Here is a 72,089-nt window from a genome sequence, read left to right on the forward strand (position 1 = left end):
TATTGCAGAGAGGTCTCTGAAGTGGTTTTGGTACAATAATATTGTTGACAGAATCTCCTCTGACATCAATCTTGTGGCTTAAAATCCTTTTTAAAAACATTTCCCTTCTGGAATTAATATCAGAATATTCACACCCACTTTACCAAAATTTTCAATATTTTTGTGAACAATGTTTATTATACAACACTTATGTCAAATTATATATCTGTATACAATATTCTCATATATACCCCATCAATTGCTCAGCAAATTTTGAGGGTGTCTATGATGAGCCTCTGTGTGGTTCATAGGTGATGCTACTAATCTTGAATCAAATAGCGGTGAATACTGTAAAAAGTAAGAGACACTTCATGTCTACACCTTGGGTTGCTGGATAGCAATTCCAGTTGCCTAGGGCTCTAATCATTTGCGTAGTCCTATGTAAGCAGCAACGGATGGCCAAGTAATGGACCCTACAGGCGAGAATCCTAATGTGTTTCTAATTATATCCCTACACCTGAAAAGAAGAGGAAAATATATGGTGGAGTCAGAAAACCACCTGGAAGCTGAAATGTATGTGCCTGACATAGGCACTTATGTTAGCATTGAAGAATTGTTTATAAATTTGAATAGATATTTAACATCTGTCCACGGAGTGAGGGCCTACCAGTGGACAACTCAGTCAGCTGCTGATGCAACCATTGGCTTCACAACAAACTGTATTAAAACATTGATAGCACGGAAAGAGTCCAAAATTACTCTTCAGTACAAGTTCAGCCTTTTTATTTACAAGAATGAACTCCAACTCCACGCTATGACTTCTTCTCGAAGCAAAGGATCTTTGCCACTGTGTTTTGAATAGAACCAGTTCAAATCAAACAATACATTGACATAATAACTCCTTTGAGATCAGTTAATGATGAGAAGTTTAGGTACGTTTTTAAATCTTTATTTCTCATTAAAAGATTAGTAAACTATTTTCATTCCTCTTTTATTCAATTAGTAAATCAATCTTCTAGTTACAGAAATGATCAAGAAAAAATATGGTTAGAGTCATATAGAAAAACAGCGTGTTCCATAAAGGGATGGACTCCTTACTTGTCTAAAAGGAACCTAATCTATCAGAACTCACAAAGAGTTCTTTGGAAAAGAGTAAGATCAATAGAGCATCAAAAATTGAAATCTAAAATAAAGAGTAGTTCTTGAAACTCAGCCGAGTCTCATCTCTCCAAAAAGCATTAGTATCCAGTCCCAGTAGCAAATAAATAATAAGTCTAAATCTAGCAAAAGAAAGGGGAAACAGATACAACAGTGGCTATATCTTTGAGGGCAACGCAAATAAATTGTCAGCTACAAAGTGAAAGGCAACAGCAATCACTGTCAGCAGTAGCTTATAGCAAGAAGAAAATGGGCGCTAGCTAGCTAGAAACATGCACTATTATAAAAGACATGAAAACACGTTATTACATTGTTTCGTTCCCCAGCTTGTCTTGCCTAATGAAAAGGCTAGGCCTGGGCTAAAATTCCGTTCCGCTCGCGGAAATTGCGTTAATTTGAAATTTTCGCGTTCCGCGGAGAGCGCGAAAATGTCAAAATTTCCACAAATTTTTTGCTTGCTCACGCTGTAAAATAATACATTCTCGCGTGCGCGCGATCGCCTTACCTGAATCCCCGCGTTCGCCGACAAGTTTTCCCGATCCGGTCGCGTTCTCCACGAGATGTTGGATTGTTGGTAGCCATTTGCGCTGTCTCGTGACAGTTTGCGCCCGCAGTAACATCATTTGTCGCGCGATCACGTCTTTCTTCTCGCGATCATGCACTGCGAGACAAGTGAAAACAAGATGGCCGCGCCCACGAGCAACCGCATGGGTAAGTTGGCGAGCCGCGACCACGCAGAAAATACCGCGAACGGGCGGGAAAAAAACTTCTGCATCTTCGCGATATTTCCGCGTGTTTGCGGCGATTTTTTAACATTTTCATGATAATTTGCGAAAGTGAATTTCGCAAATTCCGCCCACCCCTAGAAAAGGCATTCTTCATCTGTCAGCGTCCTTGATCCTTCTTTCCCACAACAAACATGTGTAGCTCACGGTCCATCGTCAGTAAAGTATCATATCAGACTAGCATTTGTACAACTGGGGCAAGCTAGCCTTGGTTCCTAGGGAAGAAACTTGCAGTGTTCAGCCTATTGTACTTACTATGTTTTACTGAGAAACAATAAACTACGCTAAGACAGAAACATTTACGTTGCAGATCTCCTATTAGGTAATGGTAGTCAATCGCTTATATGCATACATCTATTGGTTAAACACAATTCTCTATTCATATTAAGGAAACACATAATGAAGAAGGAAGTTCAGTTCTAATTTATCAAGAATATTCTGCTGAAGAATATAATACATTTTATGAACATGGCACATTCTGCAGTTATGACAGTATCATTAAGTCAGCTATTGAATGTGTTTGTGCAGTTTTCAGCATTTTCCTAAAGAATCTTAATTATAGAACTAAGAGGCCTAGCTAGAAACGTGTCACTAGGAATGGCAGCTTTGTGCGTTCTGCACCATTTTCTGCTGTCACTTTTTTAAAATGCATTTAGTTTTAGAATCGGAGGTTAATTAACCTTATGAGTGATCAGTTTTAATAGTAAATCTTTTGCTTCATCAACATAATTCCCTTATCAATAAAGGCTGTATTGTGAAAAGATGTGGTGCAACGCCTATGCGTTAGGGTAATGGAATGCAATACATTATTCATTCGAATGTTTGTATTAACAATTGTCCTACAACAAACACACAAGGCAGATGTCAAATTTTTACAGATTGAGGTCACATCGTTTCACATTAACCGTCATTGAAGCACTTTCGTATATTTATTTGGAAACAGCCATGCCTGCAGCGGCACAAAGGACCTCGCATTCTGTGATTTTTATCTAATTGGTGCACAGATCGTACCAAGGACCGACCAATTGCCAATGCTACCGCTGGCAGCTCAAAACCCTTCAGTCATATAGTGATGTGCCCCGCCATCAGGGCCAGACTGGCCGTAGTGGGCACCGGGCATTTCCCCAGTGGGCCGCCAGGGTGGGGGCTGGTTTTGGGACCCTGGGGGGCTGTTTTTGTTACCGGGGGCGGCAATATCGGCCCCCTGTTACAAAATCGTCACTAACTATTAGCTTGGCCTCACCTCCCTCTCCCCCCTCCTGGGGGCCGGCCGAGCAGTTTGCCAGGGCCGGTTTCACTTCTCAGTCCAGCCCTACCCGCCATGCACACATACCACAGAGCATGGCCACACAGAGGTGGCGGTCATTGGTCACCACCCGTGCATCAGAAGGTTTATTAAAGGCCTCCAACGAAAACAGACCAGATGTGCCCAAGTGCATATCGAGGTTACAATTGCACTTTCATAAAATATAGATGGTGTTTTCTAATTTACACTGACGTCATAGGATAAGAAATGAGATAGAGGCAACTGGGTGGCAGCAGCAGCCACCTACGGGACTGGAAGCCCTGCTTATTCAAGTGTTATTTACATGTCCTGAAAGAGGGCTTCGTGTGCATCATTCATTTTTACTGCTAAACAACAACTGAAGTTATTTGAAAAACCGAAATAACTGATGCAACAAATAACGCAGTTCAGAAGCATTCTGCAGCGTTTAATATTATAAAATCTCAGTTAAGTAAACATGTGGAGCTTCCAACCTTGAAGCTTCCTCAGGATACGCTGTGCATAGTTTATGAGACACCAGATCTCGTGGGTTATCTCGTGTCTCATATATTATGCAAGAGAAGCACATTAGCTGAAGGCAATGCGATGCAGCCCTCTGCACTGAGTACTGCGGTACTCTAAAAGTGAATGCGTTCCGGAAAGTGCGTCAACGGGGTCTACTACAGCTTAAAATATTTAAACTGGAGGTACCTACCACAGCAAGAGTGGTTAAGGCACACAGGGGCATATTCACAACAGAATGGTGGAGCATGGTGCTACGTCACAATTGGTACCGTCACGCTCCGACATTCAGGGATACACCGTATTTACAATAATACAGTGCACCCCTGTGTTCCCCTAGCGCTGGTGCTAAATGTAACTGCCTAGCATCAACGCAGGCACCCTTGCGCCACAATGCAAGGGTGCCTGCGTTGCAGGGAATGATCGTGAGGGTGCAGGAAGGTGTCCCTTCCTGCACATAAACAATCACTAATGGCGATTTGTAAATTCTTTGTGACCTGCAGAATGCAGCACACATAGAAACAGCAGAAACGAGGAGAAATTAATAATTTCTCCTAGATGAGCAAGTTTAAGACCAGGTTTTCCCTGGTCTTATTTTGGCGCTGCCCCATATTTACGTCAGCTTTGTAAACATTGGGCAGCGTCAAAAAGCAATGGGTGTTGTGGTGAATGACCACTGCAACACCCATTGCCCGCCCCTTTCATGTTAAGTGCTGTGCGAATAGGAGCATTGTTTACAAGGTGGAGTTAAGCCGCGTTATGTGGCTTGACGCCGCCTTGTAAATAAGGCAAAGGGGTTATCGCCACCAATGCATCAAAATAAGTGATGTTCTGGTGGCGATAACCCCTTGTAAATATGACCCACAGATTTCTACTTCTAGAGGGAGGTGATAGTATGGAGAAGAAAAGAGCAGGGTATATAGGTCAGGACAAGTCTCTGGAAATGTATCAAGTTTCTTTTCTCTCATTAGCTGTGTGAAAGGGTTTTCAACAGAAGCATGGCTCCCATCACTTCTCCCCCTTTAACTTGAGTGACTAGATTACATCACCTCTCTCCCGTTAAATCGAGTGACTGGCTCACATCACCTCTGTCCTTCTAGGCCATTAACTCAGGTGATCGGCTCACTTCACCTCTGTCCTTCCCTCTCATTAACTCAAGTGACTGGCTTCTTAAATAGTTAGATCATTCGTGGAAATGCCATTAGACAATGCATGCCCAAGCAACACCCGACATTTTAGCATACTGGTTAGCTTAAGCACTAAACCCAGAAAGTTAACATCAAACATGAACAACATTTAATCAGAAATCTCAAGGCGATCCACGGCAGGTTTGAGTGGTTCCTACAGTACTGTTTTTTTCTGTAGATTCTAATGCTTGTGCTTTAATTTTCGCTTCACGACTGGTGGACTGGACAGCAAGAGTAAGCTTACAAAAAGAACAGAACTGGCGAGCTACATCCAGGTGGCACAGGGCAACTTGGTGTCTCGTTCTGCTCTGTCATCCCGCTGGTAGGCATTCTATTCCCTGCTTCCACTAGTGACCAGACGCTTCATGTGATTCGGGGCAACTCATGTTCTTCCTGGGCCTTGCCCCCCGTAATTGCAAACATCGCTTAGAAATAATTAGATCTCATGCCGTGCAATAAACCAGTACATAGCTTACCCATAAGTTCACAACCACACTCAACATTGCACATACATTTAGGGGTTTCTCATGGTCTCACACCTCTTAACTTATTATTAATCCCATAGGCAAAACCGAATGCTTTTACCAATACTTGCTTTTCTTCTGCTGCTAGTTTGTGCTCTGTATAGGCCATGCAGTGATTAATTTGAGCTTATCGTTTCTGGAAGGTGATTTGTCATCTAGCTACTATACTTTCACTCCTACCCTAATTTATTATCAAGTTGCCTATACTATTATTATTGGGAGCAGGGCATAATTTTGTCTCATTGAAATGGCATTTATTTATTTTTAAAAACCTCTTTAGTTATTTATTTATAAAGTTTTATATAGCGTGAGCGTGGCCCACAAGGTTATCAGAGCACTTTACAGTACAAGAACAAAATTGGTTGAGGTAGTATGCATACATTCAAAAGTGTCAATTCGTACAAAAGGAATAGAAGATATACGATTAACAAACATAGAGGACCATGATACTGTAGGACGTAAAACAATTTATAGTTAAAGAACATTAGATGAGTGTGCTAGCAAACATACATATTATAACTATGATCGGATCCCAGTGGATAAGAAGTGTATAGATAAACCCAAGAGAGACCAACCACTAGCTAAGCTTTACACTACATACAGCAATTGAACAGTAAGGGTAGTGATATTTGTCATACACAATAAGGACTCAATCATTCCACTTGAGGTAGGCAATAGTATTCCAATCATAAAGATGACTCAGTGACATCATAGAAATCAGACTTATGGTATGTATTTGTTCATTAGTAGTGTTTTCACTTCTTTTTTTAAGGCAGTACGGGAAGTGATTCCACGAACTGCTGGAGGTAGGGAGTTCCAAATCCTTGGTGCAATCCCTGAAAAAGCTCTACAGCCGGTTCGCTTCTTATGGAAGGATTGAGGTTTCAGAAGGAGGGTGCTTGCACTTCCAAGTCGTCTGCAGCCTCCAGACCTTTCCAACTTTAAAGCCAGATAACTAGGAGTATTGTTGTGAATTGCTTTGTGTGTCATGCAGGCCACTTTAAGGTGTATTCTTGCCTCTTCAATTCAAGGCTTTCAAGGTTGGAGAGATGTGACATTTTCTCTTGGTTCCAGATACCAGTCTAGCCGCAGAATTCAATGCTGCTCTTAGCAGAGCCAGCTTGTATTTAGGAAGACCACAGAGGGTGGTGCTCCCGTAGTCTTAACTGGGTAACACAAGGGCTTGTACTGCCATTTTTAGATCAGCCTGAGGGAGGAAGGGTTTGCATTTCCTCAATATACTCCGCTTGTAATTAGCTCCCTTGGAGGCATTAGATATGTGCGACTGCATATTCAGATGTTTGTCTAAGGTGATTCCTAGTGATTTTGCGGAGTCAATGATGAGGGGGATGCAAAGGAGGTTAGGTGTTTTAACCTGAAGTCTAGCTTTGGTGTGTGGCTCGGTGGCGAGAGGAGGATGAATTCTGTTTTTTTTGGTATTCAGCATGAGGTGGTTGTTAGTGAGCCAGCTTTGCGTGTTCAGTACAATAGAGTTGAGGGCAATGAAATCTTCTGGAGCGGATTTTCAGATACAGTTAGGTGTCATCAGCATATAAATGATACAGGATGTTCGCAGATCTCAATGCGTTCGCCAAAGGCTCCATTAGGAGGTTGAAAAGAATGGGTGATAGGGCATATCCCTGAGGAACACCAAGGGTGACCAAAGAGAATTGCGAGAGGGAGTTCCTCATCTTGAATCTTTGAGTTCTGTTATTCAAGGAGAACCATTGCAGCACTGTGCTCGAGAGGCCCATCCTTCGTTCCAGTAGGGACAGAAGTTTGTCATGTTTGACCGTATCGAAGGCAGAGGACAAATCAAGAAGAATCAGTAGGCATGATTCATTGCAGTCAAGTATTTTGAAGATGTCATCCATAATAGGGGTGAGTGCAGATTCTGTGCTGTGCCCTTGGCAGAAGCCCGACTGGTGAATATCTAAGAGGTTAGTGTGTTCAATGTGATTGCATAACTGGATTTGAACACATTTCTCCAATAGTTTTGCCAAAGTAGGCATGTTGGTTTTGGGCCAGTAGTTGTTTAGATCAGATGGAGTGGCGTCAGCTTTCTTAAGTATAGGTGTGACCTGTCCTATTTTAGTTAGCATTATTATTTATTGAGTTAGCATTTTTTACCTGAAGACCAAGCAATATTGTTGTTTTCGTAAATCTGTACCTCTGAGAATCAGCGGTCCTCTCCCTTTGTGCCAACCGTACATCTCTATTGGATTTATTTTTTAAGTTTATAGATAGAGTTTATTTATTAGAGAAATAACAATAAGCATACGGTTATAGTAAGGTATTGTACAGTGCAGTAAACATAAATAGAATATAAAAGGAATACAACTGAGTACAGAAGGTTATAGATGGGAGGGAGGAGAAAGGAAAGGAGCATATGATTGTATCATAGTAAACAACTATATAAAAATTAAATACAGCGTAATACAAATAAAATGTAAGTACATCGTAATAAGAACAATAATATAAATATGCTACAGAAGATATTATCAATAATCAAATCAATGAAGCTTGGGAACCTCTTCAGTCTGTGGGTTATATGATTTGACAAAAGAGTTTAGAAAAATCATCACCAGTGACCAAAGAATGTCTCTTTTGATGGCAAGAGAGAGGAGTAACATACTCTTTCAATTCTGTAATTATAATAGATACCATCCCACCAGGATAGGAATAAAATGTTGGAGGAGGTCCTCCAAAATTTGGTTATTTGCTGGAAGGCCACTGCTAGTACTAGATCAAGGATGTCAAACTTTACTGTGTAACAGGACCAATCAGAAGGACTGCCTAGAAATATATTTTTTAAATTAAAAGTTACTTGAGAATGAATTATAAAATGTATCTGCTTCCAAACCTGCAACCAAAATTGATAAGTAGAGGGACATTCAAACTAAATATTTTTAGATCAGAAAATGTGACATTACATGAACAACAAGAGGTAGGAATAGTACGGTTTATTTTAAGTTGAGTATGGGGGTAAGCAGAAGTCCATTGTAGAAAAAAATAGCGTTCGAGTTGCATTAGCTGCCCTAGAGGACCTTTGTATTTTAAGCCAAATAGTGTTCCATAAAGTTATTGAGAAATTTGTATGCAAGTCTTGTTCCCATTGTAATTCTACACTAGATTTATCTTGGTTAAGAGTGGGAGTGGTGATGGTATGATTAGGACAGGATGTGGAAGGATGAAATTACAACATTGTTGATACATGAGGAATAAGTATTTGTTGTGTAAATGGGTTGAAATTGGTGGTAGGAGGTGAAGATTGTAGAGATCAATGAACTATATTTAGCATAGGAGGAAGAGAAACTTAATTGATCTTGAGCGAAGGAAAGGCCGGTATCGTCATCAATAAATTGGTGTACCCATAACAAACCTTTGTTGTGCATGGATTTCAAAAAAATAGTCCTATTGATCTGGATATAGTTTGATAAACCACATTGAGGATTGAAGAAACTGATCGCTATCAGTGAGATAGGAGAGAAATATAGGACACTGAAATTTACAAGCATACTTTAGGATTGGAAGTGACATAGATAAAGGTTTCCGAGTAAAAGATAAGAATTCTTGAAAAGAGAAAGGAAGGCTTCAAAGTCCACCCACAAGGGAGTACAGCCAAACTCCTTGTCGGAAAAGGAAGCTAATTTCATTAAAAACCGCAGTGATATGAACAAAAATCAGGAAAAGTTCTCCTCCCAGTAGTTTAGATCGTTTGAGTTTTTGAAGAGACATGCTGGGGTTTTTATTTCACAAGAATGCTGAAATGATGGAATCGATTTTTTTTTTTAAATAAAAAGAGGGACTGTTAATGGGAGTAGTAGAAAGATAAAATAGCACCACAGGAAATATCATCCTAAGTGTATCTAGTCTCCCCGGCCAGGTTAAAAATATTGAATTCCATCCCCAGCTCCAAAGTCGGCAGCTCTAGCCGTAAGGCTACATCCTCTCCTCTTAAGGGAAGTTATTGTTGTAAGAACCTTCTTCATATTGAGAGATCTTTTTTTAATGGAATCAGTAAACCAAAGACAAAGGTATTTTAATTTATCTAGAGTCCAGTGAAAATTAGCGGATATAAATTCTGACTGAAAACATCATTCATAAGGGGGAGAATTTCATATTTATCAGCATATATTTTATACCCTGACAGAGGGGTAAAATGAGAACCATCAAGAAGAAGAGCTGGTAAAGATGTGTGTGGTTGAGTCAAGAGACTACCATCTGCATATATTGTTGCAGGGATTCGGCTTGGAAACAGAACTATGCCTGGGATCACGGGACGTCAGCATGTAGGGACATGGTCGCTATACCACATCAGTACCTATGGGCCCAAATCCAGACTAACTCAGAGCTTTACCTTCCTTCCTTCCTAACCTTTTAGAGGGACAGAAAAATGAACACTCCAGAACACAAAACACTCTGACATCTCTCAGGAGTCATGGTAACAAGTCATCTCCTTTCCATCTCTCACTCACACGTGTCCACAGCAAAAGGAAAAAGACACAAAGAAAGCTTACAATATTTATTGAAACTAGAGTGCTCCATCATAAAGAAAAACTTTGCTGCCATTAGTAGGCATATGCAAGACAATGTGATTAGCACAATTAATAAACTGTACACAATAAACAGCCTGGTCATGGCGGAATAACTTATCAGCCTAACCCTACTATTACTAGGATAGCACAGTCTTATACAAAAGATCTCTGGATTAGTGCTGGGCCCCTAACCGGACAGTCATCATCAGTTGGTCTGCATTTCAGGCGCGCAGCTCTTGTCTCAGGATCTTTTCTCCACAAGCCTCACTTGGTCTGCATTTCAGGCACGCAGCTCTTTTGTCTCAGGATCTTGTCTCCACACGCCTCACTCTTCTCTGTTTTTAGAATTGCAAGTCCTATTTGAAAAATAGCAGCTGGATCTCTCTACTATGTCTAGGTGTTAAGTGTCCGACCACAGAGAAAAACAGGGCACAATGTTGGCCTTGCATGAAAAGTGCAGATTGAATTCCAGCAGAAAAGGCAACTAAAAAATGTGCAGCTTATCTAAAAAAATAACTGGCGCAAAAACAGGCGTGTTGCTCCATTTGTGTGCAAAGCAAAAGTGGCCTAAAACAGATGTAGTTAGGCTAACATATTACAAATTACAGCAGGCCCTCTAGGGGGGACTCACGACAATATAAAGAATTTTAGCTATTTATCACCTTAGCGGAATCCGTATATGTTTGGATTCTGGCGAATTTTGGATAAAAAAAAAAAATAGGATCCAAAGCTAGAACAAACAAAGGTGAAAGAGGGCAACCCTGTCTAATTGCATGATGCAATGAAAACAAGGTTGATATTAAGCCATTACCAAAAAAATAAGCTTTTGGGGAAGAATATAAAAGCACAAGGATAGAACACAGCTGAACCTAATCACCCCAGAAACAGCTAGGAAGATCAATCTGTTGACACTGCATCAGCCAACTTTCTCTCCAGTACAGGGCAGGCCTGGCCTCACAACAGTGTGGTCGCCACAATCCCTGGACGCTGTAGCAGCATTTGTGGTGATTTAATTGGTGCCAGATGGTGTCCCTTTTTGGTACATGAGTGGATGACATCTTAGCTGCTAGGAAACCTTATTTTAGTTCACTTTGTGGTGTAATGGCTAGGCAACTCACCTGCTCTATCTATCCCTTTCATTGAGAATAATGTAGAGATGTGCAAATGATGGCAAGACCGTCCCAGTTCCCACTCCCAAATGCTTGCGTGAGCAGGTAGTCAAAGTCTTAGTGTAGTGGCCACTTGCATGTTCAAGCGCAGCATAGTGGGTAGGCACGAGTTTAATTCTTTACATAATTGGGCAGAATGTAGAGTCTTGGTTGGTGATTGGGGCGGAAGGGAAGGTCTTGATATTGCCTAATTGAAGGAGTGCCAGCCCAGATCCAAACTTACAGAAACCATATCAACTCGGGTTTTGCGTTAAAATGAGGAAACAGTCACGGGCAGACATAACGGTACATTTTGAAGTAGTCTTGGCCATATTTTAGTTCTCTAATTCAGTAACCTGGGTACTCTTATCTGTTTCACAAATTAGAATCAATTCATAAGTTAACTACAAATTTGGGCTGATACTCAACCTGACCTAGTTTTACTTCATATGCAACTTTGAAAGTAGGTTTTATATTATTAAAATACTGTTCCTTCAATAATAGTGGAACCTTGTCAAAGGGACTATGAAACTCTTAAGTTGTGAGGCTGAGGAAAAGATGTAACAACATTTTGCTATTGATCACTAACTAAAGTTTATATTAAAACGGGCAGCATAACAGATCAGGCTAATTCAGATTTAGAGCATCCATTTATCAACAAATTGTTGGATAACAGTCCTAAGCTCCTCAGCTGTTTAACCCCTTCAGCGCGGCGCGGATTTCCGCGCCACGCTGAAGGTTCTGAGCGCAGGCGGGGCCATGACGGAACAGTTCCGTCATAAGCACAGCCCAACCGACGTGTATGACGGAACCGTTCGTCATGCGCGTCGAATGGGTTAACATTTCCTGACTTTTCACTGGCCCACGAACACGTCCTTCCTCTTGAACCATATTGCACTTATTCCTGTTTGGTGGCTACCTTGTTTTTAGAAGGGACTTTTATTAAATGTAATTTTATGGTATTGATTGTGATGGAGTAGCTCAGGGAAAAATGTTTTAATATCCTATACAGATTGTAAGGATCTAATTTATCAAACAATAATCTACTATTTATTCAGGAGCATGCACCTGCTGCAATCAAAGGGATGGTGTTGCAGACTGCCTACCAAGACAGTCCCAGTCCTCTACAATGGCTCCTGGTACAAGCCATCACCGTCTATTCTTCCCGCTACTGGGTGGGATACTGACCAACCGATAAGCCCAACAGATAAATACTGAATTTATAGGAGGTTCAATGTCAGGGAAAAAGTAGGAAACACTTAGAATGTGGAGAGGAAGGCTAAAGCACTTTACTTCTATCCAGTGCTTGTAACTGGCAGGCAGGGGTTAGTTTCAGTTACTCACCAGTTGGTGGGAGACATCAAATCAAATCCTGTATTTAGGGGACTGGCAAACACGCATATGCCTTGGTCTCCTATAACTAACCCGTGTACATAAAAAGATAATTGAACAAGACCACCAAGTTTTGATTAAGTGCCTTTCAATCTCCACTTTTCTCACTGGCTTCAAGTAGTAGACTATTTACCAGGCCTGGACGTAGTTCTGCTACGTCGAGTTCCACAAAGGGATTTAAAAATAAAAAATCCACGCAGGTTCACAAGTGGCAGTGTGCTTGACTTCCTGCTGCTCAGGTAGAAATGCTACCTGAGACAGCTCACGCACTTACCATTCGCGAGCAGGGAAAAAAACTCTGCTGAACTCCGTGATGTGCAGAAAACTCCGAGCTGAGCAGAGTTCAACACCCAGGCATATTTACGCATCCAGTCATTAGTAGCCAGATCTGGTTCAAGAAAAACACAAGCTAGGGTAAAATGTCAATGTACTTGACTCCCCAATGCATGCTCTCCCTACTTGTTTGAGAACACGCTGAACAGACAACTTCAAATCCCTAGAGCACTGGTTGGTCAGCAATTGCATTAATCTTTTGTACAGTCACCTTCACCCCAAACACAAAGGTTTCAATCAGGGAGAAGAGCACACAGCATTGACCACATCCACCAGTTACCTCATCCCTCTCAGTCAGCTGATGCACTTCATCACACACATTGTTTATCCACAGCAGGGATAACCTCTTTCAGATGCATTGCTCCAAACTAGCCTGCCAGTAGCTCTAGAGATGCGTGGCAAATTAAACTAGTCTTTCTTCCTCCTGTGCATACATCAATGCACCGGGCACCCTGGCCAAGCTGCTGGTATCTCACATCTGAAGCAATTCTAAAGAGGACTCTCCCATTTCAGGGATTCAGCCACCAGTGGACATCACCAGTTTGGAGTCAAATTAACTAACTTGTGTGACAAGGTTTTTAATCTTAAAATGCTGAAGAGCTTGAAATGCAAAGTGATCAGAAGATACTTTGGAGTAGGCCAACAGACCCACAGCCTTGCCATGTCAAAAGGGGAAAACCATGCAGGCCTACTCCAACTTTAACTTCTTCTTGATCACCAGTACTCTGGAATCAGCAGGGGTGGGGTTATGGACACCACATCTTGTCAATAACAGACACTCCACATTACTTGGGAACAGTGCCCATTCTCACCCCTTTGATGAAAAATGATATCTGATGCTGAAGCAAAGCATACAATATTCCATGGATATGAAAATCACATCTCCCGTATAACTCATTCACATTCCCTGCACGGTCAGTACCACTACTGGTTTGAGGAGTTTGTGATGCCCCATGGCACAGACAAAGGTCCTCATGGAAGCGTAATGAACTAAAGAATGTTCTTGCCAAGCAAACGGGAAACATCTTCTGTCAGTTCCAAAATAAGAAAACAAGAAATCATCTTTCCAGTCCCTCGTTAAAGACTAGTTCGGAAAGACACTCAACAGTTTCTCTTTTGGAACCTCCCCCAGTTTTAATCCATCTTGAAATACCAAGACATTGATATCATACAAAATTATCATGAGCCTGATGCATTTGTCCTTTTGGACCAAAAACAAATTACAGAGGAATTCTAACGACACCGCAGACGACTCCAACAATGATCCCCACTTTGAACCGTTCGTGTAGAAAAGTGTGTCTTGTAGCTCTTTCCTTCAAACAGGACAATCTCCTTCGACACAAGAACTTGCTCTTCACTGGAAGAAAATAGGAGTTTCAGTTCAACTTGTAAATACCAAACCAGAAACCCTGTTCCTTTGCTGAAGTGTTATAGCTGAAGCCGGAATCGTTGTCAAGAACGCACAAGCCAACTGTTGTTTCCTCAAATTAGTTTGAGAGGGGAATTCTCAGCAGTGTAACTCGAACTGTACTGTCCAGTAGGAATCCCCCGTTGAAATTCACTATCAGTCGGCAATACCCGACAGCACCTTGGAGCCGAAACAGGAGAACCGTACTCACTTCGGTTCAATTCTCCTTTGCAATTTCTGCCATATCAAGGATGTGTCAAAAGGTTACATGTCCAAGAACTTGTTCTTCCTAAATCTTCAGGACCTATAGCTCCTCCTCATGAGATAGTTTGTGAACGTCCAACGGCATACTGTCATTGTGATGTCCATTTCTAGACTTAAAACAAAACTGCTTTCAAGAGTGTCTAAAGTACACTACAATTAGTTGTTTTTGAAACTTTGTATTTAAATGATTGTTGACATGTCTGTGCTGTACTCCAAACACATTACTCCAGTAACCATTAAGATGATATGGGGGTGTATTCACCACGTGCAATTCATAATACTACAAAATGCTATTCACAAACCTACCGGCAGAGACCTCAACCTCCACTATCGTTTCTGTGCAGCTGTCTCTGCATATGTAGGTATACATTTCAGCAGTAACCATGGGAGGAAAAAGTAGGAGTAGATGGAAAATTGGGAATACTAATTAATTGAGATGTTTAGGGAAATTTAAGGAGAGGTTTATGGAGGGACAGGAGAATGTAAAGTAACTATTTATATAGCACTTACTACCCTTGACGCAGTGTTAGTATTGTGAAATGTGAGTGGTGGACATTGGAGTCTGTTAGTTGAATTGAAAAGGATAAGGGAGGGGAATAGAGAAGAGGAAGATTCCAGAAAAGGTTTATGGGGAGATTATAGTCGTGAGGTTTGGGATGAGTAGGAGAGATGGAGGGAAGAATCTCTAGAAATGGATTAGGCAGATCATAGTTGTAAATTAGGTTTTGGTATTAGTTAAAGGAGGTACAGCTGAGGGAAGAATTTAGAAAGGTTGCTTGGGAGATCAAAGTATTTAAATGAGGTTGGGAGTGATCCAAGGAGGGAAGAGTCTAGAAAGGATTATTTTTGAAGATCACAGTAGTAGAATGAGGTTTGGGGTGAGTCAGAATGGAGGTAGTGATATATTGAAAGAGATATAGGCTGAAATATAGCGTAGTGCATTACATTAATGGCATGAACAATGCCACAATGGGAGTAAGAACGCCCCACAAAATATTCAGACTTGTACTTCCGCATTAGAGAACACTTTACACAAATAGTCAGTTACAAAATAAAAAGAGGCTTGGAGTTAGAGTTTCAACATAAGCTTTTTTTCTCATCCGTGTGCCACCTCTACAAGTGGCAGCATGAGAGCCTGTATTATTTTTTGTGGTTTTTTTTTTTATTTTTAACAGTGAGCATCTCTGAAACTCCCTTAAAGATAAGTGATACAACAGCTCTCGTGCGGTTGCAGTCCAAGTTTCAGGAAACAGTCTCTCCCATGCAACAACAGAAGAGTATGAAGCAAGAGACGAGAAGTTGGTTTTGCGCAGCACTTAAACAGTTAACAAATAGTCTTGTGTGCTCTTTCCTGGTAGTCCCATTAGATGTGCACTGCCACAATGTAAGCATGAGATAACAATTTTAATGTTTTTCGGTCTGCAATTTGAAGGAAGAGTTTCCAGTTAAGTAGCTTGAAAATAGAATAATACTCCCTTTGCCTGATATTTTAATGTGGGTGTCAAGATTACGTTTTGACAATTAGCTTGAAACTGTATCTTCAGAATATATTGGCACATTTTTTAGTGCAAAAACAAAATATACTGTTGTGTTACCTACTCACATACAGCAGGTATGCGCGGATGTTATATATTTGCTAGTAATTGGTTGCACATCATACACATGCAAGTTTATTAAATGCAGACCTGCCCAACAAGCAGCATTGGTAAATGCATTAGGCTTCGCCGGGATGCAAGAGTTTTCCAAATGCCATTACAACAAATGGCTTCACAATGGAATCTCTACACAATAAAAGGAACTACAACGAAATAAGGTTATTATACCCTTTTGAACGGTCAAGGTGGCGGTTCTCCATCGTCTTGGAACAGTTAATTTTTTTGGATCTTCATTTTCTCATCTGGGTATATAGATCTTACCTAGCACACTTGTAGTTAACAGGTTTATCTCCCATCTTGCACAGGTTTATTTTCTTCGATACAACATCCATCTTACATACCATGTTCCCCAGCCCACCTTCACGGAGTAGGAAGTCAGTGTAATTCCTGTCCCAGAGTCTGAAGTTCTTTTCCCAAAGTCCCCGTTCAAAGATAGCCACAAATACTATGTGCCTGGCTTCCTGGATTAGATGGATGTAAACATACAAAGGACAGGCAGACATAGGTTTGCACCCATCCTAGGGTAAGAGTGGAGGTAGGCAGATAGATCTACTGACTGATTCAAGGGGTTGGTGCGATGACTGTGGCAAGCGTGAGATAGTTCTGTTCAATACGAGAGGAAAGCTCATGTGTCTGCACGGAGCAAGGAATAAGTCAGCTGTTGCAAGTATGTAGAACGCTTCTTGCACCATTCTTCCTATGAGCAAGTCTACGCCTGGCCCAAGAGATGGTGCATACGCCGATTTCTTCCATAGTGGACAGCAAGGACAAGCAGACCTTGCTGATCCATGTCACCAAGGAATACTTTTACCTGCAACCCACCTTGCTCAGTTTTCCTTACAGACACAAGGGTGACTGCAGAGACCTAGACCTCCTTAGGGTTTGTGACCCAACTGCTAGATTGTGAGGTTTAAATGGATCAGGTTAGTTTAAGTGCTACATTTTATTATGGTGCAGTACGATATGGAATATAGAGCTGTGGATGGAATGTACTCTTACACCACCCCCCACCCCGCATTGTGGTATGATCTCATTCTACATGGTAGTAAGGAAAGCAATGGTATTGAAGGATATGGGTGAAATATAAAGCTATGTTGTGATATTGTACTTCAGGCTACATAATGGAATATGAAGTTAAGGTATGTTGTAAGGTGACATCTTGTGGCATGGTATGGAAGCCGTTCATACACAGAATGGTTTTGCTGCATATGGTCTTGTAGTTCGATTAAACAACCCATCCAATTAATCATTACTTTTACAATGAATCACGGTTGGGAAACTGGAATAGATCAGCCTTTATAAAAACTGCAGAGTGCAACATATACATCGCTTCTGCAGCCAACACTCCCCACCTATAGTCAGCATAGAAGAAAGCATTTGAAAGTGTACATATTTTATTTTCCTTTATTATCTGAATATCAGGTATCAAAGAATAAGTTGCACTTTGATGCTCGGTGCCGATAAGGTATCATGATGAAAAAAGCTCCAGCAAAGGAAATTACAAAGTGAAGCACACACCATATTCTCTGGGGCAGTACAAAGGAGACAGTGAACGACTTCTGGAACACGACAACATTGGGCAGATGCTAGCTCCTACTGTAAAAAAATGATAATTTACATGAAGCAGTAAGATTCTGGGATCAGGCCAATACATGCATCCTGAGAGCTACACAAGTTTCCTACATGGTCAGTTCCGCTTGATGCACTCCTGTACTTCCACGCATCACTTGCAAAGTCTTTGATCAAAACCCCAAAGATAGAATGTAAAAACACGAAATTCAAATCACTTTAAATTTTTCACTTTTTCTTCCAGAGTTGCTTGATTTGCTCCTGAAAAGTCATCAACCTATAGGAATAAAATAAAAATAATTGTTACTGCAGGTGAAAAGTGGCATGCAAAATTAGAAACGTATTACAGCAGGCCATAATAGAGCTGTGCGCTGCCGGCACAGTGCAGGGCATTGGTTGCCAGCCCCCAAAAACCCCAAATACCAACCCATCACTTTTGTGCAGATGCACGCTCACCAGTTCTTAAAGAATAAGAACCCAATGATGAGCGACAAGATCGAGTGGGCGGTCTATCAAATCCTTTCCCTCGCTACAAACTGAATACAATCCAGGAGTTCGTAATTAAGGCCAGTCTCCCCCCCTCCCCCCCCCACCCCACTTAAGGACGCTGGACCTTCGCCCACAAAAGGGTCATGAAGGTGAGGGTGCAGCATCCGAGGAGTTTAAGGAAGCCTTAGTTTATTATGACCAAGTTAACCCGTTTTTTTAAAATATTTTTTTATTTGGTAATAAAATAAATAAAAATCAACATAAAAAGGTGCATAAATAAATGTTACAACAGCAATATTAAGTTACAATTCAATGCTGAAATTCATGTAGAGTATAGAAAGTTAAAACATTATAAAGGTGCATTCGTACGTGATCTGCCAAGTAGTTTCCTTAACAGCAGCTACTATGAAACTTACAATACCCAGGATCACCCCAATGAATGGAATCCCTTGTGGCAGAATCATGCGGGACTCAAGTCTCGTTTGTGGATGGCCCTGACAATATTAGGAAATTGTGAAGAAAGCCAGATCCTGCTAGTTGCAACTTAGTTCTTGGAATACGTTCCCCAGATTCAAGTGATCTGCAAAATTCCATGATTTCCAACCAAGTGATTGGAATAATACAAAAAATGAACAGCAGACATGTTTCATCCATGTGTCTATCCAGTCAAGGGTGTTTTCAGTGCATATCTTTCACATTTTCAGTCTCGGTTCTAGTGAGGTCTCTAGGGTACAGACAGTACGGACTGTAGACATTCCTCCACACACCTTACATCTGAGACTGATAATTTAAGATGGGCCTTGAAAAAGCCCTTAGTTGGATAGCTACGTGGGCGATATGTGTCTGCTGTTCACTTTTTGAATTATTCCGATCACTTGCTGGAAATGAATCATGGAATTTTGCACATGATCTCGCAGATCTGGGGAGTATTCCAAGAACTAAGTTATAACTATTGGAACGGTCTCTTATTCTCAATTGTTCCTTGGGTCTTGTGGACCTTGGGGGGGTGTAACCACCGGACACGTTATCTTGGACAGCGATTAGGGTCCTGACTGGCTGCATGTCAACCCCACCAGCAATACACCCCAATGATACATTAACAATATTAAGAATTGAGATGTTAGGAGGTAGTCCAAGAATGGCATTGGGAGCGAGCCTGCCTTCGGCAGTCAGTCTTTGAGGGAAGGCAATAACGATACTACTGACCTCCACAGATTAGCAGCGACCATCGCCATCCCTTTAGCGAAAACTTGAGAAGCAGATAGGAGGCCTTAAAGCACAGCAAATTGAAGGTTACTGGCACATCCTCAATCACAGGTAACAACTGTGGGACTTCAAGACTGGTGTATGAAAGGAAAATGTTACATCTGTTTATGGCATGTAGTGCTGTAGATTTACAAATTGTGCCAGTGCCCTGCTATCTGGTGTTTGCCCGGATGCGTGCAATTTTTTTTTATTCTAAGGATTCTGCTTGTGTCGAGGTAGTACAACTCCGCCTCTTGCTTGAAATATGCATGGTCATCGGCTCCATTGTGTTCTGTACAGCAGGTGAGGATGGAGCGAAAGTAACACGATACAGTTGAGAAAGATGACCATATAAGAGAAGTAGGAAAGAATGACGACTGGTACAGCCAGAGGTTTCTAGGGAGAAGAGTGGGCACATGTTAATCTGAAGCACTAAGTGATGCTTACAGAGTAGGTAGCATTTTCAGTTCGAGGCATGTGCAGCTGTAGATACACATGCTGTGCATAGTCTGTAAGCAGTCCTCCCATAAGTGGTGGCTAGCCTGTGGTTGTTGCAGAAGACTGGACAAGGGTACAAAGTACAGCTTAACCAAAACTATCTTGTAGGCTAATACATCTGTGTTAAGTAGAGCAAGTAGCTGCTTTACAAATGTCAGCTATGGAAAAACTAGACTGTTGGGCCGGGATAGGCCATGCACAACTCTGCATTGAGGATGGCCCCTAAATCAGGTTGGATTTAGAGTGGCTGGAAATGGGATTTTACAACATTGATAGGAAATCCCAGTTTGTGGAGCAGGTTTATGGTGGCTTGTGTGTATACGACACTGCTGCTGAATGACAGTTTATCAGCCAATTGTCCAGAAATGGGAATACATGAATGCCCCGTCTTCACAGGTGCGCAGCCACTACTGCAAGGCATTCTGTAGAAACTTAAGGTGCAGTGGCAATTCCTAGTGGCAGCACCTTGAACAGATAATTGCCACTTAATACAAACTGGAGGTAGCTATGATGCGTTGGATTAATGGAGATGTGGAAGTAGAAGTACTTGAGGTCAAGTGTCCAGAGTGATCGTATAGAAATGTTCTGACAGGATGCACTTGCTGAGGGGCCTTAAGTCAAGGACAGGCCCGAGGGACCAGTCCCTCTTGAGAATGAGAAGTAGAGGGGAATACACTTCTGAGCTTGTAGGTTTTGTGGCTTGAACTGCTTCCTGAACTAAGCGCTGGTGTTCTGGGGAAGAGGACATCTGCAGGGTGGTATGCTGGGTGATGTGGAAGTGAGCGCCAGACAGTAACCAAATTTTAATGATATTTAATACCCACTGGTCTGAGGTGACGTGTTGCCAGGTGGGCAAAAACCTCTGAAGTTGCCCCCCCCCCCCCGCCCCTCCCAGCAGTTGTGTTGTTGTGGAGAGAGGTGAGGTTAAGCCAAGTCATTGCTTGGCTGTGGGAGTTACTCCGGGGGAGCCACCTTTGCTGCCGTTACCACGCTAGGCAACTCTTATGGAGCTCTGCTGGGCTGGCGGATGCTGGAAAGACGGAGGCTTTAGGGGAGGCGATTTTGGAGCCTCAACGATGCACTTTATCTAAAGGACCCAAAAGGGGTGGTGGTTTGTAAGGCGCTCATGGCCATCAAAGCATCAGTGTCCTTTATATACTCCCAACAGCTCATAAACCTGGGGCACACAGGGATGTTCCCCGTCCAAGGGCAGGTTGATGAGATGTTGACCATAAGTGTGCCTATGGAGAAGCATGCTGGTATGATGTCTCAAGCAGCATCTAGGGCATAGTAATTTGTGGTGTTGGAGAAGAGTTTGCCCTCTGAGACCAGCTCATGCCCTCTTACGGTGCTCCTCTAGGAGATGTTGGAGGAGCCCCTTAAACTCATCCCAGTGGGCCTGACTGTACCTTGGAAGTAGGCAGATTGAGCTGGCAATGAGCCTATGATTGGGCGAATGCCGCCCGACGCGCTAGCAAGCTGCTTCTAGGAGTTTGCTTTCTTTATCTGGCGATGGGGTATTGCCTGTACCTTGTATATTGTCCTGTCTGCGGGTGGTATGCACTTCTAGAGAATCATGAGGTGGTCGGATGAAGCCTTATACTTCGACCCAAAGAGTGATTACTCGAGCCGTAACGGGCTTCCTAAAAATATCGGGGCATGGTTTAGGCATGCACTTTACCATGGTAAACTACTGCATGGTACGATGAATGGAGGAACGATGAATGGAGGATACTCGAAGCGGACGTAGTCTTCGACTCGCTCCTTGTACAAGTCTACTCTATGGTATGATGCTGCCCTACCTAGCACCTCATGTTAAGAGGTATCGTCATCTGGAGGGGTGGGCAAGGTAGCGATCATGATCCGTATCCTTGGGAAGGTCCACGGCAAGAATCCCATGGATCATCTTGTGGGTGCATGTTGTATGGTTCCCCTGCCATATTCTTCTAGGTCAGAATGTGGTGGCCTCTGTGGTGTATGGGAAAGTAGGCCAGCAAGACAAGCCGGTGGAGAGGGTGATGTTAGGTATTTGGGTGGTGTTGGGGGAACAGTTCAGGCTCAGAGAGAAGACTGGTGGCCTTGTCTTGCTTCTGCTGCTTGGCCAGTGATGGGAGCTCCGGAGCCTTCTCCAAGCTAAGCAGTCTCTTCGAAGCCAGAGTGGTGCGCTCCGGAAGCAAAGTGAGAATTCAGCCTGTTGGGGATGAATGACTATATGCCTGACCGGTATCTAGTTCATCCTGTAGTTTGATGGGCCGGTTCCATGAGCCCGACATCTGGGTTTTCTGGTCGGCACCCGCACTGGTTTCAGATCTGAAGGTAGGTTTAGTGCAGAGTGGGGAGCAGGCTGCGCTGAATGAGCCAGCTTTAGAACCTTCTTTGGTGCTTCCTGCACACGCACACCAGTCACCCCTTTTATGTTGATGACAGTCTGAATAGACTTGCAGGAAGCCCGTGGGCTTGATACTTCCACTGATACAAGAAGAATTTGACCCCTCCTATGGAAGTGTACGCTTCCTTTGCTGTGGTAATTTAAAGAGCAGCTAAGGTCCGGGCTTACAACTACCTTCTGTTGCTGCCAAGACGAATGTCCTTACTGTAGTTTTGCAACCTGGACAGGCTTCTTGGAGAAATTTACTTTTGTTCAATAAACCATTACCAACACTTTAATGGGCACTTGGTCTAATCCTTGTTCTTGCTTGACAGTGAATAGGCATGTAGCTTGACGCTACAGACTACTGCCTAGTGATCCTAATTTCTCTACAAACCATCCTATTAGGGTATCTGATGGTTTCTAGAAACAAGGTAAACTCCAATTCATTTCCAGCAACAACCTGAATATAAAGCCGAAGGACTGAGTCAAGTCATTCCAGTTTGTCAAGATGCATCCAAATGTCATTTGGATGCATCTTGACAATGCATCTTGACAATCTGGAATGACTTGAGCCACGGAGGCCCTACGTTCTTCCAGAATTGCCAACAAAATCTCGTTGGCCATGTCAGAATACATATACCTACCCAATAGACAAAACGCTTTGATGGACCACAGTGCTCGCTGAAGAAAATATTTGCTAGAGAATGCCTCAGTCCATCGGCTTTATATTCAGGTTCAAGCTACATGCCTATTCACGGTCTAGCAAGAACAAGGATTAGACCAAGTGTGTGTGGAGATTGAGCAACGGTACATAAACAGTGCTCAAGATACAATTGGAGGTTGTGAATGTTATCCTTGGTGCGAGATGTCCAGTCTACAAAGTTCATCTTGACCAGGTGTTGGGACACATTTGTGGCTTGCTGTGGAATCTGCAAGTTAGGCCCCTTAGAAGCCAAACTGTTAGATGTTCTATTAACATAGGTGTTCTTTTAACATAGGTTTCCTCCCAAACCGTTAGTAATGCTGCAGTAAGGTCCTTATTTTGTCTTCACATGTACACCCTTCGAGCCGCTGCATAGCTGCTATACGCCCTCCACCATCTTTTTTCCACCCCTCAAGAAAAAAAATAATTAATGGTGTGGAGGACTTTGGTACCTGCTCTGCTGAAAGTAGCGACTCCTTTCCACGTTGGGCTGCATTAGGTGGACTTTAAAAGGCCTCTACGCCTTTTACATTGATTGTACTATTTAACAGCACAGCGATAATCAGGTATTGAAGGGATTTTCCTGGCCAAAGACAGGTGGACAGTACCTTGCATTTAGACCTGCTACAAGCTGGCCAAAAAAGAAGCCCTCATAAGGGTCAAGAGCCCATTTCACCAGGGCTAAGTACTACCACCGAGTTTACATGCGGCATGCCTGTCGACGCCATGCTATGAAAAGGTTCTGGATTGAGCCAGGCATTTGGGAATATTCTAAAGGTGAAGAATCTGCAGAAAGAGCATTACTGAAGGTAACAAACTTGTCATAGTGCCACTTGGAGACTTGCGAAATGAAAATTAAATTCAGTCCTAAAGTGCACCTCCTCCCCACCCCACATTAACAGCCTAGTGAGTGAAAGGGCAGAGACAGCCATTCAAATGCAAGTGAGCATCTCAATGCTACTGGGCTAACATGAACACTACTTGGAAAAACAGACAGGTGCCTAACAAAAGGTTATTTACCAGAACAGTTTGAGCAGTAGCAGCTAGATATGTCCGAAGGGGACTGCGAAAGACATAAGAATGTGTTAGCAACAGTCTTCCTGAACCCGCAATTAGCCTGGAGATTGTGGCGATTTAGATGACGTCCCTGCAAAACCAATGTGATGTATCTGGTCTTGAACAACTGCATTTCTGTGCATGTAATATTGTACCTTTCCTACTCTAGTAAAGCCGGCATCTATACTACACCAGTTCCACATATAAAAATAGTCCTTTTCTATAGTTGGCGGCACATGCATAGGGGGCTGGGCCTCCGAGGACAGGACCCCAATGATACAGGCTTGTTTGTCGAAGACAAAGTGAACGCATTTCAAAGTATGAACAACCTTTCCATCTTCAAACCTCTACCCTGCCTCCAAGCAACCATGCAATCAACTCTGAGTGTTAACTGCTGTTGTGTGGGTATCAGTTGTGCAGCAATCTAGGCTTTGCATCTCACCTACCATGCCCACCCCTCCCACAGTTTATGGACAAACTTCAGGAAGTCTCCCCGGTCTAAAACTGAGGAACAACCCGGAGGTTTGGATCAACTATCGCCCGGTTTCACTTCTACCCAGGACAAGCAAAATACTAGAGAAATAGGTCAATAGAATTCTCAGAGTTCCCTACTGCATATCTCGGACAGGATTCCGACCACAACATGGAACAGAAACCGTTCTAGCAGTAGTGGAAGAATCGAGGAAAATCCGACCAGGGCAGAGCAGTGGCCATTGTCCTACTTGACCTGAGCTCCGCCTTTGACAGTCAACTATAAAATTCATTTTGACAGACATAGAATGGTTGGAGTCTCAGGTGACGTCATGGCCTGGATCAAGTCCTTTTTTACTTGACAGATCATTTCAGGTTTTTGAAAGCAACAATACTTCTAAACGTGTGCCACTCACATGAGGAATTCCCCAGGGCTCTTCACCGAGCCCTACTCGGTTTAATGTTCATCTAAAAACCTCTTGCTGAGTTAGTCCTGCCATATGGAATCCACATCGTCACATATGCAGACAATACACAGATAGTGGTAGCATTAAAACACCTGAATAACCTGCCAGCCAACTTAGAAAGCTGCCTGGAAACTGTGGCAAAATGTATGGACCAATCAGCCCTCACGCTTAATGGAAAAAAAACGACAATGGTTCGGTTGGGGAATCACGCAAGCTTAGTATGTACTATCAATGCTGAACATTTTGATACATATCAGAGTAAAAACGAATTCAATTTCTGAATTTCTTGGTTCATGTGTGTGCATCTTTGTTGTCTACTGAATGATTGACACATTGATTATTTATATGAATTACATATTTAACTAAGCTTACGTGATTCCCCAACAGAACCATTGTCTTTGTTATAACACCCAGGTTCTGAGGGTTACTGGGTTACCCCATTATCTTTAATGGTCACGCTTAATGGAGACAAAACAGAGCTAATGATCTTGGGCAATCACTCCATCTCCACATCTGGACTTGGCTGCCCCGATTGTCTAGGCCCTCCACCAGCCCTTAAACCCAAGATCAAAAGCTTGGGAGTCTGGTTGGATAGATCTCTTAAATTCGACCACCAAGCAGTGAAGCTAGCAGCCACCTGCTTTGGTATGATCAGACTGACTCAGAAAATTCTACCACTTCTTCCGTTACCTGCTAGGAGAGCCATGGTTCAGGCGCTGGTTCTTTCCTGCCTGGACTATGGGTATTAACTCTACCTGGGCACCCCGAAAGCTACTATAAGGAAACTGCAAATCGTGCAGCACTGTGCAGTCAGGCTGCTACACAATACTCCCAAAATACATTCTGCCATGCCCGCTCTCAAATCACTGCACTGGCTGCCAATAAACGAACGCATAATATTTAAATTATTATGTACAGCTCACAAGACCCTTTGGGGGAAATGGTCCCAAAATTAATCATTCCCTCATCACAGTCTATCGCCCCTTAAGATGTCCATGTTCAACCAACTTGCTTCTGGCATCTGTACCCAAAATTAAGAGAGCTCGCTCTGGGGACCGTTCCCTTTCGTATACGGCCTCTAGATAATGGAACACCCTGCCTACCGATCTATGGCCCATCACCTTTCGAAAGCAATTGAAGACCTGGCTATTCCAGAATACATCTTAGAACCCCCAACTCTGTCTGCTTGTTGTCACTAGCGCTGGGATGCCTACGGGTAACTATACGCTCAATTGCCAATAAAATATATATATATACACACACACACACACACACACACACACACACACGGAAGCAGGCAAGATTCCAACGCATTTTCCTAAATCAGGTGTCAAATAAGAGAATGGATGCTGGACTTTCGGGGAGGGCCAACATGTGACAGAGCAACCTAATCAGCTGTAGTCAAGAATAAAGTTCAGACAAGCTGCAAAACGTCAATAGGCCAACCCTCGCAAAAGCAAACAAAAAACTTCTAAGCAGGGCAGTACAGCAGTAATTATTACGAGGTTGTATCCATTTAGGAATTAAGATCAGTGGAATGTTCAGTATGTGAAACCTTTTAGTTGGTGACACTGCTTGACTGCAATTAAAAGATTGTGAAATTAAATGGTGTAAATGGGTCTTTAAATGAACACAAGTCGCAAACTTCAGTGAGATTTTGGACAGTCATTAAAAATATGAAAAGTAGATTTTCCAGGTGCAGTAATGGGTGGGAATAGAGGCGGTTTGGGTCTGAATGTCAATACTTGCAACCTAATTCAAAGCGGGGTTCTGTTACCCATTGGCAACATTTGATTTTACTTTGCAAGAGCTTTCCAGTAACTCTCCTCTGCAGCCTTTACCCCTCAAGCCAAAACTGCTACGGTAAAGAAATCCGTAACCACTTATAATGTAAACAGCAAAAATCCAGTTGATGGGACAATCTGTGTAAGGCAGTACAGTGGTCATTTGAGGCAAATTTACTTTTTTTTTTTAAAGCTAATTCAGGCGTTTAACTGCTGTTTCTATGGTTTACTAAAAAACAATTGTCCTTCTACTGAATTATATTTTCTCACAAAGCAGATATATTAATACAATACATGGCTAACACTTATTTACAGTCATGCATACCTTCTGGCCGTTCTTGTAGAAATGGAATGTCGGCATGCACTTAATATCGCAGTGTTGTGCAACGTCCTGCAAGGTAAATGGTATAAGAAATAAGCAGCTGACAAGTTCCAACTAGGCCTGGGCCAAATTTTCATTATGCTGGTGTAATTTTAGGAGTCTCGCTTTATGGTAATCCCTGAAATTATGCCATAGATTTACACAAAAAAACCTGTAAAAATTAAACAGCGGATGCGCCATTTGATGTACAAATTTACTACGAATGCATGCGAGCCACAGGTAGGCCACGGCTACTGTTCGTGGTCCTTTTGTTATTGGCCATGATTTAGCATGAAATGCAGCCGCCTCGCATCAAAAAGTGACATGCGAACGCATTAGTGCTAAAATATACTTCTATATGATGGTTTTGCCTTTAGAGTAAGGTCGTCAAAATGTTGCATATTTGCACACCCTTAGTTAAAACTCCAGCCACAATGACATTCCTAGATTTAACGTAAGAGTTGCAATGTTTTGAAACAAACATTCATCCACCAGTGTTGACCTTAATTCCTTTGAGGTCAAGAAAACACAAGAGTAATAGACCAAAAATAAAACACCATGAACGTGAAAGGATTACTAGGAGACGCATAATGGAGAAAATCGGCTAACTACCTTAACTATTGTAACAGACATAAAATAACAGTTGGAGGCCAATTCGTGTCACAGGGTCCAAATCCTTATAAAACATTTTTTTTTTTAAACTATGAAGTATATTTTGAAAGACTGTGCCGCCCATCAGAATAGGTGTATCACAATGCTGGACTGTATGCACATGTTCAGGTGGTCCATTTCAGGCTGTGCACTCAATTGAGGACTCGTCCCTATAAAGGGCCACTAAGCACCAAGATGGGGCCTCAAAATCCTCTTCGGGAGCTGCTGGTCCCATACCTCACACAACATCAACTGTAATATACAATAAATACCTTCCCATATAGGAGGTGACCCACGCATTTTTCTGGGTACAAAAGCTTGTTTTGGGACACAGTTGACAGCATTCGTCTATGCTCTGAACCCATAGACTCACGCTATCAATATAGAGTTATGAAGCAAAACCAGTCTGGGCACAATGAAGTGGAAGGCAAATGATAGTTGGTTATGATCTACAACCTCTTGAAGTGTAACAGTATATTTATTTGGAAAGGGAGTACCACTTGTATCTAATTAGGCCTGCTGCAGACCACTCAAAAGCATCAATGTATAAACTGGGCAGGATTAAAGGAAGAAATATTGAGTGCCTTACCTGGGCATCATCCACATCCACTTTTAGGAAGACTACATCCGGGTAATCGTTGCTGAGTTTCTGCAAAAGTCAATGTCAGATATTAACGTTTTAACTCAAACCCTGCAGCCCTCCTTTGGAGTTCAAACACAATTGCACAACATGAAATGTATCACTCTTTGAACCTAAAATAGATTACCAAGGGTTCAATGACATGGTGTCACAATTTTGAGCACTGAAAGGGAAGCTTGGAATTTTTGTAACCATACCTGAAGAGACCAGCTTCAGCTCAACAAGTGTGGACATCCATTTCCATTATTAATTTGGTAAAATTCTTGTTGAAAAACAGTTGGCTTACTGCAGGAAGCTATGGTACACTCAGAAAGAGAGCCAGGGGCTAGATGTATGGCGCTTTCGCGATTCACAAATTGGTCACAAATGGCGTTGCAACTTAAAAGTTGTAATTTGTGATCTATGAAAGCCATTTGCAATAGGACCCTTCTGCAAATCGCTATTTTTTGCGACCTAAATCTGCAATTCAGGGTTTTTGCAACTCGCAACTAGTTGCAAAAAATGCCCGTTTCCACAATCATTTACTACCAATGCTTTCAGGCTGTAACTGTGTGCAAACTATAAAGCTGGCCCAGAAGGTATCGGGGTGTCCGCAATGGCTGCATTATATGGGATTGCAAGGAGGCAGAGAGGATTTTTGGAGTCAGAATGGCCATTTTCTATCAAACCGAGGATGCGATTGATAAATACAAGCTAAGCAGTGCTGTAATATTCAAGATTGCAATTTTAAGTCACACCTAGAAAGCAGTACTCTGTGCAGCAATACCCATGTTCAGGTGTTGTGCTCCTTATACCTTTTAGTCTCTGGCAGTTACCAGGGTGTGATTGAGGTTGCTGGTGGGATTTCTGAAAGTGCACTGTTTTTTCCGCATATTTCTATATGCTAAGCTTCACATCAGCTGCTATATATTCTTAACCAGAAATGCACAAGAAATTCAATGCACTAAAATGAAGGTTACAGGGTTGCTAAATTTCCACATCACAGGGTGTACAGATGGAACACATGTTCATACTGATACACCATCTCATCTCGAATATTTGTTTAGAAACTGAAAACACATATCCTCAATACTCAAGTGGTGTGTGATGTAAACTATTAAATGACTGATCGGGTCATAAAACCCAGGAAACGCTCATGACTCCATGTTTAGGACCAGAACACACAGATGGGTGGAAAGAAGGGGAGTTTGATGATGGCTATTGGTTAGGTAAGGATATTAAATATAATGACATGTTTGTGCTAATCAAATGCAAAATGAAAGAAAGCAGTTTTAGACGATAGTGCGTATGCCCTACATCCATGTATTTTGACATCCTACCCATCTCCCACAACCCCAAATGAAACGAGATCCACAGCACATACTCGAACAAGGGGTGTAATTGAGAGAACATCTGACTTGTTGAAACCTCGTTTTCCGGTGCCTACATAAAAAGTGGTCTTGCATAACAGAATTGCTCCAGACAACCTATACCAAATAGAGGCAACCAGGAGAGGCCTATATATCATTGAGACCGACTCGGACATTAAAGATCCTGAGCCACTTGTTCAGCAGCCAACAGAGGACAGTAGAGCAGTGCGGGGGGTGGGGGGGGGGGGAGTGACTGAGATGGGACCACATTTATTTTATTCATATGTTTAAAAACACATTTTTAACTTTCATGCAAATTGTACGTAACGTCCAAATCCAATGTCGGTTACATCACCGAAAAGGATTACCTAGCACCATTGTTCCTTCCAGTTGAGTGCCCTTCACTGCTTCTTGGTATTGAGCAGCAGTAGTACAGCTGCTGCATCACAGTGCCATGCATCTGTTGCAGAGATGCTGTTCACACTGGAGAGGTCATAACCTTCTGTAGTGCCTCGAATGCAGAGGTAATTTGCCCCAAGCCCCTTGAGACGCCCCCACTAAAGTGGCCCAGTTGCAGATTTGCGGTCTCAAAAAGGTTGAAGTGGCATGTGCCAATCTACCACTCAAATGGGTTAACCGATCCATTCGTGCTCCAGTGCTACTTTACGCCTTTGATTGGTGTTATCCTCTGCAATTTGTAGGCATAATTTTTCAAGGGCATTATTAGGCTGTCCATGTTAGTGTCCATCTATGCTTGGTTTCCAGCTAATTATTGGGCCACATTATTGAAAGGAAATATTGCTGCACATACTGCAGTTTTTTTTTGTTCACTATTTATCTGCTTATGCTGCAGACGCTGAACTTACACCATGGCACCCTCAAGGCGACCAAACAGCTGGGTATTTGCATCTGTACCTTCCGATAACGATGCTTGAATGCCCCGAGATGACCCAAGGCAGAGTGCCGCATGCATTTGGAACACACTACTGTTGCGGCCTCACAACTAGCTGCAGGGTTGGACTACGAGGCCGTTGTTCACCGTCCTCATCCAATGATGGTGGCTGTGGGATGTATGAAGCACTGCTAGTGTTATGGGGTGAAGTCACTTAATTTCAATAGGATCTTCCACCATCATGTTTGATTCATCCTCTCCATCCACATGTGCCATCATTGTCTTCCTTAGGTTGATCTGTTTATAAACAATGGACTTGCAATTAATTTTGATATGAGGGAAATGTACTGTTTATACTTTGCTTTCATTTGTTTAACAACATTTCTAACATGGACTAGTGAGTGAATTTACTACGTCCCGTAATGCACTATGATTATCATTTTACATATCCTTACGAAAAGCTATGTATAATGTTACCTGATAAATACAAGTAGAAGGCAGTTTTGGAGCAAAAGATGTTGAAGTACAAAATTCATTTTGAGATGTTGCAGGTGCAGATATAAATAGTTGCAAAACCCGCAACTGCCTCTGGCTCCAAGGTAGTCTCCACCATCAACTTCAGGAGAGGCCCCTTTCTGTTGCCTGGGACTGCCTCACCCACATTGCAACTTTCACCTGTCTGCGCAACCTGAGGTTGTACCACTTCATCCTGATTTCTTGGAGAGCTATGAGTTACTCCTACAGCACTGAATTTCTGCTGCATCTCCAGCCAAATTCTTTTTCTGAGCCGCAGGGACAGTCATGGACGATTTTCCAAACAGGAGGTCATGGTTGTTGCAGCACTCCTGTTAAAATCTCAAGTTCTTTTTCTGAGAACTCAAATGTTCTTCTGCCTGGCCCCACCCACCAGACTCCTACTTGGCTGGCCATTGCTGCAGTGGAAAGCTGCGACTTGATGCTACAATTCAGTTTGCACTGGAAGCTTTACAATACCTCCCCTGGCTGCTTTCCAGCTTGAAATGAGAAGCACCCCTGGTTTGAAGTTCTTTTCTGTATTTGCGGCCAGGATCACAATATGGACAATCGCAAAATAAAATTACGAAAATAAAGCGGCTACTTTGCAAGTTGCAAATTATGGCCGTATATTGTATACATTCTAATTTCCTAATTATGATTTGCAAATAAAATGATAATTAGGAAATTGCAAATCAGAACTTTGACTCTAATCACAGATTCTGAAGGACAATAGGAGTAACAATAACCAAGGGCAATGTTCTTAATTCGTGCCTCTTCCAAATACTTTGAAAACCAATCTAAGCCATCTCAAGCCCTCCACCTTCATGAATAAGCTTTGGCAATGCCAATAGGTCTGGCTTTAAAGGAACGGTGTACAGTAACGAGAAGCATTACATGCAAACTGCATGGGAATGGATATGTATTTCGAGGAAGCAAAAAAAAAAAAAAACGTGAATAATATTGGTGTAGGTTAAACGGTCAGGTGACAGTTCCACTATCAAGCCAGGAATACACATCAATGTAGGTTAGTGGTTGCCCTCCTCCCATCTGTGCTGCTGCCACAGCCACAGAAAAACTACAAATTATCTAGTTCGTTTGACACTAATAGGATTGCAAGGTCACGTGTGCGCCCACGAAAGTTACAGCTCGATAAATAAACCTGAGCAGCTGCATTGAGGGCAAGCGCTATTTTGTGGAAGAATTCTATTACAGGACCGGAGGCTTCGTATTATGCTTCTCTTTCTATTTATTGCTACTCACAGCAGCCAATGGAAACTTTTCTTTATGCAAAACAAACTACATTTCCCATGATGCATACACCACATCACTTCCTGCAGGGCCCCATAAGAGCCAGTAACACCGGAACCAGTCCTCTTACTTTGCTGCTCACGCAGACAGTTAAGTTGAGAGCTCCGTTATTGACATTGATTGATTGTATTGATGGTATTGGCGATTTATGAGTACTGTTTATGGTTACAGTGGTTGTCGTGGCAACGGTTGCTGAGGCGCCTCGATTGTATTTACCCTTCAGGGTTGGGCGGACATAGCTCGGCGCTTGGTGCTCCGTGACTACCGCTGAGAGCGGGGAGGTGTTGGGGGCACTTGTGGCAGCGAGCGATCCGAGGCGCATATGCGCGGCTCTTCCTCCCCTTAGACGCAGCGATCAGCCGACTCGTTGGGAGACGGGACAGTGCGCGAGCGCTTAGTTTTGCATCCTTGTGGCACCGGTACCGCCCCGCCCTCGGCGGGTGTCCTGGAGGGCAATATTGGCGCTACGGCTTCCCTAGTATGCCAAAGACGCCAGGAGCCATTTACTTTCGGTTTAGATCGAGTTTCCACGTACGTAGCCCAATTGGGCTATTTTGGTAGGATTTGGGCTACGCACGTCGAAACGGCCCGTTTTTAGGTGTTTTGCTTTCGTTTGGGGTATTAGAGGCTGCGTTTTTCATCTGAGAGCACTGCTGACGCCTGGCTGGCTGAAAAAACGACCTGGGCCTGGAGGGAGCACACCTCCTTGAATCTTTATTCTTGCTCTCTGGCTCCACGACGCCCTGCAGTGCTGTAATAGAATCACAGCTGTTGCTGAGGAGCTAGGTACCGGTGCTGTTGTGCTTGGGTTGGCTCCCCTTTGATTATACCTCCTTGCTGTTGCCTTATGAGCAAATACGTTTATAAGTTTGGTTCCACCATGGAGAATTGGGTGCATTATGAGGAGGAAGACGCCTTGTATGAGGTGGAGACACCTGCCATTGAGGATAACATTGTTGAGGCCCTGGACGCTTCCGTGCAGGAGTCTGTCAACAAGGCCCTGGAGAAGGCGGTCCCGGGAATGGTGCAGCAGGCCTTGGCGACTGCATTGAAGCCTATTACCAGGCAACGGGAGAGGTTCGCGAAGCAGCATGGCTTCACTACCCCAGATGAATTTCCGGCGGGGGAGCCGCAGCCCAAGTCTTGGCCGCATTCTGATTCCTACAAGTCGCTGCCGCGCCCGGCAAGGGAGAGAGAGAGGGTGCAGGACACTGACACGGAGTCTTCCTCCTCGGACACCCCAGAGGACTCTCCTCCCCGAAAGAAGTCTCGGAAGGTTAAACATGCAGGGCCTTCTCCACCGGCTCCCACGCATTTTACATTCAACCCCTCGGATATCGTACACCCCAGATCTTCCGATTGGTTGCCTGCCCTGGAGGTGGCTGCATAATTGCACGAGAATTTGCGCAAGAGCTTCGATAAGGAGGTGCGCAACAGGCTGCGGTCTGAATGTCCCAGACCGGATCTCTCGATAAGGTGGCGGAAACGCCGGAGATTGACCAGAGTTTGCTTACCTTTCTGAAAAAGTTTGCCAAAGACCCCAAGAAGGGTTTAGACTGCGCATGGCGAGGGTGCCAGGATAAGCTTTTGGACGTGGTTGGACCCCTAGCAAAAATTTTGGAGATGGCACTAGAGGCGCAGGAATCGGGCACCGAAATGGACTCCTGTTTTGGCAGGCTGGACCCAGCGGGCTATCCGTCTATTGGGGAATGCCAACTGCGCTATCTCCACGGAGAGCAGGAAATCTATTCTGATGCGCATGGACCCTAACCTTACAGAGTTGGCTGCGGTGGAGCCGGGTCCGTTGGCGGACGGAAACCTCTTCGGCGATCGTTTCGTCAAAGATGTGGCGAAATATGTGGGTACCTTCACTACCCTGGACAAGGCCCAGGCTGGGATCAAACGTGTTTTCCAAGCTGGGGTTTTCAACCGGGCCGGCAGGGGACGCTCGTTTGTCCGTCAATATTCCCAAGGTCCTCCACGTGGAGACTTCAGACGGGGCAGAGGAGAGTGGAACTGCACCCGCGGTGGCACCTTCTATCCCACCAGACAGCGCTTCAACAAGCGGCGCTTTAACAAAGGTTCCTATCGTGGAGGGTTCTACGCCACAGAGTCTTCAAGCGAGCGCTCCAGATTTATTTCTTCTTCCGTGGGGGGGGGGCGTATTCGGCAGTTTTATCACAACTGGGTGCAAATATCACAAGACGCATGGGTTTTGCAGACAGTTCAGGGGTTCCACCTAGAGTTTTTTCAGGCGCCCCGTCAGGTACATCGTCCCGGACAGCTTTCTTTTTCCCAACTAGAGTGCGATTTCATAGATTCAGAAATAGACGGATTGCTGCAGAAACGCGCGATAGCTCCTTGCGAAGAGGGCCCTCGCGGTTTCTGCAGCAATATTTTTCTGGTGCAGAAGAAAGGAGGTGGTTACAGGTTGGTACTCAATTTGAAGGATTTCAATCACTTTGACTTACAAGCATTTCAAGATGGAGGGCATCCATCTGCTGAAGCAAGGGGACTGGTTTGTCCGCCTGGACCTGAAGGACGCTTATCTGTCCGTTCCCATCGCAGATTCCTTCAATTTCAATGGCGCAACCGGTGGTACGAATATTTGGTCCTTCCTTTCGGACTACTCAGCACCGTGGTGCTTCACCAAGGTTCTGAAACCGGTAGTTGCCTACCTCAGAGAACAAGGGGTTCACATGATTTGTCTATCTGGACGACATGCTCATTATGGCGCAATCGCCGGCGTTGGTAGCTCAACACTTGCGCATGACCATTCATATTTTGCAGAATCTGGGGTTCGTGATCAACGAACCAAAAATCGGTCTTCTCCCACACAGACTATAGATTTTCTGGGGTTCGTCATCAACTCTCAGATGGCCCAAGTCAGCCTTCCAAATTCCAAACTTCGGGATATCAAGAAGGAACTTCGCTCGTTCCTGAACAAACAGATGGTCTCGCACAGGGGGATTGCCTGGATAGCGGGACTTCTCGCGTCGTCTATTCAGGCAATATTTCCGGGTCCCCTACACTACAGGCCCCTGCAGCGACTCAAAATTCAACACTTGCAGAAGGGCCTTTCTTACACGGACGTAGTCCCTCTTTCCCAGGAAGTGAGGGAGGAGATGCAATGGTGGTTGGCCCACGTCGAGGCGTGGAACGGCAGAGCAATCTTTGGTTCTCTTCCAGAGGTGGTCATAAAATCCGACGCCAGGCGTTAGGGAGCGCGCTGCGGAACTATTTCCACAGGGGGACGATGGTCCCTAGAGGAGTTAGATCTTCACATAAATTGTCTAGACCTCCTCGCAGGCTCGTTTGTGATCCGGACGTTAATTCCCAGGCAGATCTCATGTTGCATCCTTCTTCGGATGGACAACATATCGGCGGTCCGGTACATCAACAAATTGGGGGGCACGAGGTACTCAATGTTGGTGGGGATAGCGAAGGCATTTTGGCACTATTGCCTGAACCATCAGATTTCCGTGATAGCAGAATACATTACGGGTCAGTCCAATGTGGTGGCGGATTGGAACTCTCGCCACCTCAGGGACTACAGAGACTGGCAACTTCTCCCACGCGTGGTTCGGTGGTTACAGGAGATTTGGGGACTTTGCCAGATTGACCTGTTTGCCTCCAAGCTGAACCGTCAAATGACGAGATTTTTCAGCTGGAGGCCGGATCCTCTGGCGCTGGCGACAGATGCCTTTGCGCAGGAGTGGACTCAGGAATTGAATTACGCGTTTCCACCATTCATCCTCATTCCCCGCGTGTTCACTCAGGTGATGCGCCAGAGAGCAGAAGTGATATTAGTGACTCCCTTGTGGAAGTCGCAGCCCTGGTTACCGTTGTTGCTGGAGGAGAGTTGAGACTTCCCCAGGAGGATTCCATGGTCCTCGACGATGCTCCAGGGCCCTCAGGGGGAGAAACACCCGATGGTTCTATCGGGGCACCTGTCCCTGATGGCCTGGAGACTTTTAGGCAGCGTTGGCAAATGCCAGGATTTTCGGACCAAGCTTCGAGCTTTTTCAATCAAGCGTGGGCCCCCTCTACCAGGAACCGATATTCTTCAGCCTTGGGATACTGGGTTCGTTGGTGCATGGGACAACATGTGGATCCCGTGGGGGCAGGATTACCCTATATTGTAAATTTACTACCGGAGAAGGCGTCGGAAGGTTTAGCGTACCGCTCTGTTAATAACTTCCGTTCCGCCATCTCGGCAGGCCACTCTCAGACCGAGGGCAAGCCTGTCAGAATGCATCCTTTAATATGCAAGCTCCTGAAGGGTATCAGAGTAGCTAATCCGCCCAAACCAAGGTACTCTTCTTTGTGGGATGTCTCACTGGTTCTGTCACTCTTTAATAGCTGGCCCGACAACAGGTTGTCCAGGAAACAATTGTCGGCCAAGCTGGCCATGTTGCTTTGCCTAGCAGCTTGTAGACATTCTTCGGATGTTAAAGCTCTTGATATTGCAGGTAGAGTATTTACTCCGGGAGTTTCGTTTTCTATTACTTCTAGAACTAAGACAATGTCACGCAGTGTGGATGATCATGCTTTTCCCGATAATGCTAAACTTTGTGTGGTTCAATGCCTCAAGGCATTATGAAGAATGTACCAGGTCTACCAGGCCGGAGGGGGTGGCACAAATATTAATTGCTCTGCAGAAATTGTACAAACCTGTGACAGTGGCTACCATCGCCAGATGGCTCAAAGATGTCATGTAAGAAGCAGGTGTTGATACTCAGGTCTTTGGTGCACATTCTGTCCGAGGCGCTATGGCCTCTAAGACTTTCATGTTGGGTTCCACCGTGCAAGATATTATGCATTCTGCAGACTGGTCGTCTGAATCAACGTTTAAACAGTTTTATTATAAACCAGTGGGTGATATATCCTCTGTTGTTTTTGGATCAGCGTTAAACTAGCATAATACGAAGCCTCCGGTCCTGTAATAGAATAAAAAATTAGCTAGCATTCGCGCCAAGAATTTTCAATTCTATTAAGGACACGGAGGCGAGGATTATCCCACCCGGTTAAATGACAATATTGTAATTTTTGCCCACCCGTTGTATACATACTCTGATTATACAGAAGTTACGGGTTGTTATCTCTGTTTTTTCAGATTTCCGAAAAGATGGACTAATCCTATTGGCAGATTGACGTTCTTCCCAGCTGGTCTGGTTCTTACACGTTGGAAGCTGTTGAACTTTATTATACTTATTGGACTCATTGTTCGGAGCAAAGAAAGAGGACTGGTTCCGGTGTTACTGGCTCTTATGGGGCCCTGCAGGAAGTGATGTGGTGTATGCATCATGGGAAATGTAGTTTGTTTTGCATAAAGAAAAGTTCATTGGCTGTTGTGAGTAGCAATAAATAGAAAGAGAAGCATAATCCTCGCCTCCGTGTCCTTAATAGAATTGAAAATTCTTGGCGCGAATGCTAGCTAATTTTTTACTCAACTTCTGCTGAATCAAAACATGCACTCCTGCTCACAACGTGTGAGCGGTGCCAAAGTCCGTTTTTAGTGGTATTCATAGTTGTAGACAGCTGCATTGTCAAGCCAGGCCATAATGACAGGTTATCCTGCTAAAAAAAAAAAAAACAATGGGATACTGGTGGATACGAGAACAGTACATACAATGCTTAAGCCCTACAACAGATCCCTTAGCTAGCATGCTAATCGCACATCTCTTCAATATAACAGCAGAATGCCCCAGTCACAAATAGGATGGCTAAGGCAAGACATGGTCTCAGGTACACTTTTCAAAGACTACGGTTCCAAACCACATAAAAGTGTAGCTTATAAAGCCTGAGACACTAGATGAAGCCTACATTTTTAATAATTCCATTGCTACCCTTATTTGAGTAAAACCCATTTTCAATGGCCTTGAGAGGATATGTGAACATCTGAAACAGCTGCCATCCGTGAGTTACCATTTTTATCAGAAACGGTATAGGTAGGAGATTACTGTGGTGGGGGATTTAGTATGTGAAAGTTCTAAGTACATCTACTTCAAGGTGCATGCATTAACTTACCAGGGACACGCTTACCGAAGGGCGCAACTACTATCCTAATTTTGTACTAGGATCATCAAGATGTCACACCGTATCCCACCACACACTTATCAAGAGAGCGCACCAGATTGGAATCAAGGGAGACTTACTCAAACACATCATTCCTCACGGGACGCATGCAGAGTCCGCCTACTCCCCTTCACTTTGGAAACACCACCAGCACCATCTACGGGGTCTCAAGGTTCATCCCTAAACCCCATCCTCTGCAACACTTACATGGCAACGCTAGCAGACAGTCAAAACCCACATATCCTACGCCTGGCTAATCCTCTCACTCTCAGCAGACCCCTCCACCACTAAGACCAACTTCAACAACAGCATGAATAAAGTCGCAGTCTGGATGAAGGACAACTGCATAAAGCTCAACACAGATCAGACCGAAGTGCTGATCTTCGGCAACCACGCCTTCCTCTGGAACCACTTCTGGCAGCCCACGGAACTCTAACCCATTTTCACACACAAAAAAAAAAAAAACTCAAACCTCTGCATCATCCTGGACAGCAAACTCGCCATGAAATGACAGACCAACAGTCTCCTCTGTCTGATTAATCTGTGCATGCTCTGAAGAATGTTCGAATGGCTCCTCAAACAAGAAAACCAGTCACGCAAGCCCCAATCACCAGCCATCTGGACTAGGGCAAAACACTGTACACTTGAACCACCACTGAACTCATAAGGCTCTAGACTATACAGAATTCAGTGGCCAGCTTGATCCTCAACCTGCCCAAACTGACCCACACCAGAGGAACCTCCACTGCACCCCCCCCCCCCCCATCTAAAAGAGAAGCCAGTCCAAACTACTGCTGCATGCCTACAAAGCACTCCACAACCAAGGACCAGCATACGTGAACCACCGCCTGATCTTACAACCATCCGGAAACCTTTGCTCCACCTCCCTCGCCCATCCGCTGCAGCTACAATGGAGGCCACGCCTCTCACCTCACTGCCAAGTCATGGCATGCTCTCCGTACCTCACCTTCTCTTACAAACTTCAGGAAGAGACTCCAGACAAAGCTCTTCGACCAAGACCAGTGACCCAGCGCCTGGATACTCTCACGGGTGATGAGCAGTGATCTGCAAGTTGACTGAGTGAACATGTCAGTAAGCCGCTCAACCAACAAAGCCATTTACAGGAATAACAGGTTTGTTATTTTACAAAATGACTTCATATGAGAGACTACTCCCTCAGACATCTGGAACACACTAATACACAAAGGAGATTAAGTATATTAAGGCACAGCAGCTTAAAAAGAAGTGCAGTTCACTTCTGACCTACTTGATTCCAACATATCAGAAGACTGAGCCAAGATATGACAAATAAGTCTACCTGAACAGGTTCTTTAAACGACTCTGGTAGTCTCCTAACTAAACAAGCATTGGGATAGCCAATAGGACTCCCCTTTGGGGCCCTATAAGTGCTTAGAGATATCTATTGACTTTCTTTGCGTTGTAGAACATTGTTAATGTTGTGCAGCATGTTTAAAAGATATGTTCATTTTTTTTAAAAAGTGTTTTAACCATTTGTTACTTTATATATAATCCAGAAAACATACAACTGAAGTATCTCGCCCCCGCAAGGTGGATGCCGCCACAAGCATAAGTGCAGTGCTTCAAAAGTGAAGACGGATGACTAAAGGCCCTCCTAGAGCAGCGCATGCGCGCTGCCTAGACGAGACCTAAAAAGGAAGCAGAGCCCATAACAGCATGGTACTCCGATTCAAGCAAATGGGGATCATGATGCTTAAAGCATCTTACCCCCCAAACTACAGTTCAAATGCAAATTCCAAGCATCTGCCAATTACAGGTTGCAACGAGAATGTTGCTTACATGTCAAACAGGCGAGTACCCCTACCGTGACTGCCCATCTGCATGCAAACCTGCTATTCAGTTTCATTTTTAGGCATAGTGTCACACTAGGCTAGTGTACGTTTGCTTAAGTCTAGCCCTCCCCATGACAATGATATGCCCAGAACATACCCTGGGACCTGGAGGGGGCACACCAAGTGTGTTTGTGGAGACAGGACTACTGTGTCTTTGTCCAGGGTGTGTATTACGCAAGGCAGTAATGCGTTTTGTGACAATTTGAAAAGGCTTTTTTCTGTGCCAGTGAGAGTATGATCTACTGACCTCTCACTTGCCATTTGGTTGGTTGCAGAGATGAGGGAGTTAGAACGGCAGTTTGTTATTAAAGGTAAGGGGGTTTCTAGATCAGGCTGCCATTTTATCAGTCCCAGATTTTTCAGGGGGGCTAATGACAGCCAGGTTTATTGCTACATGCTCCATAAAGCATTTCTTTACACAAAGGTGGTGTCTGGAAAGCAGACTGGAAATTACATTTGGCAAGGAACCAACCCAAGCCAGTTCTGAAGCATAAGACCGTGAATCCATCAACACCCAACTGGAAGAGGAGTATGAACATGAGGCAACTCCCAGGATTGCGGACAATCCTAAAACTACTACCTCGGATAGTGGACAAGCAGATCCATGATTTGGTTAATGTAAAATGTTATCAAGACCTGGCAAAGATGCACAGTGAACATTTAAAGAGCTTGAGGATAAGACTGCAAGGTAACATGCCTGAACTACGTAAATGACAAGAGGCAACAATCAAGATGTGCCAGTGCCAGTTAACATGGTCAAAGCAAGCACAAGAACCTATGGGGAATCACAACCTATGCGGCCAACACCAGCCACGCGGCCCACACCAGCCACAAATTAATGTAGATGCTCTTGCAGCATCCACAACTGGAATAATAATTAAAAAAAAAGTTTACTATATTTCCCCTTTTCACTACTCAGTTAAAATGCGTCCATAACTATTGATAATGGCATTAGCCCTAGTCCTACTACCTTGCCTTCCTTCATAAGGAGTGAGGCTCCGCTTCCCACCCAGATCTACCCCCAGCACATAAAAACGCTGCCCGCCCCGACCTACACCTGTACGTAAACAAGCCGAGCTAGCACTCCGATGTACCGCACCGGGATGGAGGGAGGGTCCTGGAAGGAAGGTGAGGGAGTAGGACTAGGAGTAATGCCATTTTCAATAGAAATGAATGCATTACCTCCCGTCCCTCCCTCATCACAAGTGAGGAAATAGCAAGCAGAAGAAAACAGACGGACAACTGGGTGATAAAGACCACCAAAATGTAATAACATGCCCCAAACACAGCAGATTAACATCCCTAGTCCATCAGAGGAAAAGACCCTGTGGCCCAGAACATTATCCAAACGTCCCAGAGTAGCAATCAGATAGTGATGGACAAACGTAGAGGGAGAAGACCAGGTCGCAGTCCTACAGATCACTACCACAGCGGTACCCTGCAACTCAGCAACCGTAGCCGCCATACTGCGAGATCGCCCCTGAACACCACTCAGCAACCGTAGCCGCCATACTGCGAGAACGCCCCTGAACACCACAGAAGGAGCCACCCCTTTAAGTTGGTAGGCCATCAAGACCGTGGCCCGAATCCAACAACTCAGCGTAGCCATGGAAGGCTTAACACCCTTTTAAGTCGGACCAAAGTTAACGAACAAAGCGTCCACCTTCCGGAAGGACTCCACAACCTGCAGGTACACCACAGTAAAGCACGCCATACATGCAGACAGTGCAAACGAGATTCCTCAGCGGAGTAGGACAGATGTCAGGCGAAATAACCTCCGGACAGGTTTTGCCTCATTGACCTTAGGGATAAAGGACGGCAGGGCTCTACAAATCCACTCTCCCGCTCGCATTTGCGAGGGAGAATTGATGAGGACGATCTATTTTTAGGTCCTACTCGCCCTTTCTGGCAAGTAGGAAGACAAACTAACTTTTGTCCTCTGTCTTTGAAAACGGAGCAAAAGTGACAAGATAACAAGATTTAAAGGCATTTTTATTGCTCACAAAGGGAATGAGCAATAAAGATACCTTTAAATCTGGTTATCTTGTCACTTTTGCTCAGTTTTCAGAGACGGAGGTCAAGTAGGTTGCAGTGAGGTTGAGGGGATTTATCAAGGGACTAAACCTGCAGGACTAGTACCATTTTTCAGATTTTTCAAACCCTGGACGGGATCGGCACCAAAACCATCCGATCCGAAAAGATCTTGCAGCAAGGATATTTACAAGACAAAGCCCCCAACTCACCCAAGCGTTGCGCCACGGTGATGGCCACCAAAAGACAAGTCTTAAAAGTCAAGAGTCAACTAGAGACCCTCAAGGGTCTCAAAGGGAGGACCGGACAGGACATCCAACACCAGCTGCAAATTTGAATAAGAAGAGGACCTGACCGTGTGAGGAAACAAATTCAACAAATCCTGAAAAAAACAAGGCATCAGAACCCCCCCCCCCCCCCCCCTCAAATTACACCAGAAGCCCCGAAAAGCCTGAATAGCTGCCAACTGCACCAGCAGAAAAGCCACTGACAACCCAGGATGAGCCCCACCCTGAAGAAACTGCATCACCAAAAAGAGGACAGCTATTGTGGGATCGACTCCAATCCCTAGCACAGGACAGCAGAGTGGAGGAGCCACAGGTAGCCTGCAAAGTAACAGCCAAATTGTCAGGAACCCCTAACACAGCTAAGCCCTGCCGCTCAACCGCCAGGTGTAATCTCTGCATGGGGAAGGGCCCGAAACACCAAAGGGGAAGGAACCACCAATAGGACACACTGCCAGTCGCAACACAACCCGGTCAGGAGAGGAAACCAATTCGCCCGAGGCCACCGGGGCGCAAACACCTGAGCACAGTCCCTCCGGACCTACACCAGAAAGGCCCAGAGAAGCGGAAGGGAAGGCATACAAAAGACCCCGAGGCAAAGGAGAGGTCAAGCTGTCGACTCCCATAGCCCCGGGACACCAGCCCAGAGAACAGAACAGGGCCACCTTGGAATTCCCCAGGTCTGCTAACAGGTCCACCTCAGGGAGGCCCCACCGACTGGTCGAACAAACTGGGAAGGTGGGGGGGGGGGGGGGAGAGAAGAAATCCTGGGACCAGGATGTACCATTAACAAGTCTACTCTACGGAACAAAAAGAAACGGAGTATATTTGATCAGAGGGGCTGGGGAAATTATAAAAACTTGCAAATGTCAGGGATTAAGTCTATGCATACGGGGAGGAAGTCATACAATTGAGCAAAAAAATGCAGGCCAAATATTATAGGTTAAGAGTCCTAAAAAGAAGTCAAGTGTTCAGTGCTAATCACTGCTTCAAGCCATATCAGAATCAGGTTTATGGCAGAGGATAAAATTTCCTTGAGGTCTTCAAACCAACAGAGTAACCCCTGCTGATGTCTAGCGTCCTACAAAAATGTACCCTTAAGTCTCAAACAAGTGAAAACTCACTCTCCACATACCTCACGTGATCTATTTTATTTTCATTAGTTTTAACTGAGTAGTTTCTCTATACTAGCATAACTCAAGTGTTCATAAAGTACATTTTGAGTCGAATGCCAAGGTTTTTGCACTTATTTTATTAGTAAACTCAGTGAATGGTACAGCGTCTATTTAAAGATTTACTTACATCTGCTGTTCACACCAGATTCCTATTACCTTGTAATTACATATGCAGAGCTATCCCCCCACGCATAGCTCAGTGTTTTGATTATTAGGTTTATGTTCTATGCGCTTATAGTAAAAACTAATGAAACTCCCCAGTGTACAACTGAGCATTGAAACGGATTTTCACAAGTTAAAGCTCATCTGTTGTATATATGCCAGCTCGTAAAGGTCAAGTAAATTGGCAACGCTTTCGATTACCATAACGATTTCATTACATCTTGACAACCGGCAAAATCACTATCACCTTTGGGTATTAGCAGAAAGTGTTGCAAAACATGTTTAAGAGCCTCCATCAGATTGGAAAATGTAGCTTTTGAGGAAGTGCAATTTACCCCAAAACTTGCAGGCCAACTCAACCTTACAGCAAAAAACTTTGTGAACAGGCTATGCTTACCAACTGAAACCTTCACTCTAAAGCAGAAATCGGAGGGGTTAGAAATCAGGTCCCTAGTTGGCAGAGGTAAGCACCCTGTTTAAGTAGGGACTCCAATTCTAGTCAGGTTAAGTCAGACATTTAAAATCAGCCTATGCTCACTCATTGGGAGCCTGGCACAGAGCAGTCAGGCTTAACACAAGAGGCAATATGTAAACCAGTTGTACATACGGTAATAGTGAAAACACCACACAGACAAGACTCCACAATGAGGTATGAAAAGTAGTTTACACTTCAAAACAAGATAAAAACAATAAGAATTTAATAAAATAACCAAGTGTTGTTATCTGTATCGTGGGGGAGGTGAAATCAGTGCTTTGTGTGAGGCCAGGCCACTTTCTATTCAGGTATGCATATGAGCTCCTCCCCTTCCTTTTGCCCAGGAAAACCCATCAGTACGCAGATGCAGCAGAGTGCCCTATGCTTGTGGCTGTCTAGAGGGAATGTACAAGGTGTAGCTGTCACCCCAGACATGTATTGGAGACAGGCTGTAAGGCATACAAGACAGCTAAGATCAGAGAAATGACATTTCTAAAAGTGGAATTTTAGATTAATACCATATCCAACTGTATCACTAGAGGATTTGCCATTATCAATTAAGTGGCATAAAACAAAGCAGCTACTCATTTGCAATCAGGAATTACACTAAAGGTTATTTAAGGAATTCTCAATGTTTACCTATGAAAGGAGCACAGTAGTGAAACCGAACTTGGGTGGTTGTCACTACCAGGACATGCAAGACAAAAAAGCTACATGTCAAACCTTTCACTTGCACAGCACCCTGCCTATGTAGCCAACTATGGCCTACCTTAGGGGTGACTGATAAGTAATGAAAGAGGAGTTAAGACTTGACAAGTAGTTGAAAATGCCAAGTAGAGGTGGCAGTAAACTGCAACCACAGGCCCTGCAGTGGCCGGCCTGAGTTAGGTTTGAAAGGCTACTTCTGTGGGTGGCCCAATCAGTGCTGCAGGCCCACTAGTAGTATTTGGTTTACAGGACCTGGGTATATGGTACACCACTTTACTATGGACTTATAAGTGAACCAAATATACCAATCATGGAGAAACTAATCCTCATTTTATATAAGAGCCCACACACTATCACTGGTCAACAGTGGTAAAGTACTCAGAGTCTTAAAGCCAGCAAAAACAAAGCCAAAACAGGAGGTCATCAAAACGTTTGGGGTAACCCTGCAAAAAGGGTCAGTGCCAAAACAAGGCAATGCTAACGTGTTTCTAGGAGCATCGCCAAGACCCTTGCATGTCCATACAGGATGAAGTGCATCTTAGTAGTCTGGCATGGAATAAGATGGTTTTGGGCAGTGAAAAATCTCCATGAACAAAAAGCAACTAGTGTCCTTTACGGACCTCCAGCACTTAAGGGCATCTGACCCGGAAAGGAACATATCTTAAGTGCAATGGGCTGTTCAAAATAATTAGTATGGTGGGTATGTGAAAGGAAGCTCCTAAGATTGCTCTAGACACTGGTACAATGACAGACTCGCCACATTGTAGAGAAACTGCAATGACTGCCAAAAGAATTCTTAAGAGTGTAAATGTAAATCCATATTAGAGTGTGGTTGAGCTTTTTAGAAAAGTTAAGTTAGCAAGATACCTTGCTTTCTTCCACAGACGTCCCTTTTAAAATCTTACAAAGTGGCAGTAGCAAGCACACCAAGTGTACTCACAGTTTTGATTCAAAGTAATTTAAACAATCAATCCGCATTGCTAGTGAAACTAAAGAAACAGTCTACAAAATGTGTTTTGTGAGGCAACTTAATAACTTGCTTTTTAATAGAGATTCATAACACATGCCCGCCATGTCCAAGTGCAGAAGGATGACTGCAGTCAGACTTACCAGGATCTGAAGTTTTGAAACATAATCGCACGTGTCAGCTGCAAGAGGCTAGCTCTTACACATCCTCTCAGCACTAGATTACCACATTTTGTTTTGCATACATAGATGCACCACAGTTTAGAACAATTCATGCTGGATCACTGTTTCCATGAACAAGGAAAGGTGCAGTATATCAATTGAGACATCTACTTACTTCAAAGAAGGGTGCAATCATTTTGCATGGTCCACACCACGTAGCTGTAAAGTCGACCACCACCAGTTTGCCACCAGCACCTGTCAAGGCTTTGTTGAATTCATCCTATGAAAAAAATCAAATTAGATGCAATTGATGTTAAATTGAGTTATTCAGTCATGTAACAGAACAGAGGCTTCATTTTCCTACAACAGAGAAGCTTTTTGTCACTCTGCAATTTACATCAATGAACTTACCTTCGACAGGGAAGTCTTAAGAACCGCATCTTGGGGGGGGGGGGGGGGGAAGATAGAGTAAAGTCAACAGAAGCTTGTACAAATTACTTCAGAAATTGGATACAAGCCTGACACTGGTACTATAATATACCAAACCATCTACTCAATATTTTCATCCGATAGCAACATCTACACTTAGGTTGACAAATTTACAAAATGGAATACAGCAGCATGAAGAAACTAGATTTAAGAAACTCAAACTTAAAAGTTAATCAACTTGACAAACCCAAAAAGACAAATATCTTGCGATTAATAAAAGTAGTTAATTAACCTTGGTACCAAATCCCCAACTTTAAATGGGGAACAAATCTTACACATCGTAAAATACTACAAGTTGCACAAATAGTAGAAACATTTGGTAGAGATGTATACAAGTAGGACCAAGCATTTGCAAGGCAATAGGTCTCGCATTTACGCAAGTTTAAGCTTGTGTTAAAAACTAAAACAAAAAAAAGGCCATGTTAATTGCAATGTCAATAGCTGAAACTTGTGTAGAAGCAAGACCTATTGCATTGCAAATGCTCGTTATATACAGTTTACAGCTCCATTAATGTCCCAAAAATCTATTCCTCATCTGGACGTGGCCACTTGAGCAACACATGGCCCTGGTCAGTCTGTCGTTTTTAATAAATCTTTTGAAGGGACCAATGATCTTTGAGACACAGAGCTGTGTATCACTCCTTACCGCTTCCCCAAACGCACGTGTTAGCAGGGAGGCCGCTGTCCATGAATGTGAGAACCATTCCTTTGGAAACACAATAAGTCTGGTGCGCACAGCACCCGTTACTCGTGTATATCCCAGTAGATCAAATGACCCTGTCCAACAAGCGACGGCAGAGCTCGGACAATGGCAGCTATTTTAATCTGCGCAGCTATGATAGACAAGCCATTCACAGACATGTGCTCATTTTAGGCTCTCAGCAGGAGGAGGAGCAATCAGGGGGACTGAAGAACCTTCAGGAGCTGTGAAGGGCGAGCTGAGCTAGAGCGACGTCACTGTGGAGATGAGGGTCACACTGACTATCCGAGTAGAAAATAGCAAAAGTTAGCACTAATGTTGGAAATGTTTTGGCCACTGTATACCTTTGAATAGTCTGATGGTGATCCCTGCAGCTCAGCGCATTTAAAACAGAGAGGGGCGACATTGATTGCCAGTGGTAACAGATTCCATAAAGGACTTGACTGGAAGAAAATGTGCTTCTCCCATCTGGATGATTCTTAATCGTTCACATATAGAGAAGACTACGGCAGCTGATAGCATGATCTGTACTTACTTGGTGCACTTTTGATTAAGTCCTTAAGTGCGGCCCACCTGGAACGTCTTAGTGAGAAGGCAAGCTGCTTGGTGTCTTTTTTGCTTTTCAAATGCCGGTGTTTGTGTTATTTTGGCAATGTGTCTAAAGTGCTGCGCATGTTCATCCATCGCTCTTTTACCCTGTCAGAAATCACCATGTTGTTCATCAGGGTCTCAGACAGGGGAAACGAGATGCGATAGCTGCTGGTGTGCGGTTGCGAGCAGCAGCATAGATTTCCAATAATCGCGCCTGCGTCTGGGCACGATAATTGGAAACATATGTTGCGCGTAACCACAAGCATTAGGCCGTGGGAGTTAACATGGGTGGGACAATAAGCCTTTGCCCAATTGCATGCTGTCTTTGTTAAAAAGACAGCACGCAAAAGCCAATAGACGGGGACAAAACCAAAACCACATGCGAGCGTGTAGTGAGTTTTCTGGAAGCCCTTACATGAAGTCGAGCAGAGCAGCGCATGCGCGCTGTGCTAGGCTCGACCTACAAATAAAACAGGTGTTCTAGTGACCAAACTCCTACCAGGAAATAAAACTAGGATACCCCCAGGCTGCCCGCACCCCCACACATCCCAAACGAGGTACCAATAGAAGTTACAGGGATTGTGGCATTGGTAGACGAAATGTTATGAGTCGGGTAGAAAACAGGCTTAAACGCCAAAATACACACATGTAGTGTAATATGTGAAACACCAACACCAAGGCAACTCCACAATCTAGAAAGCCATCGGACCACACAGGTGCAATGAAAGGAATTTGTGAGGGGTGGACCCGCCTCAGTGCCCTTGTCCTCATTTTTGGGCACCGCCCCTTAAACACCAAGTTGCCCGAGAGGATGTGACCAGGAGCTGCAGCACAGTGCACACTTGCCGTTCTGTGCGCCCTGGCCCCTAAGCTGGTGTGTACATCCTCTGGCTGGCTCAGTACTACTGGACCTTACCCGTAGTGTTGTATTGGGGAGTTGGATGACCCATCTGCTAACTAGGATGCTAGTTAAGGATTCTAGATCTCACGCCTAAACAGGGTCAGATGGGAGTGAAAATTGCCACTGGTCCGCCCATCGCAGCTGTGACGCACATGTCCAACAGAATGGCAGAGGCCATTGCATCAGTGGAAGTGATGAGACTCCACTGTGACTGTACCACTGTCTCCTCCCGCCGCATCTTGTGAGCTGAGGCGACAGTAAATGTCCTCGGTCAGCACATCGTCAGATCAGTGAAGGGCCTGGGCCAAAGGTGGTCCCGGGTCCTAAACGTCACACCCCCCTAAGGGGGGGGAGCGATCTGCCCATTACACAAGACAACTGGACAGATTAGAGGAAAAGCACAACATGCAAGAGGAAAACCAGTATGGGCCAGGAAAATGGGAGTAACCAAGAGACTACAGTTAGTTTTAAATAAAGGGGGCAATATCGCAGAGTGGCAAAACGGAAAGGAAAAGCAGAAGCCTAGGCCTATAGGCAACGCTATCGGCAACCAAAAGCTTTGGAGCTCTAACAGGTTTGTGCCCTCAACTTAAGTTCATGGCGTTGTGCAGATAGATTCTGAAGAAAGACTACTTCAGATGATGGAGTGGTGGAGCAATCAACTAGATCAGGTGTCTTTAACCTGTCGATCACGATCTACCAGTAGCTCAGATATTAGTAGCTCAGAGCCTTCAGTTCATTTTTCAATCAGCACAGGGTCACATTTTGCTTTTAAAGTTAAGGAAAGTCTGTTTATTTTGTATTAATATCATCAGGCTGCAAAGCCTGATAATGAGCAGTGCTGGAGTCAGATTTATGACCCAGGGCAGAGGTGAAGAACTGAAGGACATTGAGGTATATAAATCTTAAATAAAATTCCTTGTCAAATTAATATTGGAGCAGGGGTACAAAATGGTTTCTGAATGCTTTGAAATGGGAGAAAATTAAAATGAGTTAACTGAATGATTAAGTGGACTTCATTTTAATTTTATCCCATTTCAAGGTGTTGCATTCCAAACAGCAGGCGTCCTGCTCCCAGTGGCCAGTAGACACCCCATATTTATAACAGAAAATTTCTGCCATTTATTTTTAAATGGGAAACCTTTTAAAGTTAGTAAAAATATTTCTATGAAACAGTCAATGTTTCTCTGCTTCCAATTAAGCCAATTATATCTTAATATTTTATAACTCATGTTTTTTCACATTAAATTACTCCCATTTAAACAAAAAACTGTGGGGCACATTATCAAGCATGGAGTTAAAATTAATGCTGCTTTAGTGGCAGAAAACTGCCGCTAAAGCGGCGATAATGGGCTTGATAATATGCACTTGAGGATTCCTATAGAAGCCCATATTGACACCAAAACATGGGCTTCTATGGGAATTCGAAGGGCATATTATCAAGCCCATTATCGCCACTTTAGCTGCAGTTTTCTGCCGCTAAAGCAGCAATAATTTTAACTCTGTTTCTTGATAATATGCCCCTGTATTTTTCGGTTGCAAACAAGGCATCAGTCTAAAGGGGGATTCACCCAAAGCAGGCATCTTGCTTTCAATAGCTGGTAGACACTGTGCCAAATTTGTAGTTGAAAAATAGTCATTTAAGTGAGAGAAATTTAAAGTGCAGAAAATGTTCGTTATCAACATTTTTTGCAGAACATTTAGCTGCACTTTAAATTTCTCCCAATAAAAAAAAAATGGTTTGTATTACACATGTAACAACCACGTATGGTGGAACACGTCCTGTGCTACAAGTACATATTACAGACTCATCCATCCACCCATATACCATTCATATGCACACATGCTCCTGAATCCCCAAAGACCAGGCTTTCACTGACACATGCCAGCCCTGTCAGTGCCCTTAGTCAAAGTATTTTGTTCAAACCATAGTCTTTGGTTCTATGGACATTTGGGTTTAATCCATGAAACTGGGCATGGGGGTGTCTGGTAGCATTGCACGAGTGGCGTAGCCTTCAGTAGTTCACAATGATTCACTGATCTGAGGCAGCTCACTACAGAAAAGGTTGGAGACCCCTGGCATACAGGAAGACACTTCAAACGCTACAGAATAAACAGCTGCTCCCCAATCAACCTTCTAAACCTACGGTTTCTCCTAAACACATGCAACACAGATGCGAGACCACAAAACGGATATGCTGACATGAGACCTGAAATGTGATGAGGGGCACAAAAAAAAAATCTCATGTCTTCTAGGGCGTTTGAGTGAAGCCATACACCGACATGAAATGCACACATCTTGCTCGATATAGTTTTTAACTGGGGCTGCCAGTACCCTGAGCCAATCTTTAAAACTAAAAAAAGATCAACATATGCCAGTGTACCATTTGTAACCACATACAAAAAAAAAAAAAAAAGCCAAGTAAGAAACTTTTAGCCCACCACAATTTCAGCTAGAGTTGCACACCTCCATGAAATGCTGTGGGCATATACCAAAACGTGACAGACAACACAGGAATCCAGTGCTCAAGGGGGCTCCTCCAAGCAAAACAGTGGCTGATGAGGGATCACCCACGAGCCCATGTGCTTGTATGAGGTCTGTCACAAAGCCCACTAAAGAGGTCTCCAGCTTGACCAAAATATGCAGTAGCAAAACAAGGGGTATGTATAACTAAAGAAGACTAAAGTAAAAAAAAAAAAAAACCTTTAAAAGACAATAATACGCATATTCAATAACTAAGCTGAATACTACATCAATTGCTTCGAGCCTCACCAGAGAGCCACACATGCAGTATGAGGCGGCAACGCCCAAAAGAAGCGCACCTGTTAATCAGGTTACTTCCCCAATGAATCAGCATTTATATGCTACAGCATCACTGGTGGCCGCGACAAACTGGCTGCATGTTTTTTGCAGTCCTGAACAGAATTCTGACTGCACGCCGGAGAATCAGGCAACACAGACGATAAAGTTTAATCCATCCCCTCAATGGCGGTTCTATCACTAAAATGGAGGATCTCCCTTTAGTGTTTGTAAGTCTTTTGGGTTATTTAATGTTAATAGTATATTAGAGGTAATTTGTACTGCCAATTGATGAATGAGTGGTAATTATTAAAAATCTCAGCAGGGTCTGCATTCTGAGATTCATATAAACACATATTCAAAGTTCACAGATCTTGCATCACCCATCTGGAGTACATAGGTTTAAAACATTCATATTCGAAATATTTTATTAAAATCAATATTCAGTTTTATCGAGAATTACCACCAGGAGGGCGAACGAGGTTAGAAACAGAAGCACGTTGCTAAGAGTTCGTCCCCAAAACACGCTGGTTTTAGGCGCGCCCTGCGGGTGAAAGTTTAACCCTCCCGCCTCGGGGTAGTTTCGAAACCCTTCTTCCTAGGGACAGTTTTGGTAACAGTACACAACTGTGACTAAAGCCTGGTTTAAAACACCGACTGCAGAAGAACACGACTTCAATTTGAGCTCCGCGCATTCGCTCTGCTTTGGTAATTATAATATTAGTGTTTATGAGCGGCTTGCTCCGTTGAATACCCTCGACGCACGTGCCACGCCCTGTTCTTGTAAGGAACCAAAAGGCTGCCAGGTTACTAGAGAGAAATGAAGACAGGGCGGCTTGCAGGTCTGTCCTGTTCTTGTACTGAAGGAGTCAAAGGCTGCCAGCTCGCTATAAAGGAATGTGGAAGGATGACTTGCACGCTCTTCCGGTCCAGGACGCTGGGGAGGGGGCAGCCTCGTGCAAATGTCCAGCGCGTACACCAAACACTGTCTTTTGTTCTGCATCATGTGCTTGTATCGGCTTTACAAATAACCTTTGATACGTTTCCAAAATTACATACACCAGAGATTAATGGTGGCATTGTAAAAAGGGACAGGCAAAGGTGTTTCTTGAAAGGCGTGAGGGGGGGGCAAGAGATGGGCAACTCCAACCTAACAGTCGGTGGATACACGAAACAATATTTGCGTTTGAAAGCTATCGTGCAATTCAACTTTCAGTTCACTTAGGACACACAAATGGCATTAAGCGGGTAGGCATGCCAAGAGAAGACAGTTCACTTTGGGAGTACGAGTTTGAATTAGAAATTCCCTTCTAATTATGCTACACTAATATAACAACCCACAAACAAATTAATCGCATCCAAAAGCCTTCTTTTCCAACGTGTCACATTTCGGTAAACATTCACAGATCACGAAATGTGATTGCGGAATCTAAATACTAGACCATCTCCAAGAGCAATGCTTTTCCAGAACTAGAGACAAACTAGGCAACGTCTTAAATGACGTGTTGTGCAAAGCCTATGTTTGGACAGCATGAGATGCCGAGAAAACGACCACGAGGGCATGCTTTTGTTGACATTCTATCTGCAGCAAATATAGAGGGGATTTATAGTGTACATTATTATCCAGGGCACGCGATCGACAAAGACCTCGCATTTGACCTGTATTTACGCCATATAAATATTTGTGTTAAACGTTGCCATTTCTGTACGTTTTCGGTTACCCTTTTACGATCCATAAAAGTACAACATTGTTGATTTTGGGATGGTGACGTGAATTTTCATTTTGTAAAAGAAAATACGCTAGGCTTTGAGATGGACAACACAAACTGGCTTTGAACCAATGTGGCAGTAATCGGTTTACCTGGGTGCATAGTATACTGAGTCACAATGCTGGAGTTAAATAGCAGATCATTCAAAGTGAATTACCTCAATGCAAGACTTCTCCCTTCATTACTCGGTGGGTCCGCAATTCACTTTGGAAAGATGTAGGAGCTCGTATTATTTACTTTGGAGTTAAGGCTGGTGAGCCACTGTAAGCTCGAGCCAGAAGCCTGCCTGTTTGAGGTCCTCTTGGAACCTCGAGCCTAAACGAGCCGATCTTCCAGGAAGTGATGCTTTCTAGTGGCTACAACTGCCGCCCATACATGTTGAACTAAGTTTGAATGCAAGAGTGTCCGAGATAAAATGTGAATTCAACCCATACTCTAATCTCAGCATCCAAGATTGAAGGCCAAAGCATTAACTATTGATGTCGAAAAGTGATGCTCATTTAGTGAATGAATTTTAGTGTAAAGTCAACAAATCTGTGATCAAGTCCAGCGGATCAAATTGTGATCCTGGACAAATACTTTTACTTCACGCAGCAAGCCTCGTAGCACCATCTAGCAAGCATCCTATCCTTTCTGTTTGTCACGCGAGAGAGAGCACCTTCAAATTCATGAGTTCGCGATGTGCGCTGTACAAACAGGTCTCCTGTTTGATGCAATAGCCTATAGTGCTGCTCCATGCATAATAAACATTTAAGCCACATACAGGGTACAGGACAACTGACTTGCCTCGCTCATAGCAATGGCAGCAGAAATGTTCTCCGTGCATGTTTAGAAACTATCACTCATAATGCACGCCTAGTGATGCAGTGACCTAATATGATGCACCAAGGGGAAATGCTTCATCGTATGAATTAAAACACTGCTATGAATGTTGAAGACACCTTATCCTATTCTAACATGCTGTTTGTTGTAGGATTTACATGCCAATTATTTTCAAAACTCGGCTCTCAGTTAATCCGTTGGCAGTCCCATCCCTATTTTTAAGACCAACAGCACACATTAACCTTGGTTACCCTGGTGTATCCGTATCGCGCATACGCGTATTCTATCGCGACTTGCTATTTGATTGTTCCTATCAACGGGACAACTATGAAGTGTACGTAACAGATGGACGCCGTGCCCAACTTCGGGTTAAAAGAAGCACTTCCACCTCGTGATCGCCACACTAGCTCCACCTAACCCCGCGGCCCTGCGCGAGGTGTGGCAGATCCTTGAAATAAAGTGCAATGATGTAATCTACTGTATCCCGTTATACGATGTTAGCGTGCCAGCAAACCTGCTTAACATCACGAGAACTGGTGCACCACCGGGGACAGGCTCGAGTCAGAGAGCAACTAACTGTCAACGAGACTTGCCTCTCACAGAAGGAGGCGGGAAGGAGACAGTAGAATATTTTACACAGAAACACATGGGTTGAGCACAACTTCACTTTCTTGATGTCCCATTAGGAGAGTAGTCTGCAATCATTTGAATAACTCGTTCTTAACAAAGAGGGAAAAAGGGACTTGCTTTTATTCTGTGCCAGGACTTGCATAGGCTGGTGCTAAAATGCCGACCCTCCTCGGAACGTCTTGCATCAGCAATCCCAAGGCAGCCTCGTGCAAGCACGGGGCTCGGCAGGTGCTGGTTGGCGGAAAACGTCCTATACACAACCCATTACCCTGCTTCCACCCGAGGCACCGAACTCACCAGATTGCTGATGTGGTGCACCATCTTGAATGAAGGCTAGCTGACGTTGGACAGGAGCAAGATGTGATCGCCTCTCAAAATCCAAGCCCAGTGCGCACACCCCCCGTCCTTCCTAGTTTATAGGTCTCTGCGCGCCCCCGCTCTCGCCCTCCCTCCCGGGGGCGGGGCGCGCGGATCCTTCAGACAACGAAGGTCAGTGGTTGGTGCGGACGCGCGCCCAGGGACGGGAGCGAGTGGGGCGGCTGCCTGAAGTGCTTCTTCCTGCCCTCGGCGTCCCTGCTGGGCGGAAGTTGCTGCAGGCGCGGCCTGACGGAAACGTGTTGTGTAAGAGACGTATTCCCGCCTCCCCCAAACAGCGAGCGGGAGAGCGCAATGAGTACGGGCGGTATGGACTCTGTGCATTCTGGGAAAGGTGGTGGTCCTTCCTTTCGTTTCCGCTCTCGTCCACAGAAATAATTCTTGGGTACAGTCCAGTGGCTCTGCTGGGAAATAACGTGATGTCCGAGCACTAAGTGCTGAATCACGAGGGCCCCGCCTCTCCCCTTCGCTTCTACGGAAAACCCCAGGGCAGCCTGGGTATATGGATTATTACTGATTTTAGATTCAAGCCTCGTGGCGCGGCAAATTCAGGACGCTAGTCAAGAGCCATTTTCCTTCAGATTTTGAAGTAGTCTGATTTTGCAACTCATTAGAAAACAAGCATTGGTATAGCCAATAGGTCTCGCTTTTGGGACCTTATACGTATTTAGTTCTGCAGCACAATATCCTTGGTGCAACAATATCAACCATTGCATGGCGAAACACTTATAAGCTCCCAAAGGCGAGACCTCTTGGCTATGCCAATGCTTGTTACACAACACTACAGCTTTTGTTTGAGGTTACTAAACAGCAGACACTTTAATATACCTTTACTTAATGAAAGCTATCAAAATTATTCCGTAAAGTTTATTTTTGACCCAAAGCACCACAGCTTATAAAAAGAGTATACGTGGATATGCTTGTGCATAGTGACGCTGCTGTGTAGTATGCCTCACCGCAAATGCTTGAGCCCATATTGTGCCTTTAAATTTATCGTCTGTTTTTTTTATTAGTTTCTAATAATATCTTCTCCCTGTATCTCTAGCCTTTGTTTTAAGTATACAGAGCGATAGTGGAGGCGGTGCAGCCAATAAGCAGGATATTTGGAGTAATGGTGTGTAGATGGAAGGAAGATGCAATTATTAATGGTTCCTTAAGGCTGCTACTGATTCCGGCTGTTTGTGTTAAAATGGGGCTGAGTAAAATAATTTAAAAGAGGTGGTGGCTGGGTGGGGGGGGGGGGGGGGGGAGAGAGGAAGCAGTACTGGTGTGAAAATTGTTCAACAGGCCAGAAATAAAATGTAGCGGATGTTGTACTTGTAGGGATACTAATCAGACCAACACTGCTCCAGATTTCTAGGCACATGTTACAAAACTATATTTAGTTGGCTAATGTAGACCCAAAGTAAGCAGTAACTAAAAAAAGGAAGCGTTTCTACTATAGAGATATACAATTAGCTGTGTATGAGACATTTTGTATTTCCATAACATCACGCTTCCTATTAAAACAGCACAGTAATAAAAAAAGTGCAATTTATAGCAATAATGCAAACCTAGATGCCACACCAAGTACATAAGAGCAAATGTGTTAATCATTAAAGTTAATAAGATGTCCCTATGTGTACTAATATTGTCTAGGGAGCTATGCAGTTGCTTGTTTACTATTAATCAGTTGCCGGTGTATAAGGTATATCCTAAACGAACTACTTTAGGTTGTTTTGGCTTTTATCTTTACTCACTAGACGCTCAGAAGACACTACAGCTTTTGCTGGAAGTTAGCAAACAGCAGACACTTTAAAACACCTAACCTTTGTGAAAGTTAGGGGAATTCTTCCCTAAAGTTTTTTTTGGACTGAAAGCACCATAGCTGACAAAGAGAGCACAAGTGTATATTCTTTTGCATTGTAATGCTGCTGTGTGGTATGCTTTTCCCCCATTTTTTGCCTCCAAATTTCTCATCAACGGTGTTTGATTTGTTTGTAATATTATGTCTCCCTATTAAAAATTAAACAGTATAAACTGTGTACACTGCTGTGCTAAATCGGTGAGGCAGTGGCCATTGCATGTCTATATAGGTGTTTTAAATACCTGTTTATTAGCTGCTTGGCGTCTCTGCTGAGCGCACCACATGATGCAGACTGTTAAAGTATTTCGACAATTTGCACGTTAATTGTTTGGCGTTGTTGCCACAAGAACAGAGCGTACGTGTTTGTAACCTCCTTGGCCTTTCCCTTGAGTAACAAAGTTGTGGTATAAGTGTGCAGCCTATAAGCAGGATATTTAGAGTAATGGTGAAAATAAAAGAAAGATGCATTTTTTTATGGTTAGCCGACAGGTTTACTGATTCTGGCTGCTTCCACTAAGACCGGGCTGAGTATAATACTGGAAAAGGGGGGGGGGGCGGGGGGGGGGGGGTCAGGGTGGTGTGGAAGGGTAGTGTTTTTGAACTGTTGGATGGGGTAAAATTTAAAATAGCAGAAAGCTAGACTTAGAAGGATTCGAACAATAACAAGACGTATTTATAAATGTAGTTACATGCTGAAAAACTATATGTATTTATGCAGCATGGACCTAAATGAAGCAACACCTACGAAAAAGGTATGTATGGACCTTAGATGCATATGATTAGCGGGCTATGCAGTAACAAATTAGTAATAAACGTGTTTTTGTGTGCCTGAGAAGCACACAATGGGCAGAAGCCGAAAGGTTTTGTACTTTTTCTTACATTTTGTGCTTGGCTCAAAAGTTACACAGTAGAAAAACAATTAGGAATTCATTTCAAAACTATATACGTATGTACCTAGGAAGCACACAATGACCAAAGGCTGAAACCTTTTGTACTTTATTAACATGAGTTTAGATTAAAAAAAACCAACTCAGTACGCTAAAATGTAACCTTAAAAAACATTGACAAACACTAATCAGCTGCTATTGAAAAACTGTATGTTTGTGCTTAAAAAGCACAGGATCAGCGGGGGTTGTAACCTTTGAACTGTTTAAAAATCACGCCAGCTAAAAAAGTACCTGTGTCTGTGCCTGGAAGGAAGATAATTATCAAAGGCTGAAACCTTTGTACTTTATCAACTTCACACTCTAGGCTATAAAACGACACCACAGTACAATAAGTAATCTCGAAAAACACGGAAATACTGTAAGCAGCTGCTAATAAAGACGTGTGTTTCTGTCTAGAAGGCATACGATCAGCAGGGGCTGTAACCTTGTACATTTTATAAACATCAAACGTGGATCTAAAAATCTTGTTAGAAAAAAAATGTAATCAGTAATAATATTTTAAAAAAGGACGCTAAGGCAGGCACTAACTTAGCACAAAAAAAACCCAACGTGTTTTAGCATGCTGTAAATTAAAGTGTTTAGAAGCTGCAGTTTAGGGGATTTGCTTGGCTCTACTTTAATATGTGTATACATTTGGCAAAGAACACGTTCATTTGTCATAAATGTATGCCTTGTAGCCATACAATTAACTAAAGCTTAAACGTTTGCCACTTTATAAACAAGTTAGCAGCATAAAGTATGTACATTGTTATGCTGCATAGGTGAAGTAGTGCCTATTGGATGGTGATATACATGTGTACAATACATGCTCATTAATTGTTTGGCTTTTTTGCTGAGTGTACCAAGTAATCCAGACTGTAAAGATGTTCAGACTATTTGCTCGTTAACTTTGTTGTCTCTCTGCTGAGCGCCCCAAGAAATGCGTCCTGGTTGTTTTTTTTTGCGCAGACACCAAATTTAGTATAACACTGTAAAAGGGGGCGCAGTCACATGTCCATATAGCTGGTTACAATACCTGCTCATTCACTCTTTGGCCTCTCTGCTGATCGCACCAAGTGATGCAATCTGCTCTGTTTGCTCACGCAGAGACCATACTGCATATAGCAGTGTATAGGGGGAGAGGGTTGGGGGGGTAGGCAGTACTAATAACCAAACTGTCCAATTAATAACATTTTTTAAATAACCGATGATAGCGCATTTGACATAAATTTGTGCCTTGGAGACACACAAACGGCAATGGTGAAACATTTTACACTTTATAAACAATTTAGCAGCCTAAAGTGTGTACATTGTTATGGTGCATTGGTGAAGCAGTGCCTATAGGTTGTTGCTGTCAGTGTTAAAAATACCTGCTTATATACTCCTTGGCATCTTTGCTCAATGTATGCAATGAGGTGGACTGTACATGGGCTCTTACTATTTGCTTATTAACTCTTTGGCCTCTCTGCTGAGTGCACCAAGTGATGCAGACTGTTTTGTTTGCTTACACTGACAACAGATTGAGTACGACACTGTAAAGAGGGGCACCGTGGGATATCCATATAGCTTATTAGAGTACCTGCTCACTAACACTTTGGCCTCTTTGCTGAGTGCACCAAGTGATGCGGAGTGTAGGTTTTCAAAATATTTGCTCATGAACATATTTGCCTTTGTGCTGAGCGTACCAAAAGATGTGGACTCTTAGCTTACTCTAAGACCGGGCTAAATATAGCATTTATAGGGAGAGGGGGCGCAGTATTAGTGTTGCCAACATTTTAAATAACGAATATTGTACTTAAAGTCACACAATCGTCACTGGCTAAAACGTTTGTCACTTAATAAGCATCACGTGTTTAATGTTAAAACAGTAAACTTTTTGCCTCCTTGCTGAGCGTATGAAGTAATCCGGACTGTAAAGGGGTTCTGACTATTTGCGTATTAAGTCTTTGCCTTTTCTATTAAGCGCACCAAGTGATGGAAATGCTGTGTTTGCTTACGCAGAGACCGCACGGCTAATAGCACTGTAAAGGGGGAGATAGGGGGAGCAGTACTAGTGGTAAAACTGTCAAATAAACAAAAATTTAAAATAACGGTTGTTCGCGCATTTGACATAAATTTGTGCCTTGTAGGCACATAATTGGCAATGGAGAAACACAGCGGAAAAGCAAGCCTTGTAGTTAACAGCCACAATTCAGCCTTGTTAACATATACATGGCATTTTATAAACCTGTGAAGGAGTTACCTTGGTCGGTGCAGCGAGCCACTCCTGCCGCCTCACACACCGCGTTAAATGATTTGTGATGTTTACCCAGAGGTCGAAGTGCAGTAAAAACAAGAAGGGCTGGGCGAGAAGGGAGGGGGGAATGGGAGGAGCCTGAATACAAGTGACGAAAAAAGAGGAGGAGAAGGGAGATGCGAGCAGAGCATCAAAGGGCTGGGCGAGAAGGGAGGGGGGAATGCAAGGAGCAGAGGAGCAGCTGTGCACGTGCACGCCATCATGCACGCAAGCTCTAGGCCAGCAAAACCATGTGGGTAGCACTTTTGAAAACGCACTTACAAAATGTCTCAAAGAGACAGCTTTCGCTGTCTCAGCGAGACCTAAAAAAATATAAAAAACAAGCGTTGGCAAAGCGGGTAATACCTTGGATATCTTTCTTAGGTGAATCTGATATTTTTTTGGAAATTTTATGGATTAGCTGTAAATAGAGGTGGGCTAGCAAATTAAAAGCAGAGAGCCAATGAGCTGACTGAGTCCTAAGAAGCTGAGCAAGATTAGTGTTGATAAAATAGTTGGAAAGTTAATAGTGCTATATACTATAGCTATGTGTTATAGTATGCTTATGTAATGCTGAGTTGAAAGTTGTTTATCTTTCTTGTTTTTATTTGGATACTGTGTTTTTAAAAGGTTCTTGGGATGTTATCTCTTGTGAGAGTGCTGTAAGAGTGGGTGAAACCGCAAAACCAGTCCTAGGATGCTTGTTTCTAGTCCAGGGAGGAACTGGCCTGGCAGTTCAGGCTGGAGTGATCTCATTGGGCGCAGGGTCAAGACTGATTCACATATGGCTGGGTTCAAATGGAATGGCATGGCGAGCAAAAAAACGATGGATTTAGGCCCAGCTCTCTGTACTGGGGTGAATTTATGACATTGCTCAGCATTCTGTCCATCAATTGTTCTTTTTGCTCGTAACTTCAGGCATACGCAGCTGAGGCATCTCACAGAGCAGTCGTGGGTCGTTTTCCTGATAGTAAATCTACCCAGGTTTCCCAACTCCTACATGTGATATTGATTTTATTAGCTGGGCAGCTGCACTCTACAACTATTTGCATTGCAAGTGATAGAATGTTTTCAAAAGGGGCATTCCTTTAACATTTGGAAGTGTTTCAGTTTAGTATGTTAGATTTTGAGTGCCATTTATTAAAAGTCATAATTCAAAAACATGCACTTATTGTAATTTTAGTGGCATTTAGATAGTGCTTGCTGCCCCTGCTGAGGCACTGAAGCGCCTCAGAACCTCCCATTTCCCCCTTCCCTGATGAGGATGTCATTAGTGATCTGAAAAGCAAGTCAGATGTAATGTGCCGCCTATATATGGGCTGTATGTTTTTATAGATGGCAAAATATAATCTATTTAAGCATATGGAAGAGTAGTTTTTGTATAGCACACAGCCTGAACTGAATTACTTCATATTCCTCTTAGATGTGCTTTTCAAGGAAAAGGAGACACAGTCAAGTAAAGTTATTCACAAGGATTGATGGAGCAAGGACTCGTATAAAAGAGACTTGCTCGGAAGCAATCCTCTCAAATAACTTATGATACCATAATAATTGTGTTCGTAAATACTAATAACGCACCAGAAAATCCGCACACAGAATCTAGGGGAAGCTTGCATATGTGTATTACTAACAAGTAACCCGTGTGTCTCTAAAATGGCCGCTAAACGTGGGATTCTTTATTGCGCAAACGTCTACTGCATCTACGCTTGTAGGGAAATCTTTGCATCTGCGCAGTTGCTCTTAAAATAGCCGCTTGAAATTCACATGATAATACGCATGCTTTGCTGAAACTAAACCATGTAAGTTTACAAAAATGCTAATGCGTAAGATTTATATAAGTAAACGGGAATAGGGTAGAGATAAGTGGTATACAGTGAAAGCATTTATTTTAGTTTTTTATATTCTTTGTCTTTGACCTCTCTATTAGTTTGTATTTGGGCCTCCGTGCAGGACTGAAACTAGCGCATCATGTGACCACTCAGCATGCGCAGTCGAAATGACCTAGAAGCCGTGATGCAAAGCCTTGAACGTCATCCAAAAGTAGAAAAAAGAAACATGTCCTGAGAACAAGCAGGATGTCCTGAGAACGGAAGAAATTTTAATAAAACTGTAAACTTTGTATTGATTAATTTATGAATACGGGTGGGAAATAAAGCATGGGAAAGTAAATTAAGTGGAGGGAACATAGAACAATGAGCTTAAAGAAAAGTATTAAACTTAGCATGGTGTGATGATCATCTCCTTTTTCCTTGTACAATCAGAGTTAGGAGTTTCGTAAATTCGAAACATTCAGGGGTGGTACATGCCATTAGAAAGGTATAATAGAGGTAGTTTGGTTAGATTAGACACCACAGAGAGACGGAGAATGCTGAGAGACTGAGATGCTGTCCAAAATTTGAGAAAATAGTGAAGAAGATCCAAATCCAGACATAGAACTTTTGAGCCAATTAATTAGAGAACATCGCAGAAGAATCGAGGAGGCTCCTAATTAGAGAACACCGCGGAAGAATCAAGGAGGCACATAATTAGAGGACATTGCAGAAGAATCAAAGAGGAAAATAGCGTCAGAGAGGGGCGCGGCGCAGGCGCCGTATCTAGAAGAGGTCATCTGTCCTGTCCTGAATCCCTTCCTGAGCTTTGGTCGCCTTATCTGCCCCAGGGGGCTCATCCCAATTCCTTGGCCAAGGGGTTGGTTTCCACACCATACTAGGTAAATATAACTGTGTAGTATGTCAATGTACTGCTCTCTCTTTCCCCCCTACACAGGTTCTGTCATCGTAATAATTTTGTTTAACTATTATTCTGATTGAATTAATTTTCTCTTCCACTCCTTGTCAAAGACGGTGTTCTAACTGTATTATGGTTCTTGGCTCACATGAATTTATTAGATATACATTTTAAACCCTCCAGAGTCTGTGGTTATTCAATAAAGGTTATTATATGTAATGTTTCACTTATTTAGCTAACTAAATGGTCGATTGACCCGAGGAAAATACATTGGATCAAGAGGTTTGGAAAGATATAATCAGATACAATTAATCTTACAGATATTAGCACAATAAATTGACCCCAGTGATATTTACTAGCCTATATGAATAAGTGTGTTTATGGGCCCAAGTAAATATTTAGTATGTGAGTATCTGAGGTTGGTAACCTGCTAGATCAGTTTTTCTTAGTAGCAGAGCTATGGTTTAACTTATTAGCTAGTTAGGTGAAAAGTTGAATTCAAATTATTGGTTATGTATTAACTTACCCATTTGTACTTGTTTTATGTTGTCTGGAAATTCCTGGGAATATTGAATAGCGGGTGGTGAACGGAAACCACACTGCAGTGAGGTTGCTTATTTGCAGAAGATAGCACTGAAGGGCTATGCAAGGCTGACAGTGTTGAATTAGGGACTATTTTAGTATAAAAGTGAGAGTGTTTGATAGCAAAGAAGTTCGCTGGTAAAACTTTGGTCCTATATCACCTAGAAAGGGTAGTGCCGAAGGAGTAGCAGGTTCATCGGTGCCTGAGTGAAGAGTAAGCAGAAGGGTTTTACTCGTAGTGTGTGAAAAGTAAGCGGATTAGTTTACTTGCAGTAAATGTGAATCGATTTTCTGATTTAAGTTAAGCAAACAGAGTAGCAAATGTTTTTATGTTGTCATTTAATGAATGTGTATGAAAATTTTAAAGAAAAATAAGTTTGTGTTACCTTGTAAAGGAGGGGTCTGTCAAGGGTGCTGCACTGACGTCACAAAGAGCCGCGCTGGGATTGGTTAAAACAGCGGGCGTGTGACTGACGCAAAATTGTAAAGGAGGGATCAGTAGTAATGAGTGATACTGACGTTGCTGGAAAGCCGCGCTAGTATTGGCTAAGCGCATAGTGTAACAAAGAATCTGATTGGTCAAAAGAATTAAAGCTGCTCTAGTATAGGTTGGTCAGTAAAGTAAATATTTGATTGGCTAGCAAAATAGACTCCACAATAATAATAGACAGTGGGATTTGTATGTGGAAACACGATCCAACATTGATAGGGAATCGACCTGATAAAAGGTATTTAGGTTTTGCCAGAGAACAATATATAAAAGGATCGATACCAAAAATGTACGGAGAGAAAAGAAAGATTACGTTTATGCAGAAAATTAAAAATTATCTTAAAAAGGATAAGCCTGTTAAGACTAGAGAGGGAATTCTTATTCCACCCCCGAAAACGCCCGCATCATACATGATTATGGAGCAAGGTTATCATACGTGTGTATGGTTGGAAAATTGGATAGAATATACAAAGGAAGATGGAGTGCTAGCTTTCCCAGAAAATGGTACCTTTAATGGCAGAATTCTGCATAAAATGAGATTAAAAATGAATGAATTAGAACCCCGACCAAGATTAACCCAATACGAAGCTTTAGATGAATGGGAAACTGAAGCATTTGAGAGTGACAGATCCAGAAGTAGCAGGAACCTTCATGGATATTATCCCAGGCTGAAGCGTGAAACTCAAGATAGTTAGATGAAACGGTGGAGACAAGCGATAGTAGCTGAAGGATTATATCCTGTACCAATGTCTGAGGAGCATTCAGGAGGTAAATGCACAGAGAAGACCAAACATTTAATGATGACATGTAGTGGAGAATCAGAAGATGATTTCTTGGAGGACATTTTAATGAAAAACCCTCTTCCTTACCAAGAGAAAGAGAGCAGAACTACTGCTAGTGCTTCCGTTTTAGGAACACCATTAGTTCCCCAAAATATGCATGACACAATAAATGGAAGAGTGCTGCAAGAAAAAGAAAGAGAGGCAATAAACAAGAATAGAGAGGAATTGATAGAGAAAATAACCCAACTGAGTACTCACCCTGAAGCCCTAACTATACCGTGACTATAGGTCCGTTGTATGGTGATAAGGCAATTACTCACAAACACCTAGTCATGTCCACACCTACAATTGAACCCAGGAAAGAGAACTTAATCATTGATGATCAAGGTAGTGAATGTGAGTCGGTAATATCATTAATGGATTTACCTATAAGAGGTCAGATAAATGAAACCCCGAGAAGAGTTGCACCTAGTTGTTTAAAGGAGGTACAAATAGAATCAGCCACAGGAGTTAAGAATGCCACTCTGGTAACCCCCGGAAGAAATAGAGAGATGGGCACAGGGAATATACAAGCCAAAACCACCAATGGAAATCTTAGATATCTACAAATTGAAAGTGGAACTAGAGGAAATAATAGCTGGGAATGTAGGGTTAGACAGGTTAAACACTTACAATGAAGAAGAGTTATTGTTTATCTGCAGACGTATCACCCGAAATACAAAATATTGCATGAGCAATTGACAGACTTAGCTTCTGAAATGAGAGTTGAAATAAGCAAATCCAAAGTATTACAGAAACCATACAGAGTAGAATTCGGTGATAAAGACCTAGAAAATATGAATATGTCTGGAAGAAAGTTACAGCTTAAAGAGTTGATGACCATTTTACAAAAATGGGGTGACTTAGACAAATGGAAAGCTAGATGGATGCGAAAAAGGGAAGAAGCACGTGCTAATCGAGCCACTTCTAAATTTGTAATGAAAGAAACAGGAAAGGTAGAAAGATTTTGTCCTATGAGGGCGGTACCTGAGGAGCATATGTACATGTACCATGGACTAGTCAGGAAATTTTATCCTTTACGAATGATTTTTCGAAAATAAGAGAAAAGCCAGTTGAGTGGTATCGGCAAGTTGAAAGATTTGTGAAGGTTTCTAAAGTGTTGTTGAAGGATTTGGATGGTTTGTTTGACATTGTGGTGCCTTCTGATTTATGGACAGAGTGTAAGATTACTGTTGATTGGCCTAGTGATGAATACCCGAGAGATGAGAAAACAGGAGCTCCTTCAGAAGAGGTAATGAAAAAATATCACCAGGCGATTACTTTTTTGAGAGGGAAAATTCCTCCGAAAGAAACAGATTGGGTAAAAATAGAACAACCCAGGACAGAAATGAGTTCGTAAATACCTATTATGAACGCTTACTACAAGTATTTAAGCAGTCTAGTGGGTTTGAGAACATTGGAGATAAAGACATGGGACATTTTGTATACCGATTTGTGACAGGATTAAAACCAGAAATTGGAGATATGATTCGGCAACACGTTGTGTTGGCAAGCAAGGCCCATAGACGACATTCACAAAAAAGTAAAATTAGCAGAACAGCAGGAACTCCAACTAAATAACCAGACAGGAAATCAAGGAGAAGGGCAAGGCCAAAATGAAAATAATGGGGGGTAAACAGAAGGGTCGAATGAGTAGAGAGGAAGCAAAGAAATAGTTTCCTTGTCACGGATGCTGAAAATTGGGGCATTGGAAAAACAAGTGTAAAATTATACAGAACAATAAAGGCCCAAATCAAAATTTAAATCCACAGACGCAGAATGAGGGGATAATGAATCAATTGCAGCAGGTTGTAAATCTACAAAGTCAGTTGCAACCTGCCCCTATGCCAAATATTGTGAACCAGTCCAAGTACAGTGCGTACACCGGATTTCAAGGAGGAAGTGGTAAGAAAAAGTCTGTAACCTCACAATTTGTTTTACAGGACTTATTTCGATGACTGTTAGAAATTGGATTTTTGGCAGGCTAGGGCGTTGGCCAAAGCCAGGCAAAAACCACCACTCTAGTCAGGATAAGGGAGTTACACGTCTAAAATAACCCCTGCTCACCCTCTTGGTAGCTTGGCACGAGCAGCCAGGCTTATCTTAGAGGCAGTGTGTAAAGCATTTGCACATAACTAACAGTAATGCAGTGTACACAACACAAAAGGACACCACACCAGTTTAGAAAAATATCCAATATTTTTATATAATTAAAACAAGACCAAAAACGAGAAAAATACACAATACTCTACTTAAAAGTTCACAGTTCAAAAATACGCTGATTATAAAGAGTTCCTTGGGTGAATAGCACTGTCCGGGCTACCCCGGCATCGTGAACAACAAATCCAATAGTTCCGGCTGGTCACGGGGTCGTGGGCCAGCTACAGTGTCGGGAAGACCTGCAAACCGTACCTGTGAGAAATGCAGGACGTTGAGGCCCTTGAAGTCACTCGCGTTGCAGGTCGTACTCCTCGCTGATGGAATCAGGAGCGCTGGCGCCGGCAGGCGTCGGGTGCTGCGGTGCGACGTGCGGTACCCCCAGGTAGCGGTGTGAGCAGCGGCTCAGTGACGACGTCAGATGGCGCTGTCGGTGAGACCAGGGTCGCGGTGCGAGATGAGGGCGGTGCTCGCCACGGTGCTAGCAGGTCACGCTGCAAGCAGCGTTGTCATTGCTGAAGCGCTGTCGTCGGCTGATGAACTGCAATCGATGACGCCGGCGTCGGTAGGCCAATGCTTGGGTGCAGGATGAGGGTGGTGCGTTGTGTGACTTACGAGCGGTGCTACGGTGTAAGCAGCGACGTCGATTTCGGTGGGAAGTGGCGGCGTCAGGAAGGACAAGGCCTGCTCGTGAAATAAGGCGGTGCCCACAGGTCACGGAGCGAGCAGCAGCGGCTCGGTGGCGGCGTCAACAGGCATCGTCGGTGAGACCAGGATCGCGTTGCGGCAGTGCTCTCTGCGGTGCCTAAGCTTTGGCGTGGTGCGGAGTGCGGTGCCCACAGGTCACGGTGCAAGCAGCGGCTCGGTGGCGGCGTCCACGGGCGTCGTCAGTGCGACCAGGGTTGCGGTAAGGCATTGCGGCGGGGCCCTCTGCGGTGCCAAAGCTTTGGCGTGAGCGAGGCGGTGCGGAGTGCGGTGCCCACAGGTCGCGGTGCAAGCAGCGGCTCGGTGGTGGCGTCAACAGGTGTTGTCGTTGAGACCATGGTTGTGGTGCGGCGTTGCGGCAGTGCCCTCTGCGGTGCCTTCAGGTCACAGAGTCAGCACGGAGTCAGCAGCGGCATCGCAGACGTCGTCGAGTTGATGTTCTTCAGGTTGCAGCACAAAACACACAGTCCCCAGTGCTGCGTATCGAAGAACTTGAAGTCTTTGCTGTTCCTGAGCCTTCGTGAACAGGGGGCAAGCTCTACCTCAAGCTCTTGGAGACACTCACAAATTAGGTTGCAGAAAGTCCAGTCCAGGCCTTTCACTGCCCAAGACAGAAGCAGCCACTGCAGGTCAGCCCAGCAAAGCAGTCATTCCTTTTCGCAGCTTCTCCGGCTTTTCTTCTTGTTCCAGATGAGTTCTAAAGTTCAGGGGTCTGGACCCCAGTATTTGTATCCAAAAATCCTTTGATCTTTCAGGCAGAGGGTGTCTGTGCCCGGCCAGAACCAGTTCTGCCTTCTCTGGTGTGAATTCCTGGGAGGAGGTGGAGACGGCATTGTCAGAGGCAGACCAGGCCCTTTGAGGTGCAAGGAAATCTCTTCCCCCTTCCCCCAGCGCAGCCCAGGTCTATTCAACCCTTTCCTGACCTCCCTAGACTATCTGGTGCCCCTCCGGCCCCCCAGCCTTCTGTCATCCAAAACCCAGACAGGCAATCCACATTCCAGCAGAGGCACACGGGATGACTGAGCAAGAAAATACCTACTTTCTAAAAGTGGTATTTTCAAACACAAAATGTAAAAATCACCTCCACTAAAAGATGCATCTTTAGATTCTGAGTTCAGGCATACTAAATTCTATTTTCTTACCGAATTCCCTGGGCCAGTTATGTTTATAAGATGTTATAAACAAAACTCCCATTCTGTCCTATGGGGAACTGGTAGCCTTGCAATAGTGAAAACCAAAATTGGCTGTAATTCACTATCAGGACATGCCACACACACCAGGGCATGTCCCACCTTTCACATACACTGCACCCTGCCCACAGGGGTACCTCGGGCCTACCTGAGGGGTGTCTGACATGTAAGAAGAGTGAAGGTTAGGGACCGGCCAGTGTGTGCACTGGCCAAGTCGACATGGCAGTTACAAACTGCGTGCAGACTCTGCAATGGCAGGTCTGATTTACCGTTTTCAGGGCTACTCACGGAGGTGGCACAACCAGTGCTGCAGGCCCCCGAGTAGCAAAAAAAAGGGCCATTTCCAAAAATGACAGCGACCAATGACGGTGCCTGAGAGGGGAGGAAAAGGAGTGCGTACTTGGCGCTTCCTTACCGGTAGATCAGTCAGGTCCATATGTTGATAGTAAAGTAGAAGGGAAGGATATTACTTTCTTATTGGACACTGGTGCTACCAGTTCTACTGTGAGAACAGCAGACATTCCAAACCTACCCCTCTCGGGAGAAGCGATCTAAGTAGTGGGCGTTTCCAATAAACAGATTAGGACCCCTATTACATAATCCATGGAGGTATGCATTGGCAATTTTAGGGAAATGCATACATTCGTAGTATTTGATTCCAGTCCTGTAAATTAATTAGGAAGAGATTTACTGTGCAAAATGAACTGCACAATATTCTGCACACCGGACGGTGTTGCAATTCAAACCCCAGATGAAGACGGAGTCTATAAATTTATGTTAGCTAAACAAGGTACAGAGATAGATGAGATGTATTCTATGATGACTAAAGATGACTAACCAGATGAGGTTAAAACAACAGTAAATCCAAATGTGTGGAATTTTTCAGGAAAAGATGTAGGGTTAATGGTAAATGTAGACTAAGTAAAAGTAACTGTAAAGGAAGGTGCAGATTACCCAAATATTTGACAATACAAGATGAGACTTGAAGTTAAGGCTGGTGTTGCAGCAGAAATAGATCGAATGATGGAACAAGGCATTTTAGAAGAAATAATGAGCCTCCCCTGTAAATCACCTATAATTGGCATAAAGAAACCTAGCAGAAAATATAGGATATTTCAGGACCTGAGAAAGATTAATAGAATAGTTGTGCCTTGCTGCCCCGTAGTGCCCAACCCAGCTGTGATTCTGTACCAGATACCCTGGAAGGCAGGATGGTTCACCGTAATTGATCTATGCCACGCCTTTTTCTCTATCCGATTATACCCAGACAGCAAATATCTTTTCTCATTTAAGTTTGAGGATCGTATTTTAATTTGGAATCGTGTTCCTCAAGGGTACACTGAAAGTCCTTCAATTTTCAATCAGATACTGAAAAAGTGCCTAGAAACCTTAGTATTACCCAGAGAGTCAGTATTAGTGCAGTATATTGATGACTTACTAGTCACATCCAAAACAAGAAATGACTGTGTTACTGTTAGACCTGGTACCATTGGCGTGAGGAGGAGGAGGTCTCCAAGATGTTTGCCTTAGGGGTGATTGAGTCCTCCAACAGTCCTTGGGCTAGCCCAGTGGTCTTGGTCCCAAAGGCTGCCTCGCCTGGTGCCACACATGAACTCAGGTTCTGTGTGGATACCGAGGACTCAATTCAGTCACCAGGACTGACGCGCACCCCATCCCCAGAGCTGATGAGCTCATTGATCGGTTAGGGGCTGTACGGTACCTCAGCACGTTTGATTTGACGTCTGGGTACTGGCAGATCGCCTTAACTGATAGGGCCAAAGAGAGGTCAGCATTCACCACACCAGAAGGGCACTACCGATTCCGGGTTATGCCCTTTGGGATGAAGAATGCTCCTGCCACCTTTCAGAGGTTGGTCAACCAGGTGTTGGCTGGACTGGAAGATTTCAGTGCCGCCTACCTGGATGACATTGCAGTGTTCAGCACCAGTTGGGAAGAACATCTGCGCCACCTCTGGGAAGTGTTGATGTCACTGCGCAAGGCAGGCCTCACGATCAAGGCGATTAAGTGCCAGATCAGGCAGGGTTCCGTGGTGTACTTGGGGCACCAGGTAGGGAGCAGCCAGGTGGCACCCCTGCAACCCAAGATTGATACCATCCTGGCATGGGAACCCCCAAAGACTCAGACACAGGTGAGAGCCTTTTTAGGACTCACGGGGTACTACAGGAGGTTTGTCAAGGGGTATGGCAACATTGTTCCACCCTTGACTGAGCTGACTTCCAGGAAGCAGCCGAAGAAAGTGAACTGGACTGACACCTGTCAAAAGGCTTTTGACGCCGTGAATACTGCCATGTGCACAGCACCCGTGTTTCAGGCGCCCAACTTCTCAAAGGAATTCATTGTTCAAACAGACGCTTCAGAGCATGGTGTGGGGGCTGTTCTATCACAGATTAATGAAGAGGGCCTAGACCAACCTGTAGCGTTCATCAGTAGGAGGTTACTTCCACGGGAACAGAGGTGGAGTGCAATTGAGCATGAGGCATTTGCTGTGGTCTGGGCGCTGAAAAAGTTTGGGACTCACTTTCGGGTTCAGACAGACCACAGGCCCCTCAGATGGTTGATGCAGATGAGGGGTGAGAACACAAAGTTGTTGAGGTGGTCCATTTCCCTACAGGGGATGGACTTTACGGTGGAACACTGCCCTGGTATAGAACATGCCAATGCTGATGGTCTGTCCAGATTTTTCTGCCTTAGTGAAGAGAACTCCCAAGGGGAAGGGTAGTTCTCCCCACATTTCAGCTGGAGGGGACACGTGTTAGACCTAGTACCATTGGTGTGAGTCTCCCTTCCATTTGTTCTGATTGCCTCCTCTGTTTTTATATGTTTTGCTGGTTTA

General features: G+C 43.7%; 1 protein-coding gene across 1 annotated transcript; it reads right to left on the reverse strand.

Annotated features, from left to right (window-relative positions):
- Positions 1 to 17,545: 17,545 nt before the first annotated feature.
- Positions 17,546 to 55,990, reverse strand: LOC146862124 (thioredoxin-like). The gene is made up of 5 exons (XM_085641314.1): positions 55,439 to 55,990; positions 46,615 to 46,719; positions 28,412 to 28,471; positions 27,136 to 27,201; positions 17,546 to 18,003 (listed from the first exon to the last, which is right to left on the reverse strand). The coding sequence occupies exons 1-5, from the start codon at positions 55,460 to 55,462 to the stop codon at positions 17,941 to 17,943; spliced, it is 318 nt and encodes a 105-aa protein (XP_085497440.1). The 5' UTR covers positions 55,463 to 55,990; the 3' UTR covers positions 17,546 to 17,940.
- Between the last annotated feature and the right edge of the window lie 16,099 nt (positions 55,991 to 72,089).

The sequence above is a fragment of the Triturus cristatus genome, chromosome 2_2, assembly GCF_964204655.1.
Source record: "Triturus cristatus chromosome 2_2, aTriCri1.1, whole genome shotgun sequence".
NCBI lineage: Eukaryota > Metazoa > Chordata > Amphibia > Caudata > Salamandridae > Triturus > Triturus cristatus.

Bases quoted from the DNA above. Each gene is read 5' to 3' on its own strand.
- LOC146862124 (XM_085641314.1), bottom strand. From the start codon at position 55,462: ATGGTGCACCACATCAGCAATCTG. The intron at 28,472-46,614 runs GTAAGTAGATGT...TGACTTTTGCAG, and splicing joins TGATTGCACCCTTCTTTGAA to AAACTCAGCAACGATTACCC. The intron at 18,004-27,135 runs GTATGCATGACT...TTATTCCTATAG, and splicing joins TCTACAAGAACGGCCAGAAG to GTTGATGACTTTTCAGGAGC.